General features: G+C 36.1%; 1 protein-coding gene across 4 annotated transcripts; it reads left to right on the top strand.

The window, feature by feature from the left end:
• The first annotated feature begins 517 nt into the window (after positions 1–517).
• Positions 518–46240, top strand: LOC106880096 (uncharacterized). 4 transcript variants are annotated; one of them, XM_089347839.1, is made up of 8 exons: positions 518–560; positions 5478–5541; positions 12308–12356; positions 16948–17019; positions 23878–26675; positions 29931–30015; positions 31462–31542; positions 45911–46240. In XM_089347839.1, the coding sequence occupies exons 2-8, from the start codon at positions 5511–5513 to the stop codon at positions 46035–46037; spliced, it is 3243 nt and encodes a 1080-aa protein (XP_089203965.1). In that variant the 5' UTR covers positions 518–560; positions 5478–5510; the 3' UTR covers positions 46038–46240. The 4 variants fall into 4 exon arrangements, with proteins under 4 accessions (XP_089203965.1, XP_089203998.1, XP_089203987.1 ...); XM_089347861.1 differs by lacking the exon at positions 12308–12356 and having other exon boundaries at positions 538–560; XM_089347850.1 differs by lacking the exons at positions 518–560; positions 5478–5541 and adding an exon at positions 9559–10529.
• Positions 46241–72089: the final 25849 nt, after the last annotated feature.

Here is a 72089-nt window from a genome sequence, read left to right on the forward strand (position 1 = left end):
TTAATTTTATCTCTTTTATAATCGTTGTGTTTGTTGGTTGTCTACACGTTTAACTTCACTGTCCCTCGTCTGTCTATCGTCCACTATGTTTTGTGTTCGGCCCTGGTGGCCAAGAAAGAAAGAATTATTATTATTATTATTATTATTCATTTATATCTGTAAATTATATTAACAAAAATTATATTAACAAGAGTATGGTGGTCTCAATTCAGTTTTGTAATAAATCTATTTAGTTTTGCTTTATTTTCTATTGATTATTTATTTTCTATTATTCCTTTATTCCCTTTATTGAAAATTAATTCTTTTTACGATTTATTTACCGAAATCATTTATTTTTACGATTATTACCGAAGTATGTTTCACGAAATACATTTTTTTCAATTTTTTGCTTTTTCATTAATAATATTAATCATAACATCAAATTATTATATTATTTTCGCAAAAAATTTACAGATAATCTTCATTTAACAATTTATTTGATAGATATGTAATAATCTTTTTAACTATTTAAATCATTACTTTGGTTTCCATTCATAACCAGACGACAGGTTCATCTCTGCGTAAGTCTGAACAACGGTTTTACTTCTTAAACATCTTCGTATTTTTTTGTTTAAAACCGTCACATTTAAATTAATGACATCGAACATTTATATTTTATTTGCATTCTTTATTGGATATTTATATAATTATCGTAGTTTGGCCGTCAAGATATTGAATTGACAGAAGCCCAAACGATTATCCTTCATCTTTACAGGAAGCTCTTTGGCCATCCGTTCCAGTTCAATATCTCTTCCAATCGTAGACATGCTTTGTAAAATAAAATTAAAATAGTGTAACACTCATGGCTTTAGGAAACATTATTTCATGATCAGAATTCTGAAATCCTGGACTAAATAACAAATATCAGTTGTTAGTCTGTTAGGACATTGCTCTGTTAAAAGCTTCCTTGCCTCCCGTAATTCCCCAACATTACCCCTGACCTAACCCTTCTTTCATCTTCATGACCCCTAATGTCCACTTTTTTCTATCTATTGCTTATATTACTTTTTAGCTTCCGTTGATGTCTTTCTCTAATTACATGTCTTCTTTCTCTCTTTTTTTGAACACTTTACAAAAAGCTCCTTATTATATTCTTCTTTGGAAAGTGTTCTTTAAGCTCCTTCTCCAGCAGAACTATGGATGAGTAAAGACGTTCCAGCCGTGGTCATCCCTTCTTTTTTTCTTTATCTATCTCTCTCTCTATCTTTTTGCGAATATTTAAGTTAGAACAACCTTATACATATCTTATTTTCTAAAATAGTAATCTATAATTTTAGGGAGATTTAGTTATTTCTCGCGGCTCCTGTAGTAAACAGTCTTAAAAGTGATTCTTCTCCGATAATTCTTTAATAATTTCATTGAACTTTGAAGAAAAGATACAAATAATTGTATTTTATTTTATATCCATTCATATTTAGTTTATATCTCTCTCTCTCTCTCTCTCTCTCTCTCTCTCTCTCTCTCTCTCTCTCTCTCTCTCTCTCTCTCTCTCTCTCTCTCTCTCTCTCTCTCTCTCTCTATCTATCTATATATATATATATATATATATATATATATATATATATATGAAGCAAAAACGAGGGGTAGAGTCGGACATTCGCGGTAACGTTATTTTTATTTGGAAATGATATATTAATGGCAATGTTTTTGATTAAAAATTGAGATATTATAATAATATTTGATAAAATGTAGTAGAGACAGTTGTGATAATAATCGTTGGATAAGTTTACCTCCTTCCTTCTGAGCGGTGGGGCTAAAATAAAGTACCAGTTATGTACTGAGGTAAGCGTATTCCATTTTACCCCGACTCCAGAAGATTATGGTATGGTCTTGTATCTATGAAAAATATGGTATACAAGGTGTCCACAAAGTCTGGCTACATGGAGTAAATAAAATCATAACATAAACAATTAAATATCAGAAATAATAATTTCTTAAAGTATGTGGCAATCCCCATGTACCCAGATTTTGCGGACACCCTGTAGAATAAAACATAATGAAATAAAATATATTTATTACAACCGAATTGAAAAAATTCCGAAAATTAAACTGTGATACTATGTTTAATTATTTGAGATATATTTGGATCTTTCTGTTGCTGTCACAGTTTTAGAAATTAAAAAAAAGGGAAAACTTTGATAGCAATAGAAAAGATCCGTATTTTATGAAGACTATATATTACAAAAGTACACTTCCTTATTTGTATTATTACAATAGGGACTGCTGGAAACCTTATCTCCAGAATATATAGCACTCATAAAGAAAAGTGTGACTTTGAATTATTGATCAGATCGATGTTTCAACAGTAAATAGTTCCAAACTCTTGGAATCAATCTACCCTTTCTCTAGAACTAAAAAAAAAAAAAAAAAAAAATCAAGCACCTTCACAGAATTAGACATCCATTTGGAGCTAATCTATATTGAAAATGTGAGTTCGTGCTCGGCAAAGAAGAGGAGCAAGCCTGAACAGAAAGGAAATTTGGGAGAGATAGAGAATAACATTTATGTAACCCCAAATTCTTTGAGCAATACAGCCTGGACAGGCAAAGTTGATCTTGTCTGGATGGATATTAACCCCGACTTAATGAGATCGAACCAAATAATGATTGAGATCTTTTTAAAATTCTTCCAACTACGCCAAAGAATATGGTGAACAATTGAAATAATTTAGGTGGTTGGAAGAATTTTAGAAAGATTCTATTTATTCACTTCATCTTATTTAATGAAGATTAATTATTTTTACGATTTATTTACCGAAATTATCTATTTTTACGATTATTATCGAAGTACGTTTCACGAAATATATTTTCTTTTTCGACTTCTTACTATTTAACTAAAATCAGTCTTAACATCAAATTATTTTACTTTTTAAAACCAATTACAGATAATCTTCACTTAACAGTTTATTTGTTAGATATAATAATTAATATTTTGACTATTTCAATCAATACTTTGGTTTCCATTCATTATCAGACGACAGGTTCATCTGTGCGTAAGTTGAAACAACAGCTTTACTGCTTAAATCTTAATTATCTTCGTTTTTAGTTTAAAAACGTCTCATTAAAATTAATGACATCGTACTTGGATTCAGTTGGTGTCAAAAAATATATTTTATTTGATTTCTTTATTGAATATTTTCTAAGTTTGGACGTTAAGGAACTGACTTGGTGCCCCCAAGATTATCTACTATAGATTATCTTTTTAATTGTGTATCTCTACCACTCGTGGACATGCTTGTAAAGTAAAATAAAAACAATGTAGTATCCTTGACCATAGGAAACCTGTTTTAACGTTCAGAATTGTCAGATCCTGGAACAAATAACCCACATCAGTTCTTAATCTGTTAGGATGTTGCATCCTTCAAAAATCTCATGTTTCCCAATATTCATTAACATTGTTCCTGACCTGCTTGCTCAACCGTCTTCTCATAAGATTCTTTTCATGTTCACTTTTCGTCTTTTTTTTTCCTGTGTATTGCGTATGTATTTCTTAGTTTTTGTTGATCTATTTGTCTCCTCTTTTAACCTTTCCTGACGAGTTAAAGTGCACCTGAGCACTGCATGCAGTAAGCTCATTAATTTTTCTTTGCAAAGTAGTTTAGCTCCACTTTCCAGCAGACCTATGAGCGAAGACGCTCCATCGGTGATCATCTCCCTAATTCTCTCTATTTTATTTAAAAAAAATTATTTTTTGGCAAATAGTTTATTTAGGACATTACACAATATCTTTACTAAAATAGCAAGAAATAATTTAAGGGAGATCTAGGCGTTATTTTTAGTAGCTCAACTTACTGTATAGAGACTCCGTGTAGTCGTTATTTTGAAAGTAAACAGACTTAAAAGTGATTGTTCTTCAATAATTATTTAATAATTTCATTGAACTTTGAAGAAAAATGTACGAATAATTGCATTTTGTTTTATAATTATTCATATTTGGTTGATATCTATCAAAAGGATAGCATTAGACATTTACTGTAACATTTTTAGTTTGAAATAATAATATCAATGATAATATTTTGGATGAAAGATTGTGATAAAGATCCCCTTTGATCATGAATGACCATGGGATTGCACCTAGAAAGTTACCCGCCAAGGCACAAGTCCAGGCAAGGTTGTTTTATGGAAGACCAGTAGTCATCCATGCGTACCAGCCTCCCCTCTTCACGTCACCAATGTTTTCCAAGGGAAAGGCAAAGGGGCCCCGATACTGTTTGGCACCAGTGACGTCATAAGTCATTTCTACAGCTGAATGAATTGGAACAATGTAAAATAAAGTGTCTGGCTCAAGAACACGATACACAGCATGGTCTGGGAATTGACCTCAATATCTCATTGTTGTGAGCCCAACGCTCTAACTACTGAGCCATAATTGAGATCTTTGCTCGTTGGATGAGTTTACTTTCCATCTTTCTGAAAGAATTTAAATAAAAGGCTGACTTTCAGAATAGCTATCAGTTATCATGAATAAAATGAATTGCTTTGGTATTTCTATAATATCTAACCTTTTGAATTCTGTTGTAAGCATTAAAAAAAAAAAATTTAAATGCAAATTTTCAAACTTCCTGCCCCTCCCCCACCATTCGGCCTTCAAAATAGTTTCCTTGATTTTAATTTTTTTTTTTTTAAGTTTTCTTTTTATCCATGTTAAAATAATTCATTTTTCTTTTCATATTTCTCAACCCTTTCTCTATCTCCTTATTAAATGACTTTATTAAACTGCTCATGGCTGCTGGAGCTGCTAAAAATAATAGACTTACACAAGTAGATGTATGAGAAATAAAATTGGAATTTTGGAAGTTTTTTTAAAATTTCAATTGTTTGAAATGTAGGAAAGAATATTTTTAATTGAAGAAAGTAGACTGGAACAATAATATTCTCTCGCTTTCCCTCTCTCTATCATAGCAATATTTTTCGCGGCACTTTTTCTAATTAAAATCGCTCATTTCTGTTTTCTAAATAATTAAATATTTCTTTCCATGGTGTAAGAGGAAATCTTGTTGAGAAATATTGCTGCTCTAAATTGAAGTATAGCAGCTGATAACTAGTACCCTTGTGTCTTGAAGTTGAAGGATAACCAATCTACAGTCTTTTCTTAAAAACTGTACATAAGAATAATTCTAACTAAAGTGTTTGTTTAGAGTGTGGTCTACCTCACTATGAAAGAAGTGACATGAAAAAAAAAATAGAAGGAAAATGGAGACGATTGTGATTGTGTACATAGAAAAACCTCAAAAAACAAAAAAGAAACACTGTCCCAACACTGCTAAAGTGAAACCATATAAACTAAACTATATCTTTCAAGATTTTACTTTTGTTCTAACATATTTGATATTTCTTTGTAGTTATTTGACTATATTCAGAGTTTTAGTAAATAAAATGTAATTATTTACCTGTTTTTGTTACAAATGGATATCAATAAGTTAAATGTTTCCATTTCAGTGAACTTTTGTACTGAATTTTAGAAAAAAGAAAATGGATATAAGGAAAAGAAAGAATGATGCATGTAAGTAAAATGATAACCAGGCTTATTGCTACAGATTTAACCTATATATATGGGATATATATTTAAAATATGTTCTCGATTATTTTTGAAACAATTCCTACAGAAATTTAAATAATGTGGAACTGAATCAACATTTTAAATACTTACAACTTTAACTGAGAGAGAGAGAGCAAAACCGTATGTGATCAGAAAGTACATATACAGTTTCTACTAGATAGTAATTCTCTCAATAATAGTAAAGATAGCAGAAATAATAATTATCTGATCCATTTAAATTTAGCACTTTCATTTGATGGAGTTTCCTTGACTAATAATGACATATTATATACCAAGTTTGAGGAGTTGCTGTGTTGTACATGGCTTTTACTTTAAAAAAAAAAAAAGAAAGAAAAAATCTTCATGCTATCGGTTCTTATTGAAGATTATTAGTCTTTAAGATGGGCACATCATCATTACTTTTAATGTCTAGTTTTCCATGCTTGCATGGGTTGGACAGAATTTGTTGAGGCAGATTTTGTATGGTCACCTGTTTTCAAAAAAGGTAATATTTTCCCATAGCCAGACATGTTTTCACAGAAAGTTGAAAACAAAGGATATTGCTTGCATGATGGTGATACTCATTTACAACTATCACATACACACAATTTTCATCTATCAAATTCACTCACAAGGCTTTGTGGCCAGAAGACAGGAACACATTCTCTTCCTCTCTCTCACATGCACACACATGACTGGTTTCTTCCAATTTTCCTTTACCAGATCAACTCACAAGGCTTTGGTTGACACAGGGCTGTAGAGGAAGACATTTGCCCGAGGTGCCACACAGTGGGGCTGAACTCTGAACCATGTGGTTGTGCAGCAACATGTTTATTTAATAAAACGTCTTTATAAAATATTTGTTTGTCTTTTCCCTTCTAATGTTAAAAGGAATATCATTCTTTTCATTTCCAGATATAGGCTCTATTTCTATAAGTTAAGAACATTCTATTTGGATTCCTAAAAGAATCTTCTATTTTGTTTGTCATAAGACTGCAGCCATGCTGGGGCACTGCCTTGAAGGGTTTAGTGGAGCAAACTGAATTAACCCTGTACATTTTTTTCCTTTTTTAAGCCTGGTACTTATTCTCATGGCCTTTTTTGCTGAACCACTAAGTTATGAGGACATAAACAAACCAGCACTGGTTATGTGGGTGGGGATCAAACGACAACACACACAGATATACAACGGGCTTCTTTCTGTGTTTGGCCCAGAAGACACTTGCCCAAGGTAGCATGTAGTGGAACTGAACCCAGAACTATGTGGTTGGAAAGCAAACTTCTTACCACACAACTACATCTGTAAATAAAATATCGTTTTAAATGAATTCGATATGAAATTTAGTGATGCTAGGTGTAATCTTTAGTGGTACTCCATTGGTTACGATAACGAGGGTTCCAGTTGATCCGATCAACGGAACAACCTGCGCATGAAATTAACGTGCAAGTGGCTGAGCACTCCACAGACATGTGTACTCTTAATGTAGTTCTCAGAGATTCAGTGTAACACAGTGTGATAAGGCTGGCCCTTTGAAATACAGACACAACAGAAACAGGAAGAAAGAGTGAAAGAAAGTTGTGGTGAAAGAGTACAGCGGGGTTTGCCACCATCTCCTGCTGGAGCTTTAGGTGTTTTCATTCAATAAACACTAACAACGCAATCGAAACTGATCTTATGACCTCGAGTCCGCTGCCCTAACTACTGGGCCATTGCACCTCCACAGGAGGTGTAATGGTACACTTATAAATGATATTATTAGTTAAAAGAATAAAATTAAATGGGCATTATCTGGAAGTATTACAATTCTAGCTGTAGCTGGTAATGTTATTGGGTAAAATTTAGTCAAGTTAGAAATAGCAATGTTACATGCAAAGTTAGGGGTAATAGTTTGCTGAAGCCTTGTGATTGACTAGTTCGCTTCTCAGCTACATAGCTTCAAGTTTTGCCCCATTGCAAGTGTCTTCTTCTATAGCCCTGGGGTGACTAATGACTTACCAGGGAATTTGGTAGATGAAAACTGAAAGAAGCCCATTGAATATATCTGTGTATATGTCTGTGTGTATGTGTGAATGCTTACAATCTGTACTGAGTTGCTGCTACAAACAGTGGCATCCTCATTTATAGCTGGGCTACAACTGGTTACCTTTTGACATTTTCTGCACTTTCAAATTCATCTAAAATAATAAAAATTCCCTATTTAAAAAACAGGCAAGGCTTGGCACTCGGAAAAGCATCTGGCTTTAAAAACTGTCCTGCAACTACCACCCCCACCAAGACATGCTAGCATGGCAAAGCTTGTTAAAAGTACAAATGGTGTGTGTGGGTGTGTATGAATGTATGTATGTGTGTGTGTATATATACATTAATCCCTTGCCGTATTGCGATTCATCTACCGCGGCTTATTATTTAAGTTTATGTCAATTCCTGCATGCTGTTTTGCATTTATAATAAAATATATACAAATATACAGTGCAGCACTATTTCTTCTTCAGATTTTCACCTATCACGGGGCGTTTTGGAATGTAACACCCACGATAGTTGAGGGATTACTGTGTGTGTGTATATATGTATACACATATATAATATCATTGTGGGTCAGATGGAAATCGTAGAGGTAGATTTTACATGTCCAGATGCCCTTCTTGTCACCAGCCTTCACTTGTTTCCGAGCAAGGTAAAATTTCACTATTGCAAACACTACCTGTATGACTGTGTTGCTTGTTTACACTTACCATCCAATGTGATGACAAGTCCCACACAGGTAACCAGACGCATTTATAGGTACATAGACATGTGTATCCATATATATATATATATATATATATATATATATATGTATATATATGTGTGTGTGTGTATGTATGAGATAGTATAGATATATAATGGCTATAGGGAAATATATCCACTCATAAGTTTTTGGTCAGCCCAAAGCAACAGTAGGTGACACTTGCCTAACATGTTACTCATGGCTGGGAAGCAAAATTCTTAACCATACAGCCATGTTCGTGTTTGTATGTGTGGAGTGGGTGGGTAGGTGAGTCCTTTAATCCTGAAAATACCACAAAGGTGGTGAGCTAACAGAATTGTTAGTATGCACAGCAAAATGCTTGGCAGCATTTTGTTTGCCTTTATTTTCTGAGTTCAAATTCTGTGAAGGTCGACTTTGCCTGTCCATTCCTTTCAGGGTTGATAAAATAAATACCATTTGATCACTGGGGTCGATGTAATCGACTTACCCTCTCCCCCAAAATTGCTGGCTTTATGCTAAAATCTGAAAGCAATATTGAAAATACCTATTATCTAAACATTAATATAATCTAATAATAATAATAATAATCTAAACACGAATTAGTGGCCAGTGTCTAAAGTGTATGGGACTGTGTTGGATTGTTTATGTCAAATGTATGAAAATGCTAAATGCTAAAAAAAAATGCACAAATGAAATCATAAAGAAGAAAACAAGTAACAGGAAAATTAAAGAAGCTGTAGCATTTGTGCTTGTAGAATTTTAATATAAATTCAGGAGAAAGACAGAGACTTAATCTTATATTTATATATTACTAGACTTAAAAATGAAACTGTTATATATATATATATATATATTACTAGATTTAAAGTCGGTAAAAATAATGGGAAATATTCATTTTGTTCATGACAACATTAATAGCATAAACGAACAGAATTGTTTGTAATTAGAAACTGAAACAGAATTATGGCCTTTTTACTTGCGCCCTACATCAGAATAAACAACCGAGAAAATAATGAGTTAAATAACTTATTAAATTGATTTTTTTTTAATACTTTTTTGTTATCCCGATCAAACATTTTGGATTATAGTTAGAAATTAACTTCTGATTATGACAAGGCTCACAGCTAAAAAAAATACAAGAAAGATCACTTTGTACTTTTTGTCATTAAGTAGTCTCCCCTGCTGTCAATCAAAATCCATAGCTAAGCTGGCAGTAGTTGCATAGCAACAGACGCAATGTTTTCTCTCAACCTTTCGCTGTTATCAGCTAATTTCATGTTTTCTAATATCTTCTTCCATATCCATTCTTTAACGTAGTTCAACCAGTCCCCTTTCTTGTCTTTCTGTATCTTGTTTACGGGGGTTGGGGTGGGTGTACATGCATCTGTTAAACTGTTATATGTTTGTTATTGCCGTAATAAATTCCAGTTAGATTCACTGTTGTGTGAAGAAAATGCCTTAAGATATCAATCCTGTAAGGGATTGATAAAATATGTACAAGTAATAACCTATAGTGATCGATTTATTGTAATCCTTTGCAAAGTTGTGGCATTCTGCCAGTTCAATATATTACCGGTCTTTAGCTTGGGTTGGATAGGTTGGCGTTGTTGAGGTTAATTTTCGTCTGGAGTTGCTGTCCTTGTAGAGGTGTCAGAAGATCATGGACTGCTTCTGCATTTCGTACAGAATACACACACACACACACACAATTTTTTTTCAGACAAGATGACAAAGGACTGAGATACTTGGTGCCTTGCTGTACCCAAGAAGACCTGTACTCCACAGCATAATTGTTAATGCTGCTCCCCCTGGAGAAGAGGATTGGTCTACAAGAGTAGAGTGTCTGTGCCATGTAAAAAGCACTTGTGCTGATGCCATGTATAAGTGCTCTTGCCAGTTCCACATTAAGAGCACCCAGCACACACTGTAAAGTGGTTGGTGTTAAGAAGGACATCCAGCCATAGAAACCAAGCCAAATCAGACTGGAACCTGGTGCAGCTCTCAGGCTTGCCAGCTCTGGTCAAACTGTCCAACCCAAGCCAATATTGGAAAACGGATGTTAAATGATGATGATGAACAAGGAAGCATTGTTATCTATAACCAATTTCTCTTAGTGATTTAAAGCCATATTAATCTTTAATCTTTGACCTGTACTACATTATCTGAAAATGAAACAATACATATTGCTTTATCTTATTTGAGGTAACTTCTGTTTTAGACATTGTATGCATGTCAATATATGGCACCTAAAGACAAAATGTAGCATGGAACAAAAAATATATAAGTTAATATTAAATGATCTGATGGTAATAGCTAGAACACCATTGACCATAGTTCTGCTTTATCAGGGCTTTGCAGATAGTAAAAATAAACATTTTGCTCTAGTTTATCCTTTTTACGCATAAAAACTTTAACAAATCTTTTCCAGTTCTGTTCCCCTTTAATAAATTATCTTGATCTATCTATGTCTCTAATTAAACTTCAGACCATGATTATGTCCCAACAGCACTCTTGATTATCCTTCTCTGCTACTGTTCCTATACTCTCTTTCAAAAACATTTATCTCAAAGTTATTAAAATATATTATATACTATATATGGATTTTAACTCCAGTCACCAATCAGTTAAACTTGTTTAAAATATCTTTTATCTTTTGTTTGTTTCTGTCATTGAAATGTGACCATTCTAGGGCACCACCTTCAAGGGTTTTAGTTAAACAAATCAACCCCAGAACTGATTTTTTAAGTCTAAGACTTATGCTATTTGTCTCGTATGCTGAACCACTAAGTTACAGGGGCACAAACCAACATTAGTCATTAAGGTGTTGGCTGGGGGAGACAAATATGGGCACAAGGATACACGCACGCACACACACACACACACACACACACATGACAGGCTTCCACACAGTTTCCATCTATCAAATTCACTCACAAGGCTTTGGTTAACTCAGGGCTATAGTATAAGACACTTGCCCAAAGTGTTGCACAGTAGAGCTAAACATGAAGCCACACGGTCGCAAAGCAAGCTTTTTAACCACACAGTTATGCCTGTGCCTATATTCAAGATTCGTGGCTGTGTGGTAAGTAGCTTGCTTACCAACCACATGGTTCTGGGTTCAGTCCCACTTCATGGCCCTTATGAGTGGATTTGGTAGACGGAAACTGAAACTGAAAGAATCCTGTCATATATATGTATGTGTTTGTCCCCCCAACATCACCTGACAACCGATGCTGGTGTGTTTATGTCTCCGTAACTTAGCTGTCCAGCAAAAGAGACCGATAGAATAAGTACTAGGCTTATAAAGAATAAGTCCTGGGGTCAATTTGCTCGACTAAAGGCGGTGCTCCAGCATGGCCACAGTCAAATGACTGAAGTAAGTAAAAGAGAGTATAGTGGTCTCCTACAATGGCTAGAACCTTCATTCTTGCCAAAGATCAACCATGGGGAGAGACTGAGACCCTCTCCATAGAAAACTTCATTGAATAGACAGTTTTATGTAAATATTGAGTAAAGTTGGCTTGGTAAACTTGGAAGCTACTCTATAGTCTACCATCGACCTAATTCCCTATGTTAGCATTTTCTACAATAGATTTTAATCTAACATATGCCATATTTAGATTACTTTCTGATATATCTCTTCTGGCAAGTGTGCACTCTTAACGTTGTGAGGATTGCATCACAAAAGACTGGTCTTCTGCTTAGGGTCCAGAAAATAAACCTCAATCCCAAACTACTAGCCTTCTATAAAGCTCAAGTAAGACTTGTAAGGCAGTAATGTTCTAGTTCATTGTAGATTATATTCCCCCAAAAAGGCCATCTGCCAAATTGACATAAAGTCACTCCCCAACACACTCCAATTTGTGGCCTATAGGTTCTTTGGTACCTCTCTATCCTTGCCCTTTTTTTTTTTTACAACTACAATAGTATCTTCAGCTTCTTGATACTGACATTGTCAATTCTTGTTTTATTTTCATAAGTTACAGAAACTGTTGCTGAGAGCAGTGAAGATGAAATGATTCCAAAAAGGTAGCTTTTGCATAGTTTTAAAAATGATTTTGATATAATTCCTTGTTTGTTATTTTTACTTTTTCTTTTCTTTATCCATATTAAAATGCCAGATGGATTCAAAGAGCAACACTATTAATTATATATATTAAATATAGAGAGTATAATTCTTGTATTTTCATTTTCTTTTATTTCTTTATTTTTTGTCTTGTCTTTTACTTGTTTCAGTCATCGGACTATGGCAAGCCTGGGCACTGCCTTAAAGGGTTTTAGTCAAACGAATTGATCTCAGTATTTTTTAAGCCTGGTACTTATTCCATCAATCTCTTATGCTGAACCCCTAAAATACAGGGATGTAAGCAAACCAACACTGGTTGTCAAGTGGTGGTAGGGGCTGAACACACACACACACACGGTAGGGTTCTTTCAGTTTCTGTCTACCAAATTCACTCAAGGCTTTGCTTGGCCAGGGGTTATAGTGGAAGACACTTATCAAAGTGCGATGCAGTGGGACTGAATCCAGAACCATGTGGTTGGGAAGCAAGCGTCTCTCTGTGGAGTGAATGACAGAATGCCCTGGCAAGACATTAAACTGCATCTGGTGATGAAGCCTGGGGGTTCAATAGTTTTAAGGAGTATGACATTCTCTTAGTCACCACTCCTCCCAAATTCTCTCTTGCTTGTGGTGGTAGTATGTGACGTGGTTCTCGGTTATGGCTAAAATGACAGAAGACAGTCTTGTGGCAAAGTCATACAGGCTTGGAGAAGGGCTAGTCCCTAGGTGTCTGTCACACAGCCCCAAAGATGTGATGAAAGTGACTGGAAACCATTGTATCTTTCACAAGAAATATTATGACTTTGGCATGTAGGTCCATGATCACTTATACCTGTAGGCATGGCACATGAAAAGAGAGAGGAGAATTACAGAAAAGTGTAGAACGTTCATCATTGTTATCATTATTATCATTTCAAGTCTGCTTCATGCTTGTGTATGTTAGGTTTTCTCTAGCAAAGCATATTGCTATTTGTTGTGGGCCTTTGTCTTCTTACAGAAATTAAGTCTCTTGAGATTAGCTTTCACTACTTCTCCCATGTCTTTTTCATCTTCTATCCAGACCATCAGTCTTTTTTCTTGCACGCTACACAAACAAGGTCTGGCCAGAAAGTATTCGAACTGTTGCTATGGTACTGGAGCTAAAGTATGCAGAATGAAGTTGCTTGGCACAGACCAACCTTAGACTCTATTGTACATGCATGCTAAGTTATAATATTCTTGCTCACTTCTGTTGTTTATAGCAGTGCTTGGAAGTTTGGTGTTTAGAGTGTGGTCATCTCAAAAAGATTGGGTGTCAGCTGTGCAGGGTCTCTTTGATTGCATCAAGGAAGATGAAAACTTTTTGAAAACAGTTATAACATATGACAAATCATGGGTCTATGGCTGTGACCCTGAAACCAAAGTGGAAGACCTCAGCAAGATTTCAAGACATTAAGGAAATCTAAGAGAATGTTGCAAAAATGGAATTCCGGGAATGCTTTCATCAATGGAAACAACACTGGATTAAGTGTGTGGCTTCTGAAGGGGACTACTTTGAAGGAGATTAAATGCTGAATTGATGATCTGTGTTGTAGTTTTCATTTTATAGCAGCAGTCCCAATACTTTTTGATCAGACCTCTTATACCTATTATTTATTTTTTCATTTCATTTGTCCTCTCATTCATGCACACAGTAACATTATACATCCAGAAGGGGTTTATTTCTTTCCAGCCCTCAATCATCCTTCTCATTCAATATCCATAATATGCTAATATGTATCATTGCCCTTTGTATGCAAGGGAGAGTTTCTTTATTGTCAGAAGAGATAAGAGCTCCCTAATCTTTTCCACCCCATTATTACTATGGCTACTATACTTTTGGAATACCTGTCTCCATTGTTAATTAAATCGCTAGATAATGGAATCTGTCAACTACTTTTAGGGATCCTTGTGAGCATTTGAAAATTTATTTTGAAAGAATTTATTAAAAATCCAGATTGATACAAGCAAAAGTTTTGAGATGAAAACAAGTTCCTTTTGATAAATATTTCACCAAACATCCATTTCACAGAATTAGCAAATTTTCGGTTCCAATATTCTGTACTTAGATCATAAAAATAGTTTAATTTATTTCAATTTTAATGTTTACTTCTGTTAATGATGCATATGGTATTGGTCTACTGTATCATTTTAACTTGTTATATAACATTTGGTCTTATTTCTATCAAGCAACAACTATGTATCTATTTATCTCTGTAAGTATATTTATAACCAGTTCAATGATCACAAACACATGAAAATCATCAATAACTTATTTGTTTCCAGAAAACTACACTCACTATCCTCAAGAATTATTGGCACACAGTCTAATTTATGTCCTGTTTGGCATGTTGCCCTGACCATGCTACATATATCATAAACTAGAAGGATTTGTTATTTCTTCAATGCTTATACCATGTCTATGCTTGGTAAATTGTTATCAATATCAGAAATCTTTGATCAACATTTTGAGACTACAGTTTCTTTTTAATTGGATTTTGTCGCATTTCCTTTCCTCAAACATTCTTGTTTGTTATAGTAGTATTTACATAGTTGAAATTATTTTAAGAAATAATGTGTTTACACACCATATTTTAACAATTTCTTAGCAGGTTTGAAAATAAATAATTATCCTAGCTATTTTCGTAATGTTCAGATAACCACATCATATTCTTTAATATCTGTTTTCTGTACTTAGATTTTGGTCAGATTTGTACATCATCATCATCATTTAATGCCCATGTTCCATGTTGGTTTGTGTTGGATGGTTTGCCAGGATCTGATGGATCCAAAGACTTCATTATGCTCCAGTGTTTACTTTAGCCCCTATTGCTCCTATGGCTGGATGCCCTTCCTCATGCCAAATACTCTACAGTGTATACTGGGTGCTTTTTTTTTTTTTTGTCACACTAGAACCGAGGTCACCATGCAGCTTGCATGACTACAAACCTCAGGGGTGTAGGGGTGCTTTATGCTGGGAGAGGAGGGGTTAAAGTATGAGAGAAGCCAGAGCATGGAAATGTTTGTTGCTGTAGATGAGTTACTTACATTCTAGAAGTGAGGGTGGGAATGATCAAGGGGAGCTGGAAAGGGATAGAAATAGTTTTAATGAGGGGTTTGGGTGGACCTTCAAGGTACAAGGTGAATGGAACTGAGTAGGGATAGAGGAACTGAGTGAGGGTGGAGGATGCAAGAGTGCATGGAAGGATCATCATCATCATTCTCATCATTTAACATCCATCTTTCATGCTGGCATGAGTTGGTTGGTTTGACAGGAGTTGGCAAACCAAAGAACTACACCAGGGTGAGAGTGGAAAATTGATGAGGGTGGTGGTATGCAAATGCAGTAAAGATTGAGTCGGGTTGAAGAGCAGATGTAGTGAATGGTGGATAAGGAGTGAATTGGGGGATAACTGGAAGATAACTGACAGTACAGAAAAAGTGGGGGTGGGTAGGAGAACAGCAGAATAGTAATTATGATGCAGTAGATAGGAAAAGGATGTGAGAGATGACGTGGTGTAGTTGTATGAGGAGAGGAGAGAAAATTTGGTGGCTTGGTGGTAGTGAGGTCAATGCAGTGTGTGGATAGAGAGAACAGTATTCATACATAAAAGATGGATAACAAGTGGAAAAATTGCAGGTCGTGAGAAAGAGAAATATCAAAGAAGAGCTACAGTATCAGTTGCTGTATCAACTGTATCATTCCATGTCATTTTTGGCTTGGCTGGGACTTTGTCTAAGTTACATGTCTTATCATTTGCAGTTTGTTTCGTAGATTCCCAGTTATCATTTATGCTACAAGCACCTAAATCCTTCTCTTTACAGTCATATGCATCACTTAAAACAATGGTTTTCAACTGGGGTCCACATGACTCTTGGGAGTGCATATAAGATTTTATTAAGATTCATGTGCATTAAGTTGGGCATACTTCTACAATACACAAAATATTTTAACAATTTCTTTTATAGAATTCTTAATATTTGATTATAGAAATTTAATAAGATTTTTCAAACATCAAATGGCTATGAGGGCCTATCCAAGTAAAAATAGGAATCAAAGGGTAAAAAGTGGTTGAGAACCCCTGAATTAGAATTTGTCAAAAGCTATTCCCAATTATGAGTCTTTTAGTTTCCATATCTTCCTTCTCCATTATCTATTTTTGTATCTTCCTCTGGCCAACTCTGAAGTTTATCAACAAATCCTATAAAACTAGTACACATTAGTACAAATGCCATAAAAGTGTAGTAATATTTTAGTTAACAAATCATATGAAATTATGGTGAAGGTCGTAAAACTAAACACCTTGTATTATGCTATTTGTAGTTCAGGTTTCAATTTAATTTACTTAAATAATTATTGTAAAAGCAGTTACCCATATCAACTATTTCAGATACTTTTTATTGGTTTATTTTTGATAATTATATTTATAACTCTCTATGATCACACATAGTATAATGTACTAAAATATTTTGTAAAGACTTTATTGTATATTTTTTTTGAGCATAAATATTAACTAGTTTTATATTCATTTATTGTAGTCAAAAGATTATTCCTGCATTTTCTTCTCGAAACAAAAGTGTTAAAGATGGTAACAGTAAAAAAATAAGAAAGTGAGTAAAACTTTGTCAGCATCGGTTTTATATTTTGCAATCTTTTTCTTTCCTTGATTTATTTTCAATTACTGTGAGTATTTTATTGTCAACTAAAATATTTTGTTTAATTTTTGGTCTTTTAAATTGTAAAAATGCAATCTAATTTTGGAACAGTATAATTGTTAGTGTCTTATTAGAGCAATTAAATATTGAAGAATATTTAAAACAAGAAAAAGTTTATTTGGATGAAGAAATGTTAATCCAGTTATGAATTATATTTAATTTTAAGTAAATATAAGTATTATGCTATGCTGTACTATAGAATACAGTAATAAATACTTTGTCTTTATATACAGAAACTTCATAAATATCAAAAGAGGGATCAGCTGAACTAGTTTCAGTCTTGTGTTGGGATTTCATCAGTAACTGAATACCTTCTTTAACTGTCCAGACATCACTGGGGATTTATCAGACCAATTTGCATATTTCATTTATTCAGAAAGATGGATTTGTTACACTTAATGTAGTAATAATATATTTATTGGACTAGCTGTCAAGAATGTGTTGAATTTGCAAATTGCTCTCTGACATGCTTTAAACCCTCAGAAATACTATGTTTATAAGCAGTGTTTTGTTGGAGAGTTAAGGAGGAGGGCATTCAGTCACTGATGAAATCCTAACACAGGATTGAAACTAGTCTAGCTGATTCCTCTTTCTCTGTCCATGAATATATTGTATGCAGAAATAAAGTGTTTACATTTGTCACATTGTGTTAGCTAAATATCTATAGATGGACGTATTCTATAGTATAGTTTTGAAACCAAACATTATTCATGTACCAGATAATCAAATTGTCAAGAATGCATTAAATATGCAAAATGATCTGTTCAATTTACTTAAGCCCTCAGTCATATTGTATTTAGAAATGGTGAATTGTGTGGATTGTTAAGGAGAGTATTCAATCTTTGATGAAATCCTGGGTTGAAACTAGTCTGGTTGATCCTTCCTTTCCTGTCCAAAGACAAGGTGTTTACATCTCTGTATTATATAGTGTTGGCTAAAATCTTGGTCTGTTCTATAGTACAATATAATGCTATTCCTGCATGGGTCAAACGGAATTTGGTGAGGCAGATTTTCTATGGTCAGATGCCTTTCCTGTCACTAACCATTATCTGTTACCAAGCAAGGTATTATTTCCTCATAGCTAGACATATTTCATGAAAGACTGGAAACTAACAATATTGCTTGGATGATGGTGACGCTTGTATGATGACTGAAGTCAAATGACTGAAACAAGTAAAAGATATAAGATATATATCATCATCATCCTTTAATGCATGTTTTCCATGCTGGCATGGGTTGGACAGTTTGATCAGAGCTGGCCAGCTGGAGAGCTGCACCAAATTCCAGTCTGATTTGGCTTGGTTTCTATGGCTGGATGCCCTTCTTAATGCCAACCACATTACAGTGTGTATTAGGGACTTTTAACATGGCACCACACAAACACTTTTATGTGGAACTGGCACAAGTGCTTTCCATGTGGAACAGGCACACAGCTCTTGCAGGCCAATTCTCTTCCCCAAGGGATGTGGCCTTAACATGTCTGCTGTAGAGGATGGGTCTTCTTGAGTACAGCAAGGTGCCAGGTCTCTTGGTCCTTTGTTATCTTGTCTGAAAGGTTATCCTTCAGGACTTTGTCCCATGTCTTCCTGTGACTCCCTCTTCTGAGTGTTCCATTCACTTTGAGAGATTGGCACTTCTTTATGGAGCTATTGGCATCCATCTGCATCATATGACTAAACCAACGCAATTTTCTCTCTTGCACACTAATTTTACTTATGCTTAATTTCCCTCTCAGAATACATCAGCATTCTGTTGAACAGGTACACTTACATTAAACATCCAGCAGAGCATACCATTCTCATTCCTCTCCAGCCTTTGCATGTCCTCTGCATTTAGGGCCCATGTCTCACTACCATGTAGAGAATTGATGATATATATATATACATACATATCATTATTTGTCTGTTTCCAAGCTGGTATGGGTAGGATGGTTTGACAGGGAACTGGTCAGCTGCGGGGCTGTATCAAGCTCCAGTGTAATCTTTGACATAGTTTCTATGAATGGATGCCCTTCCTACTGCCAGCCATTTTACAGTGTGTATTAGGTGCTTTTTTGTGCACAAATTATTAGAAAATAAATTTATTGATAACATTGCATCACATCATTGGTAATATTCTCATAAAGCAAGGAACTATACTAATTTTGTTCTGATGACAAACATGGATGAGTGAATAAGAAAGAACATATATCCCATATTATTAATAAAATACAATATCATCTTATAACAACTAATTCACCAATCAGTGAAACAAACAGCCCACATAATATCATTCCTTTTAGCTTTTTCTGATGATAGAGTTTTCTCAATTCCTGGTACAAAATCAGTTGGTAAATTGGCCATTATTAGTCTATAATATTGTATTTAATTAACAATAATATACTCACTCTATTAACCGATATATGAGTGCCTGTTTTTTCTGACTTGTGGATTTTTACATAACTATTGTATATTGTATATGAAGAGCTATGACTTTCTGTAGAAAGAGAGTTACATTAAAGAATCAATTATATTGTCAGTCTGATTGTGAGTAAACACTCTTAGCTCATTAATGGTCCATATTACAAATTGGGTGTATGGTGTGTGGGTGCGTGTGCATCTAGTGTGTGTGCAGTATATGTGTACATGGTGTGGTGGTGTGTATGTGTGCATTTTGTTTTGTGCATGTGTATTTGGTGTATGTGTGTTTAGTGTGTGTACGCATTGTGTGTGTGTTTATCTAGTCTTTTGAAACTGAAAACAATAATGATACACTTGCATGAGTAGATAAATTGAATGTAGTTTATTCCACATTTTGAATATAAATTTTTCATAACTAACTGATTGCTGTTGAATATTTTAATGAATACTTAAATGGGACTAAAAATATATGGTTACATACAATTCATGACAGTTATATGTAACACTAAATGAGTTTTATACTTGAAATATTTTGTCACCCTCTAACATTGGCCTTTCTTCACTGCTAGTCGTCACTTATTCTTCAGGCCATCCATCGGTAACATCAGTCACTATCTCTTATCATTGTCCATTTCCATTACTATCCACCATTCTCTCTCAACTCAATGGAAATTGTTTCCGAGTTAACCCATTGAAGTTAAGGCAAGCTTTTGTATCACTATAAAGTTGCTTAAACAAGTTAACAAATTGAGGTGGACATCCAAGTTTACCAAGACTGGTCCAGTGTCGAAGGCTTCTGTTAAATTGACAAATACCTGATAAAGAGCCATGCGATGTTTGATGCATTTCTCCTGAAGTTGATGAGTAGGAAAAATCATGTCCATTGTGCCATGACTTGATTTAAAACAACTCTGACTCTCTGGGATGACAGAGGGGCATATCCACATTATTAGCCGATTAAGTAAAAGTTTTGCAAAAACCTTACTATTTCAAGCAGGCTTATACCTCTGTAATTTCCACACTCAGATTTGGATCCTTTTCCTTTGAACAATGAAATTAAAATGGCATCAACTTAGTCCTGGGGGACAGGAGCACCCAACCAGATGTCTGATATTAGATGGTGGATCTCTATAGCAAGCCTATTACCCCCGTGGAGGAGAGTTTCAACAAGAATACCCTCAAGACCTGGTGCCTTCCCAGTATTTAATTCTTTGTTTGTCTTTTTGCTCTAATCTATAGTTGGATGTTCCATCATTTCATGGATGATAACCTTTTGGAGCAGATTACTGATGACATCTTCATCAATAATTGAAGGATTATAAAAGAGATCAGTGAAGTGCTCAGTCCAACGTTTCATGATACCCTCATGATCCTTGAAGAGAAAGCCGCTGTCTTTAGGCTTGTGGGTACCACAAATGAAGACTGAGGACCCAACACTTGTCCGATCAAGTGATATACTGTTTTCAGGTCTTTACTGTTATACGCTTTCTGGATTTTTTCAGAAATATCCGACCACCATTTGTTTTACATTTGTCATATCTTTCTTTAGAGTGATGATTTTTTCCTTTTGAGAGACTGCAGTAAGGGCTTTTTATCCTCATCTGGGGCACCGAGGTATTTTTGATGCAACTTATCTTTAACTCTAAGAAATTTATTGATCTGTAGATTGTTTTCATCAAATCAATCCCGATGTTTTCTGTTTCTGAGACCAAGAGCCTCAACTCCAACATGGTAAATAGTGGTCTTAAACTGAGCCAAAGTTCCATCAAATTCCGCCTCTCCAATAGCATTTCTAAGATTCACCTGCACCTTAGAGTCCCTTAATTTCAACACATCAATACGTTTAGGGATTTTTATTCCTCCAAATCTTATTCTATGCATGATATGGAGTTTCAATTTACCGTATATGAGCATATGGTCAGTCTCACATTCTGCACCACATGACTCAGACAGTGCAAACATCTGGAAGGGCTTGTTTCCTGGTGATGAGGTAATCAAGAATATGCTCATGTTTGGATCTTGGGTGTGTCCAGGTAGCTTTATGGATATCCTTCTGATGAAAAACAGTGTTGCAGATGATGAGATCAAGTTCAGTGCAGACCTGAAGAAGATGGAGACCATTAGCGTTCATTTTACCCAAACCATGCCTCATAATTGCATCCAACATGGGCATTGAAATTACCAAGAAGGAGGATCTTACCTGCATTTAGAATTGAAATCTAACCAATCTGAGATCCTCATAGAAAGCCATAATAGATTCACTGCTGCTATCAAGAGTAGGGGCATAAACAGAAATAAGTCATAAAACGATTGCATGGTAGAGAAGCTTGAAGATACATAATCCTATCACTGAAACCATTAGGTTCTATTTTATGGGTTAACTCAGTATGAATGGCAAAGCCAACATCCCCTACTCGTTTTTTGAACCTTTGGTTTACCCTTCCAAAAGAAAATGTATCCAGCACCTGTTTCTGTCAATTCATCTTCATCACTCAACCGAATTTCTGAGAGTGCAGCAATGTCAATGTTCTACCAAGCCAACTCCTTGGCTATCATGCCAGTTTGCTGTTCTGGGTTACTTGACGCTTCATGATCAAGAAGTGTCCTGACATTCCATACACCTACCCATGATCCATATTTCTTGCTTGCATGTTTTCTCTTTGTATTCCTCCTGCTCTAGTGAACAGCCGTCAGCTGCAGGTTGCTGGCCAGCTTGATGGTAGAACAGGCATTTGTTTCGGTCACCTTTTCTAGACCTTTCCCAGATTTCTGGGTGAGCAGTGATACCCTAGAGAGGGCTGCTCAGATGCTCTTGACCTTGCCGAAGCATGCTGCTGTTCTTTCAACAATGCAGTGATGTTAGATAGGCCCTGAGCCACCCATGCGCAGATTCGTGACTATGTGCTCCCAGCCTGTTAAGCCTGCACATGTCGCTACTATTCCATGGCCATGGGACTTGAAGAGATATTTATATATTTAAATATCAATGCCACATACTTGTATGACACATATAGCACCCACTCCTCCCCCAAAATCTGATATCCAGTGACAAACCAAGGCAAGATGACTGGGGGATTATGGAGGTCGCATGTTTTATTATCCCAGAGTTTAACCTCTCCAGTGGTTTTATATTAGAATGTCCTCCTCCCAGCCTTTGCGCAACTAAAGGCTAACTGCAAGACAGCGTGAAGGATTTGAATTTGGAGTTACCTTCTAGACAGATTGCCTTCCCCATGGCTTTATTAAACCTAGGAGCTCCATCTATCCCTTTAACTACATCCACAAATACACACAAATCAAATAAAAGAAGTAAAAATACAAATATATATATATAAAATAAAAAAGACATGTACACGCAATATACATGCATATATTCAAGAATTAAAAATGTAAATATATATATATACACACACACACACATGCCCAACACTTACCCACAGTTCACCACACCAAACATGCACCTGGCACACACATCCACAATTCAGCCAACTATATACATATGCATATAGTTGTACATATGTACATTGGATGGCTGTTGACTCTTAAGAGTTCTTCTGCCCTTTTACAGGTCTTGTTTTTAGCTCTGCAGGGTATCCCATACACACCTTCCTCATCAAGTACAATTGGTGGAGGGGGGGGCGGTTTAGTCACTCATTACCTTACCATGTGACAAGTAGTACTGGGTTACATAGTACCAGTAACATAAACAACCTGGCATACATATATATATATATGTATATATTCATCATCAACCTCTTCATTTAACACCTGTTTTCCATGCTGTCATGGGTTGGGCAGCCTGGCAGGAGCCAGTTGGACTGGGAAATATGCTAGGCTCCACTGTTTTGACATGGTTTCGATGGCTGGATACTCTTCGTAATACTGATCACTTTAACAGTGAGTACAGGGTGCTTTTTATGCTGCACCAGTACTGATGCTTTTTATGTGGCACCAGCACCAGCGGGGTTATAGACACACACACACACGCACACACACACACACACACACACACACACACACACACACACACACACACACACACGTTATTGTTTTCCAAAATAAATTGCACTTCATGTTTGAGCTTCCAGTGAAGTTGTAATTTGATAGTAAGGCACTCATCTATGGGTCTACTGCATCTTACAGCAGAAACAGCTGTAAGCTAATGAAGTTCATAAGTTAATTGTTTATTTCCTTGTCATCTCGATTTCTTATCGATATATTTATGAAAAATGTTAAATTTATAAAACAAAATGCTTAGCTCCTTTTAGTCCTAAAATTTTCTTTGTTTTATTATATTTTGAAAGATAAAAAAAAAATTAACTGATTTATATTTTCTGTTTCAAATTCTGTCCAGAAATCCTGAAAGCATATTTCATGAGCAACAAGATGAGCCAAAGCCTAGTAAAATCAAGGATAAAGCAACTCCTGATACTCCTGCTGTAAAACAAATAACACAAATAAATATGGCACCAGAAAATAGAAATAATAAAGCTTCTTGTGATATGTCTGAGCAAATAAGTACAAATAATGCTGACATAGAAAAGATCTGTGTGGAATCACAAGCTGCTGATTTGAAGGAAAGTAAACTACAGAAGCTTGAAATGACTGAAGTTAAAAAGAATTCTGATTCTAAATCTGATAATCAAACTTCAACGGAGATTCTTAATGAAGACAGACTAAGCTGCAAAGATGGAAGCCATTTGGAATTGTCTGAGAATTCTAACACTGTTGATTGTGTAAGAACGATAGAAACAGAATACAAATCACCTAATTGTGAAAAATTGATTTCTTCTATGGAAGATGTAAGTGTGAAACAATCTGAGTCTTATTTGGCCATGTCTTCAGGTTTAGAAATGTGTGCTCTGAAATCAGACCTTCTAAATGAAGATATTAAAAACAGAGATGGAGTTATCAGCTTTCTAGAAACTATTCCAAAAGATAAGTGTGCTATATCAGTTTGTAGCGAGAATAATCCCAACGTTGACATTTCTAATATTCCTAGTTCTTCCATATCAGAAATAAAAGGTGAAAGTAAGTTACCACTTCGAAGTGAGAAAGTGGAAAGTAATTTTCCTAATAGCAATGATAATCAAATTGTTTTATCTGCAAAAGAAAGCTTTCAAACTAATATTAATGTAAATAAGGAAGTTACTCTGAATTTATCTAAAGGATTAAACTGTAATCTGTATAATGAGCATTTACCTGATATTAAGACAGTTGGGCAAATGTCAGAAATTCAGTCAGGAAAACAGCTATTACCTTTGCCTACTGAAACACAACAATTAAATTCACAGACAAAAGAAAATTTCCCAGGTTTACAAGCGAAGGATGCACTTTCAGATCTACAGGCAAAAGGTCAATTATTAGGTCTTCAGACAAGAGAGAAAATGCCAGGTCTTCAGGTAATAAAGCACCTTCCAGGTCCACCATCAGCTGAACATGTTCCAAATCCACCGGCTGCTGATTGCTGGCCTGATCCACTGAAATCTGAGCACCAGGCAGAACCATCAACAGCCAAGCACCAGACAGAGGCACCAACAGCTGAGCACCAGGCTGAAGCACCACCAGCTGAGTGCTGGGCAGAGGCACCGGCAACCAAGTGCCAGGCAGAGGCACCGGCAACCAGGTGCCAGGCAGAGGCACCGTCAACCAGGTGTCAGGCAGAGGCACCGGCAACCAGGTGCCAGGCAGAGGCACCGGCAACCAGGTGCCAGGCAGAGGCACCGGCAACCAGGTGCCAGGCAGAGGCACCGGCAACCAGGTGCCAGGCAGAGGCACCGGCAACCAGGTGCCAGGCAGAGGCACCGGCAACCAGGTGCCAGGCAGAGGCACCGGCAACCAGGTGCCAGGCAGAGGCACCGGCAACCAGGTGCCAGGCAGAGGCACCGGCAACCAGGTGCCAGGCAGAGGCACCGGCAACCAGGTGCCAGGCAGAGGCACCGGCAACCAGGTGCCAGGCAGAGGCACCGGCAACCAGGTGCCAGGCAGAGGCACCGGCAACCAGGTGCCAGGCAGAGGCACCGGCAACCAGGTGCCAGGCAGAGGCACCGACAGCCAGGTGCCAGGCAGAGGCACCGACAGCCAGGTGTCAGGCAGAGGCACCGACAACCAGGTGTCAAGCAGAGGCACTGACAACCAGGTGTCAAGCAGAGGCATTGACAGCTGAATGCCACCCAGAAGCTGAGTACCACCCAGATCCATTGACAGCAGAGCAGCATCCAGAGGCACCAACAACCAAGCCCCGTTCAGAGGCACCAACAGATGAGTGCCGCCCAGATCTAAAGACAAAGGACCTCTTTCTTGATCTACCGAGAGTAGATCACCTGCCTGATTTACAGAAAGTAGATCATCCATCTGGTCTCAAGGGTGTGGACTCCATGCTTGATCTACAGACCACAGACTGTCTGCCACAACCACAAGAAACAAGCCACCTACTTGATCTGAAGAGGACAGAACACCTATCTGATTTAAAGAGAACAAAATATTTGCTACATCTACAGAACACTAATCATATGTGTAGTCAACAAGTGGAACACCTGACAGATTTACAGCAAGGAAAGAAACCAGATCCAGAAATAGCATATTTACCAAATCAACAAAGAGTGCCTACATCAGATTCATCATTAAGAAACAAGTTGTTTGCAGTAGAGGTAAAGAAACAATTGCCAAATATTCAAACAGAAAAACATTTCTCTGAGCTAGAGACAATGAAACAATTGGATGTGCAAAAGACATCTGAAAAATTCTTTGGGGTAAAAGTGAAGGAAAATCAACCTGAGATGAAAGCAAAAGAACAATTAGCTGAGCAGCAGACAAAGGAACAAACAAGTCAAAAATTGTTTGAGTTAGAAACATTGAGTTCTTTTTCTAAGCTTGTTGATGACACAAGTGAAATAGCTGATTCTTTCAGACAAATTTCTAAAGACAGAATTAGATTAAAACCTGTAATTGATAGTGAAAACATTAACAGCCAGCCTAAGAATGTGTTACACCATTTGGTAAAGGAAACTAATTCTGTATCCAGTCTTACATCAATTGTAAAACCTCTTGAGAAAAGTCATAGCAGCAGTGAAATCACAATGACAACTACCTCCCCGTTGAAACTTCCACAGTCATCTTCATCATCAAACAATTCTGCTTTTCATACGAAAGGTAAATGGTTGAGTTTTTATTATGAAATATTATTTGTAACTTTGAGTATTGCTTATCAGTTTGTGTTATATTTTCCTGTAATTTTCACACTAGAACTTTTAGTAGGTTTGGTCATTAGTTTGTTGTTGGTAGTACATAATATCAGACAGGCTGTGTGAAGATTAGAATGACCACACATAAGAGTTTACATATATTTTATTACTCAGTACATTTGTATTTATCTATGTACAACAATTGATTGAATGAAACACGATACATGAGATAGTAAATGCAATAGTTAAGTCCTCATTGCATAAAATATTTTAGTTATTTATATGGAAATCGTTCATGGTTATTAAAGACAGAATAAGTAGTAAAAATGAAAATGTCTTACCAGAGTTGACTGACAGAATTGTGTGCAAAACCTGAGGTTGTTCTGTCTTAGAGTTTGATATCTCAGCTTCTTATAACTTTTAGTTACATCATCATCATCATCGTTTAACGTCCGCTTTCCATGCTAGCATGGGTTGGACGATTTGACTGAGGACTGGTGAACCAGATCGCTACACCGGGCTCCAATATGATTTGGCAGAGTTTCTACAGCTGGATGCCCTTCCTAACGCCAACCACTCAGAGAGTGTAGTGGGTGCTTTTACGTGCTACCGGCACGAAGGCCAGTCAGGCGGTACTGGCAATGGCCACACTCAAAATGGTGTATTTTATGTGCCACCTGCACGGGAGCCAGTCCAGCGGTACTGGCAATGAACTTGCTTGAATGTCTTTTCTCGTGCCAGGAAGGCGACGTTGGTAACGGTCACGCTCAAATGGTGCTATTTACGTGCCACCAGCACGAAAGCCAGACAGCTGGTGCTCTGGCAACGATCATGCTCAGACGGTGCTCTTAGTGATTTACTGATTTAGTTACATTTTAGAATATTTGGCAAAACTTTGGCAAGAAATTTTACACAATTTTCTTTCAAGTATACTACTTCATTGGTTACATACCAGCCAATATTGACTGCAGTCAATCTATGCTTTTTTCTGTGATACACATATACTAGGTAGGAGATCTCTGCACTTAAGTGCTGCCCATATATCTAAGATAATGCCCTCTTCAGTTTTGGACTGTATCCAGAAATAAGATCTGGTTTATCAAAAGGCAAACCTTTCTTATCAAACACTCTTCAACCATTTGTCCATCATCAAATTGTACCACACCTATGTCTTCTGTAATGTTACTGTAATTTTGTTTTCTTTTTATATCCCATTTAGCTAACACCACTTTCATTATTTTTATAACTCTTAATTCAGGGTGGTGGATTGACAGGATCATTAGGAAGTCAGGTGGGGGGGGGTGCTTTGTGATGTTTTATTTGACTTTTTACATTCTGAGTTTAAATTCATTGAGATTAATTTTGCTTTTAATAAGGTTTGGAGTTGATAAAATAAGTCGTCAACCCCAATTAAGTACTGGGGTTGATACATGAGGCTAATATTAATGCTATTAGCCTTATGCATGTGCCTTTATCTGTCAACCAATGAGAGCTTGAAACAGCTGTCATGTTTTCTTGACTTAATGATAAATTAGTCAAAATCTTATCTCTCTCCACAAACAATTGTGAAATAATCATCAGCACTTTAGTCTGCTTTCCATGCTGGACAGGATCTGACAAGTTAGAGTACCATGTCTTGTTCCACATGTCTCAGTCTGACTTGGTTGGTGTTAGGAGGGGTGTCCATCCATAGAAACCAATTTACAGAGTGTACTGTGTGCATATTTTTATGGAACCAGCACTATAGAGGTTGTCTTGCCATTGACAAGGTTAAAGAGTTTTCTCAAATTTTGTTTTGTCTCGGTTCAATTTTCCAACTACTTTACTGCGTGTGCTAGGTGCTTTTTTTTTTACCGCCAGTACTAGTGAAGTCATTGTGTGACTTAGAGGGTGAAAGAGCCTCCACCACTGAAAGAGAAAATAGGGGAGTGAATGATGACTTTAGGTGAAGTACTGAGAGAAGTTGTAGTGTGCTGAGCAGAAAGAATTTGTTGTGAGAAGGTAGTGTTGGGAGAAGTACACTATGATGTGAGAAATGGATTTAGTCAAATGTATCGAAACATTTCTATATACCTTTAACTATTTAAATTTAATTACAAACCCAGAAATATATAAAAAAAACTATTAGGTTTAAGCACCTAATATATCTCAGATTATATTGTTTCAATCTAACTAATTTGAAGATACAATATTTTTTCCCTATAAAATATTTGGCACGTGGAGAAGTATTCCTTTGTTAAGCAATTTCTCCATCACACATTGGCTTGGTTTAAGCTTAGGTCTGACATAAGCCTTAGAACTCAAAATGCTGGAGCTTAACCCAGTTTTCATGGCATATAAGACACAGCTATTGCTGGAACTCATTTACAGCTGAGTGAATTGGAGCAACTGAAATTAAGTGTTTTGCTCAAGAACACAACACACCCGGTCTGGGAGTTAAAACCATGATCTGATGTTGTGAATGCAACGCCCTAACCATAAGGCTACATACCTTCACTTACATAAAATATTCAACTTCAATCTTTGATAATATTTTAGTTGTCATTGAAAATTGCAAATATTTTACCAAATATTCTATTTACATTTTTTTAACTACAAAAATGTTTAATAAAAATGTATCCAATTTTTAGAATTTTTTATTACCTCCTGTTTACAACAAAAATATTTGAGAAAATTTAATTTTCTGAATACTTCAGCTGTAAATTTCAATCTTATGTATAAACAGTTGTCATAAATTAAAATTTTTTTAATTTTGTTTCCACACTGCCTATTTCATTCAACATTAGATTTCTAATGCACCATGCATTAAATATCTAAAGGCACCCACTTACTTAATTGAAATTAAGGACTGAGATTGACCGTTATATTCTTCTCACTGAGATTGAATGTTCTATTTCTCTCATACATATATTATCACCAAGTTTTCATTTATTGCTAATTTTGGTTTTGCTATACATTATTGAATTGCCATTAATATCATGTTCATCCTCAGGCTGTTAGAATATTAGAAATGGTAGAGTACAAGATGTAGTGATTTGTGGTTCCAACAATACACCCCCTTCATGTTCTTAAGTTCAAATGCTGCCAGCATTTCACTCTGACCTTCTTCAATTTCTCCAGGGTGAATAAAAGAGATATCAGTCATATAACTGACCCCTACCCTACTAATTTCTGTACCGTATTGATATGTCACGTGTTGTTTTTATTACTGTTGTTATTACAGATAATATGTTTGATGATATGGATTTAACAGATTCCCAGATCTGTGTTTCTGAGCTGTCAGATAATGAACAATTCTCTGATAAAGGGTAATGGAATTTTATTAACATTTATGAATATTTGTGAATATTAAAGATCTGTGAAAGAGGATTATATTGAGATGTGTGCTACATTTATAACCTTTCCCGTGTACTCTTTCATATACCTTTTTAATATTTAAGCTAATACTTTATTTAATTGTAAAGATGTATTCACCATTAAATTCTAATTTAACCATCAATAAATTCAATTTGATTTAATTGCTTTATATAACTTCATATGAAACAACCCCAGTCTACACTGTAGTTATCAAAAACTTATTCAATAATAGATTTAAACTGTCATCCAGTTAAACACCACTGTTTACAACTTTATACTGTTCTCTCCAACCACATTTTACATTGATCATTCCACTGAACTACCAAATTATCTCTCCTTCTCCACCACTATATGCCTCTCAATCTCTATATCTGTTACACTATGCCTGCTTTTCTTCCCCACGACCAACATTTTGGCAACCTATCTAACCACGTCATCTCCCTCTCTCATCTTTCTTCTGTTTACTATACCAACATTACTATTCTGCTACTCTTCACTCCCATGGATCATTGGACAAACCCCACCCCATCTACCATTCATTACATCCATCCCTCAACATATATTCTTCATTCATTAGGTTCACACATCTCTTGCCTATTCCCCATCTCTCACTCTCTCTCTCTTGCAACCTCTACCCACCCACGCTTTTGGTTTCTCTGTCCTCACTCATTGCTATTCACCTCACAATTTCAGGGTTCATGCAGACACCTCATCACTATTATTCACATTTCTTCTAATATCTAAGTAACCAAGTTGCTCACTTACCTACAGCAATAAATGTCTTCTACTCTGGTTTTTTCCCCCCATACTTTAATCCCTCATCTCCTAGCATAAAGGCCTCCCACCAAATCTGGGGGGGTTGTAGTCTTTGGATTTATACAGTTTCCATTTCTACTCCTCTGTGTGGAACCCTCACACAAGGCCACCTGATGTACCTGCCTTTCCATTTTTCTTTATCCTTATTGTATCTGACATGCAGAAATTTATGCTACGGCGAGCTGGCAGAAACGTTAACATGCCGGGTGAAATGCTCAGTGGTATTTCGTCTGCCGTTACGTTCTGAGTTCAAATTCCGCCGAGGTCGACTTTTCCTTTCATCTTTTTGGGGTCGATAAATTAAGTACCAGTTACGCACTGGGATCAATGTAATTGACTTAATCCCTTTGTCTGTCCTTGTTTTCCCCCTCTATGTTTAGCCCCTTGTGGGCAATAAAGAAATTAGAAATTTATACTACTTGCTTTCTAGAACCTCAATCCTCTGGAAACTTCTCTGCTCACATTTTACCTACAAATATCGGCTTTACTGATGTTAAACTTATTATTTATAATTTTCTTCTAAATTAATGATTACAATATTTTCATTTTGAAATAAGAAACAAATTATTTTTATTTCACAGAAACCTATTCCTGCAACCACAGATTGAAAATGATGGAACCAAAATAGTAAAAGATTTAATTAAAGAACTTGTTCAGTTGAAGTAAGTTTTCCTGTAATTAAAGTTAATCAGTGTGTTTAAATTAATTATACATTGTATATTATGAAATGTGGCACTGAAATGTTTTATATTAAAACCAAAGTTAAGACATGATCAGTAACTGGAGTGTTGTGAGTTCAGTTCTCTTTAGAATCAACTCAGGCCTACTATTGTACATTCAGGTGTGCACAGCCTATTTAAAATTATTATGTAGACAAGTTGAAGTAATTTATTTTACATGCATTTTCCTATGCTTTCAAGGAAAGGGTGGCTTATGTTGGATATTCTTCTTGACTCCTGTCTGATTGCCAAACCATCACTCACCAACATGACAACCATTAGCCAATCACTGGAGCAAACATAATTATGCACTTTTTACAACTCAATATATCTATTAGTAAAACTTAAACTCTCTACCATAAAATTAGCGGGCAGTGCATTAACGTTGCAAATTAATTATACACCTTCACATCATACATTTTATAACACAATTTATACATATATTATACTATGAAGGAAATTTATATAAAATTGGTGCTAGTCTAGTTTTGCATGATATGTAACAGATGCAGCTGTGGCCGAGTGGTTAAGAAGCTTACTTCCCAACCATGTGATCTGGGATTCCGTCCCATGCCCCGTGAATGGATATGTTAGATGGAAACTGAAAGAAGAAGCTTGTCACACACACACACACACACACACACACACACACACACACACACACACACACACACACACACACACACACACACACACACACACACACACACACACACACACACACTATATATATATATATATATATATATATATATATATATATATATATATATATATATCATCATCATCATCATCATCGTTGTTTAACGTTCGCTTCCCATGCTAGCATGGGTTGGACGGTTTGACTGAGGACTGGTGAAACCAGATGGCTACACCAGGCTCCAATCTGATTTGGCAGAGTTTCTACAGCTGGATGTCCTTCCTAACGCCAACCACTCCGAGAGTGTAGTAGGTGCTTTTACGTGCCACCGGCACGAAGGCCAGTCAGACGGTACTGGCAACGGCCACGCTCAAAATGGTGTATTTTATGTGCCACCCGCACAAGAGTCAGTCCACTGGTAAAGATCTCGCTCGAAAGTCCCTACACATGCCGCGGGCACAAGTGCCAGAAAGGTGTCGCTGGGCACAGGTGCCATCACAATTTCGCTTTTGCTTGCCCCAATAAGTCTTCACAAGCTGAGTTTCATGTCCAATGAGGGAGACGACGTTGGCATGGTTGCCAGTCGTCAAATTTAACTCGATTTCGATTTCACTTGCCTCAACAGGTCTTCGCAAGTGGAGTTTAGTGTCCAATGAAGGAAGGAAGGTATGCATAAGTGGACTGGCTGAGGCCTTAGATTTAGGTCTCACTTGGCTTGCCGGGTCTTCTCACGCACGGCATATTTCCAATTGGCAGAGTTTCTACAGCTGGATGCCCTTCCTAACGCCAACCACTCAGAGAGTGTAGTGGGTGCTTTTACGTATATATATATATATATATATAAATATATTGTGTGCTTTTGTGTATGCTCTTGTCTATACATCACATGATAGTTGTAAGCAAGCATCACTGTCATATAAGTAATGTTCGTTTCCATTCTTCCATGAAAAATGTATCTCCCTTGAGGAAAATATTACCTTGCTTGGCTAGAAAAAGGGCATCTGGCTGTAGAAAATCTGCCTCAACAAATTCCATCTGACCCATGGAAACATGGACAAGTTCATGTTGAAGTTTGATGATGATGATGTCAGTAACACTTTTTCATTATCATTCAACATCCATTGACCATGCTGGCATAGGTTGGACGGTTTGACTGGTGCTGGGTAGCTGCACCAGGTTCCAGTCTGATTTGGCACGGTTTTTATGGCTCTTCCTAATGCCTACCGCTTCACAGAGTGAGCTGGTGCTTTTACATGGCACTGCATTGACATTTTTTTTTGTTTTTGTAATAACATTTTAACATTTATTAAAACTATAGATAACTGACTCATATCAGTTATCTATAATTTTATTAATTTATGTAAATCATAACATTCCAGTCGCATCTTATTACATTAGTTCATATCCTTCCTCTTTCTTCCCAGCAATTACCATATTGACCGACTGACAGTTTTTTTCACTAGTTGTGTCATCAATTGATGAAAGAGTAAATCCATTACTGGCTTCATTTTCACATGCTCACCCTTATTTTAAAATAGTCTCTACTTCTTTGTAATCAGTAGTTTCTAGGAAATCATATTTGATACTCAGTAGAACAATGAAAGGTCTCTCTCTCTCTCTCTCTCTTTCTCAGAGTGAAAAACAAATTGTATGAGACTTCTGTACAAACAGTAATGTGAGCCTTGAATGCAGTGGATGTGTAAAGACTAGAAAGGAATGAAACTAGTGTCCTCTGCTGGATGTGCAATGTCAGCATGCTCACACAACAGGTTATATGCACACTGGAAATTTAAGGAAGGATTTATGACAGGATGTACTTCCTGTCACCAGCCTTCTCTTCTTTTTATAGTTAAGGGATACCTTTATTCTCCAGATCTTTGAAAGTGTGGAGTGACTGGTCATGATCATGATGATGATCATCATCATTTAACGTCCGTTTTCTATGCTGGCATGGGTTGGATGATTTGACTGAAGACTGGCGAACCAGATGGCTACACCAGACTCCAATCTGATCTGCCAGAGTTTCTACAACTGGATGCCCTTCCTAATGCCAACCACTCCGAGAGTGTAGTGGGTGCTTTTTATGTGCTACTGGCACGAGGGCAGGCCGGCGGTACTGGCAACGGCCACGCTCAAATGGTGTTTTTTTACGTGCCATCTACATAGGAGTCAGACCAATGTTTTGTTCACATGCCACCGGCACAAGTGCCAGTAAGGCGAAGCTGGAAACGATTGTGCTCAAATGGTGCTGTTTATGGGCCACCGGCATTGAAGCAAGACTGCTGCTCTGGCAGTGATCCCGCTTGGATGGTGCTGTTAGCGCTCCACTGGCATGGGTGCCAGTCATCGAATTTGGTTCAGTTTCGATCTCACTTGCCCCAACAGGTCTTCGCAAGCTGAGTTTAGTGTCCAATGAAGGAAGGTTGGCATGGGTGCCAGTCAACAAATTTGGTTCCAATATCTGCACCACTTTACTCTAGTGGTGATGGGTGTGGAATTTTATAAATATCGATTTTATGATTTTTCTTGTTTTATTCAATCTCATTAAATATCACTGATCTATTTGACTGAGACTAATTCTATTGACCTAACAAGCACCGATATAAATGTTTGAATTTGTTGATCTGGACAACCCTAACCAATATTTTGGAATCAAACATAAATATAAAGAACATATGAGTTTAGTATGTTTTTGTTTTCTCTTGATAAATAAAAATAAACTATTGATTTCATTTCAAAACCAAATCATTACGCACAAGTGAGCATGACTGAATCGTTTTTGGTACCTACATTGTTGCAGACAGATCTAGGCATTTAATCCTATGAAACATTCAGCTGTGATTACTGGAGAGAGAGAGAGAGGGAGGGAGAGGGAGGGAGAGGGAGGGAGAGAGGGAGAGAGAGAGAGAGAGAGAGAGAGAGATTGGGGGGGGGGGGCTGCACTAGCTGGTGTTCAATTTTGGTTTGGCAGACTGGAGCCACATGAAATGAACTCACTTGCTCAAGATACAATGTGCCACCCAGTCCAGGAATCACATTCCCATATATAAATTGTTTGTTTACACTACATTGATAATGTCTGGATGAAAGATTGCATATGTTCTCTCTATAAATACAAAGAAGTTACAAGATGTATTTGCTGTGTATTAATGTCATTAAACTACAAGATGATATTTATGCTATTTTATTGTTCATTTGTTTCTATCTTACATTTCAATGTTATTAAATGAGTCAGCTTCTTTCCACCATCACATTGATCTCCAAAGAGCTGGAAGCTGTTACTACATTCTTTAGTCATCCTCTTGAGGTAATGTTAAGTGACAAGCCAAGTCTTTTAGTGGTGACATCTTTGGTGGTCCAAACTATGTTGAGTCTAATAGGATGTTCTTTAGGTGTTATTTGACAACAATGTTTTGTAGCCGCCACTGTTTCTTTTCATACTTGAGCACTTTGCTCATTAGTGTCCTGTAGTGATCACTACTTATTTCGATAATGGCTCTCATTGTTCTTTAGTATCTTGTAGTGATCAGTTTGTTTCAATACTTGACCTGTTTGGTTTTTATGGAATCCTGTAGTGACCATTGTTTGTTTTGGACATCATTGATCTCTTTTATATCAATCAACAACTGATGCCAAATATATTATTTCATAAATATAAATGAGGTAAAGAATCAATGAAATATTCATTTTTATTTCTTAAAGGAAATATCACAGGTGAATGTGTTTTTTTGTTTGTTTGTTTTATGAATAACATAAAGTGATATTGCTAGTTGTTATCTTGATAATGATGTAATTTATCTTATATAATGATCCAATTAGCATGACAACATTATTCACTGTTATTGATTTCTGCAGAAATTCAAAATACGTCATCACTATTGATTTTAGAAATTTTATCTGCATCTATACATTGTTTTTGCGTGTATGCCATGCCAAACTATCTACTTTATATTAAAATATTCAGTATTTCATGTTGGACATCATCACTAACACCATTAATATTCTATAATATATTAACTACAATATGTTTGGGTGAAAGATCAAAATGTGTAGATTGCAGGACAGTGATATATCTGTTTTGAATGCTTACGTTATATTTGTTATATGTATCTACATATTTGTACATATTCATTTTTATGCCTGTTTTTTTTCTTATCCCCATCAAGCTTTCCTTGACTTTCATCTTCCTAACACCCATCCCTCTGTCACTCTTCTAACAGTGATACTATTCAGCTGTTGTAATCAAATGACAGCAGAAGATGTACATATTTTTTCTCCTTTATGCTGCTAGTTACCCTCCCCCCTTTCCTTGGAATCACTTGTCATCTTTAACATTCTTGTATACCTGCTATCATTCTCAACACCTTCTCTTATTAACTGTTAATGCCTCATACTTTTGCCCCCCCCCCATTAACTCACTAGAAGCCACCATTATGTACCTCTGACCTTCATCTTTGTCCTCATATATCTCTGTATCTCACCCACTCTCGCTCCTTATTTTCTTATCTATCTACAGCTGCCTGTATTGTTACTTATCACCTCCTTCCTGAGCTATTTCTCTTACCTGCTCCTCCATACTGAAATTTACCAGCAACCATACATTTCCCTTGTACATCATTTACTGTGTTAACCTCTACCCTATTTCTAGCCACCTGTCACTGTCCCCTTGCATTCCTATGAACTTATCCATCCAACCTCCCTATCCTCAATTTGTATGCTCTCTTATTCCCCCCTTGTGCCTCTAGAGCATGCGCAGACACTTTGTCATCAATACCTTTATCTTCCTTCCAGCTACTCCCACCCACTCTCACGTCCTGCAATATAGCCCTGCAAGATACCTGTGCCTATCTCTCTCATATTTTAGCCTCTCAACTTCTGCATGCCATCCCCATTTCTACAACCTCACTTGGTTGAGAAACTTCTTTGTCTTGGTGACCTCACTAGTGCTGGTGCCATGAAAAATGCACCCAGTACACTGTGTGTGTGTGTGTGTGTGTGTGTGTGTGTATACACACACACACACACACACACATCATCATCATCATCATCATTTAACGTCTGCTTTACATGCTGGCATGGGTTGGACAGTTTAAAAACTGATAAGCTGGGGGGGGGGGGGCTGCACCAGGTTCCAATTTGATTTGGCTGGATGCTTATCCTAATGCCAACCACTCTGAGAGTGTAATGGGTTTTTTTTACGTCCGACAGCACAGCACAGGTATCATTGACCCCACACCAGCATTGGCCACGACTATGGTCTCACTTGGCTTGACAGGTCTACACAAGCATAGTATATCGCCAAAGGTCTTGGTCACCTGTCACTGAGGCCCAATACTTGAACATTACATGGGTGTCAGTCAGATGGCACTGGCATTGGCCACGATTATGATTTCACTTGGTTCAACAGGTCTTCACAAGCACAGCATATTACCCAATGATTGAAAGATGCTTTTAACAGGCCAGTTACACGACACTGGCATTGGCTATAACTACGGTCTCACTTGGCTTGATGTCACTGCCTCCATGAGGCCCAATGCTTAGATGGTGCTTTTTATGTGCCACCAGCACATGTGCCAGTCAGATGACACTGGTATCGACCACGACTATGATATTACTCGGTTTGACAGGTCATCACATAATATATATGGCTGTGTGTATAGGTACAGGTGTGGCTGTGTGGTAAGTAGCTTGCTTACCAACCACATGGTTCCGGGTTCAGTGCCACTGTGTGGCACCTTGGGCAAATGTCTTCTTCTATAGCCTTGGGCCAACCAAAGCCTTGTGAGTGGATTTGGTAGATGGAAACTGAAAGAAGCGTGTCATATATATCACGTCGACCACTAACGTGGACAATTAATGCGCTAGAAATAGATCACATTTTGTGTCTATTAAGACCTAAAAAGTTCTCATGAAATATAGCAGCATACCAAAAACTTGAGCGGGCAAGATATTTAACATCACCTAAAAAAATCATTATTAAACAAGAACCAGGTTTCGGATTTAACAAATTCTTACCATTTGTCTATTCCTCATCAGCCTGATTTGTAATGTAGCAGTAATTTTCAGAATCGTATACATAGTTGCCCACCGCCATGTGTGCGCATGCATATGGTTCTGCTAATTACAGCTTAATGGTAAAGTTCAAAAGTCTTCGTTTTGGCGCGCTAATTCCAGGAATATATCCGCAGAAACTATTTACTGCGTCGAATATATTCAGAATGAGAACATGAGTAATGGGTAAATATTATTATAAGATCTGGTAATTAGTCATATATTAATATATTAATTAATATCGATTAATTATCAGGGGGCCAGCACATTTAAAGAATCAAAGAGATTCAGAAATATTAAGAATAGCCTGGGCAAAGTTTAGAGAGCTCTTACCCCTGCTGGCGACAAAGGGACTCTCACTCAGAGTAAAAGGCAGACTGTATGACGCATGCGTACGAACAACCATGCTACATGGCAGTGAAACATGGGCTGTAACTGCTGAGGACATACGTAAGCTCGCAAGGAATGAAGCCAGTATGCTCCGTTGGATGTGTAATGTCAATGTGAATACCCGTCAGAGTGTAAGTATCTTGAGAGAAAAGCTGAACATTAGAAGCATCAGTTGTGGCGTGCAAGAGAGACGATTGCGCTGGTATGGACATGTGGTGAGAATGGAGGAGGATAGCTGCGTGAAAAAGTGCCACACCCTAACAGTTGAGGGAACCCGTGGAAGAGGTAGGCCCAGGAAGACCTGGGCTGAGGTGGTGAGGCAAGACCTTCGTACATTGGGCCTCACCGAGGCGATGACTACGGACCGAGACCTTTGGAAATGGGCTGTGCGTGAGAAGACCCGGCAAGCCAAGTAAGATCGTTGCCAGTGCCCCTGGACTGGTTCTTGTGCGGGTGGCACATGAGATGCACCATTTTGAGCGTGGCCGTTGCCAGTACCGCCTGACTGGCTCCTGTAGGATTTTCGAGCGAGATCGTTGCCAGTGCCCCTGGACTGGCTTGTGCGGGTGGCACATAAAAGACACCATTTCGAGCGTGGCCGTTTTCGTGCGGGTGACACGTAAAAGCACCCACTACACTCTCTGAGTGGTTGGCGTTAGGAAGGGCATCCAGCTGTAGAAACTCTGCCAAATCAGACTGGAGCCTGGTGTTGCCATCCGGTTTCACCAGTCCTCAGTCAAATCGTCCAACCCATGCTAGCATGGAAAGCGGACGTTAAACGATGATGATGATGATGATGATGAATCTCAGGGGATTAAGGTACATTTTAAAAATAACGTCGACCACTAACGTGGACAATTAATGCGCTAGAAATAGATCACATTTTGTGTCTATTAAGACCTAAAAAGTTCTCAACATGAAATATAGCAGCATACCAAAAACGTGAGCGGGCAAGACATTTAACATCACCTAAAAAAATCATTATTAAACAGGAACTAGGTTTCGGATTTAACAAATTCTTACCATTTGTCTATTCCTCATCAGCCTGATTTGTAATGTAGCAGTAATTTTCGTACCTTAATCCCCTGAGATTGCAGATAATATTTCTGAATCTCTTTGATTCTTTAAATGTGCTGGCCCCCTGATAATTAATCGATATTAATTAATATATTAATATATGACTAATTACCAGATCTTATAATTATATATATATATATGTATATGTTTGTGTGTCTGTGTTTGTCCCCTCCACCATCATTTGACAACCGATGTTGGTGTGTTTATGTCCCTGTAACATAGCAGTTCAGCAAAAGAGACTGATAGAATAAGTACTAGGTCTACAAAGAATGTTCTGGGGGTCGATTTGCTCAACTAAAAGCAGTGCTCCAGCATGGCCACAGTCAAATGACTGAAACAAATAAAAGAATAAGCATATATATATATATATATATATATATATATATATATATATATATATATATATATATATATATATCATCATCATCATCGTTTAACGTCCGCTTTCCATGCTAGCATGGGTTGGACGATTTGACTGAAGACTGGTGAAACCGGATGGCAACACCAGCCCCCAACCTGATTTGGCAGAGTTTCTACAGCTGGATGCCCTTCCTAACGCCAACCACTCAGAGAGTGTAGTGGGTGCTTTTACGTGTCACCCGCACGAAGGCCAGTCAGGCGACAGCCTCAGAGGCAGAGAAATAGGGTTTGATAAGAAATTGAAGAGCAGGGAGAAACTTCCATCAAGGGAAGAGAATCACTGAGAGAGATTTTATTATTTAAAAATGATTTTTTTTATATGCATATTTTATTATGCAAACAGAAATAATTCATATATACATAAACACACACACACACATACATGCACACACAAGCATGCTCCTATTTCTTTGTTAGAAGGGATGAAGTGATTTTTGAGAATATAGATTTACGTATTGCTAATATACGAGTACTTTTTTTTCTTTTCCACTACTTACCATTCATTTCTGAAACATGAGTGAAACCTGCAGTCAGCTGCCTTGCACACAGACATAAGTATAATTATGTATCATTTCTAGGGACCCAATACACCAGCTGTAGAGAGGTTTGAAATTCCAGCCTTATGTTTTTTTTTATTTTGTCTAACATCTTAATCTCATAACTGACTCACATTTATATAATGCACCTTTCCACATAGAACTATTCGACACAGAAATGCTGAGTTGTCAAATATGAAATGTCTTAGAGGTTTTGTGACACGACAGTCATATGTTTTATGATGATCATCAGATTTATATTAAAGTATAATGATAATGTAAATATTATCTTTGATAATGCAAAACAAATTAAAATCTGCAGTTTTGAGTGAGAATAGATTATTTTTTTTGTAAATTTAATTAATTATAGGTCATACTTTTAAATTTGCATATTTTTGGAAATACTGTACATAAAAGCACCCACTTCACTCTCTGCGTTAGGAATGGCATCCAGCTGTAGAAACTCTGCCAAATCAGGTTGGAACCTGGTGTAGTCTTCTGGTTCACCAGTCCTCAGTCAAATCATCCAACCCATGCTAGCATGGAAAGCAGACGTTAAACGATGATGATGATGACTGCAAGTCAAGATATTTGATAAAATTCATTGAAAGTTATGAAGTATATTCCACTGAAATGATTTGTAATTTGGATTGTTAACAGGAATTTTAATTTCTTTTTTTTTTTAACTAATGGGGTCACACAAGTTCAGATGTTCTTACTGGGGAAAAAAAATACAGTCTAAAATTTTGTTCAGATTAATGTGTGTGTATGTATATTATATATATATATATATATATATATATATATATATATATATATATATATATGCACACACACTAGAGAGAAGTATTGCATTAACTCAAATGTCATTCTTAAGTTATATCTGTCCTCAAGTTGTTCTCTGGGCTTGCAATTAAGTTTATTTGTATTTATGTCTGTAGTCATGAGAAAAACTCAGTAGTAATATCAGAAGATCAATATTAAATATTGATAAATTCTGATATGGTATTCTCATGATAGTGTTACGAAAGAGTAAAATATTAAAGGTGACAAAGAAAACAAAAACACAAAACATTCTAAACAAAATAAGCTAAATGAGAAACTTTATATATATATATATATATATATATATATATATATATATATATATATATATATACACATATATATACATATATATATATATATCAAAATAGGTTAGATAAAAGTAGATTTCAATAGCAAAGAAAAAAGTGAAAAAAACGAAGTAGATATGCATACATCATGCTCCATGCTGGCATGGGTTAGAATCCAATGTGTCCATTGGATAGAATGCAATGGGTCCAAGGGCTGCATCATATTGCACTCTCTGCTTTAGCATGATTTCTATGGCTGAATGTCCTTCCTAATGCCAACCCACTTTACTGCATGTACTGACTGCGTTTTTTCCTTTTTTGTTTTGTACCACCAGTATTAGTGAGGTTGCCATGCAGCTCACAAAACTATGAAAGCTGAGGAGGAGGAGGAGGTGGTGGTGGAGCAGTTTTATGTTAGGGGTGTATGTCTGTGTGAGTGAGTGAGGGTTAAAATATGAGAGCAGGTTCTTGGTGTAGAGGAACTGCATGGCTACTCAAATTTAGAAGAGAGGTTGAAATTACCCAGTAGGAACTGCAAAGAGATAGATAAAAATAATGGTGATGAGATATCCAGGTGACTCCTCAATGTATGAGGTGAGTAGAAGTGAGTTGACAGAATTATTAAGAGTATTGGAGTGAGGGTTTGCAAAGAGTGCATAGAGGGGCAAAGAATGAAGAAATGGAAGGTAGGCAACAATTGTAAAGATTGGGTAGGGTTGAGGGATAGATGTAGGGAATGATGGATAAGAGGTGGGGGATGACTGCTGTTTCTTGGTTTGAGGAAGACAGAGGTAAAATAAAGAAATGAAAGAAAGAAAGATGAGACTGAGATGATAAGCTTGTAATATTGTCTCCATTCAACTTCATTACTTGTATACTTATAAAAGGTGCAGGTGTGATTGTGTGGTTAAGAAATTTGCTTCCCAACCACATAGTTTTGGGTTCAGTCTTACTGCATGGCAGCCTGGAATGCTGCTATAACCTTTAGGTCAACCAAAACCTTGTGAGCAGATTTGGCAGATGGAAACTTATAGGAACCTGTTGTGTGTGTGTGTTTGTATCTTCTTGTCTTGACATTGTGCGATTGTTGTAAATGAATGTCATTCATTTGCAGTAATCTGCAAAAACATGTCCAGTGATGTGAAACTATTACCTTACATGGAAGTAGTTACATTTTTGTTTTGTTCTTGAAATCTTCGTTGATGACACACTGTTTGTTAAACAGGAGTTCTTTTTATTCAGTACCATCAGAAAATCTTTTATAATCTCTCTGTGATGAAGGATACTATCTGAAATTGTTAGACTTTACCCTTTCTTCTGGACAAACCAATTTATTCCATTTTTTAATTTCTTGTTTTCATAATATGCTGACACAGTCCACTAATTTACTCAGACCCCACTGTTTACTTTATAATTAAGGGTCAGTTGTATGTTTGATGAAAGGGAGAGCTTAGCTATATTATGAATTTTATCTGAGTATAATTAGTCTTAATTCAGTTGTTTTGTCTTCTTTCGTGGCTTTAAATTAAGACTGCACTAACATTCCTAACACTTTTGATAAAGGCACTTACATTACTGAATTTCTTTTACCTTTATAAATCTGTTACATTAAAGTTGTGTATGGAATCAATATAAAAAATGGAATTCAGAATGATTTTGAAGGTGTCAAAGATGTTAAGATGAAATTCCATCTTTCTGGTTAAAAAAATTCAACTATGAATATAGCTTTCTCACTAATCACCTGTAAATATCTTCTAGATTTTATGACTAATTTGATATCCATAATTTTTATGCATGGTATAAGATAGTAAATTAGTGGAATTGTCAGAACCGTGGACAAAATACCTTGCAAGATTTAGCTGTGCCTTAATGTTTAAATCCCTCTGAGATTTGATAAAATTAAATACCAGTAAAGTATTGGATTCAATTCTATTAATTGATGTGTCAATGTCTACCAGGTCTCTTCAAGTGAGACAGTGTAGTCAAGAAATCTGAACAAATCTTCTTAGTACTGCTTGTGCTTTAAGAACAGATGAGGGTGTAAGCCCCAGAAGCCGGTGTGATCCCAGTTATTATAAACTTTGAAAGACCTAATGATAGAACAATGCTACATAAATTCTATGAGTCACAGAATATGTGGTCCATCATGTTTGACACATGTATACTTTGTAGTTGACAGAAGAAGCAGTTATAATATGATCTGAATAGTTTCCATATCTGTCTCAAATCAACAACACTTCATTCACACAGTTTAATTTTCCAAGCTGTCATTTACTAATATAGTTTTCTTAAACTTATGCATATCTAATCTGCTCCTATACAATTTCTCTCAATACATGATGATACTAACACACTCTTGTATGCACCAATCACTTGCTTCTTTCTTTCTTTCTTTCTTTTTTTTTTTTTTACTTAGTTTTTCAATGGTTACATTATATATCAGTAGTTTTTATAGTTGATTCAGTGAAGTCTTTAAATGGTCATTCAACCTACTAGAAATAGTTCCCAAATATCCCTCATATTCACACAACTGTCTTTAAAATAGGAAAGGACACATTGCATAATGCAGTGTTAGATACACTACATCTAAAACAAAGAGAATAGTCACAAGAAGAATGCCTTTGATTATAAGTCTACTCAGTCAGGACAGGCCTGGGGCTAAACAACAACAATATCAGTTTGTATAATTAATATAAACTGCTTCAATTAACAATTTATTTGTGTTCGTAATATGTCATTCAATACTCAATTTATGACTTTTAAACCTTCAGGTAATTTTTAAGATTGTTACTTTTTTCTTTTTTTAATTGCTTGGTTTGGAGGAAGAGGCAGTAGTTATTGCTCTTGCAGACTGTAATAGAATGGCGAAATTAATGCCATTAACATTTGACTTAAACATTTGTCAACATTTTCTGATAAGACAAGAATAAGTAGGGAATCCTAGAAGGTGGGTGGGGGTGTTCAGGGAAGCAAGAACTGGGTGTGGTGAGAAGTGTGGGGTTGGTTTGATCTCTTTCATAATTTGAAGTAGATGAGAAAGTAATCAATGTTTGGATAGGATAACATTTATAATCAGGTTCCTCATCATCATTGTTTAATCTCCGTTTTCCATGCTGGCATGGGTTGGACAATTTGACTGAGGTCTGGGAAGCCAGTGGCTGCACCAGGCTCCAATCTGATCTGGCAATATTTCTACAGTTGGATGCCCTTCCTAATGCCAACCACTTTATGTGCCATTAGCATGGGAGCCAGTCAGGGGGCCCTGGCAACAATCACGTTTGGATAGTGCTTTTTATGTGCCAAGGGCACGGGAACAAGTCGGGGGGCATTGGCATTGACTATGTTCAGATGCTGCTTTTTATGTGCCACCGGTACGGGAGCCAGTCAGGCGGACCTGGCATTGACCACGTTTGGATGTTGTTTTTTATTTGCCAACAGCACGGGAACCAATCAGGGGACACTGACATCAACCATGTTTGAATGTTGCTTTTTATGTGCCACTGGAACGGGAGCCAGTCAGGCAGACTTAGCATTGACCATGTTTGGGTGGTTCTTTTTACGTGCCACTGGCATGGGAACCAGTTGGGGTACTGACATTGACCACGTTTGGATGGTGCTTTTTAACATGCCACCAGAATTGGAGCCAGTCAAGGGGCACTGGTATCAAAGGGCCACTATTCCTAACATTTTGAGGTTTAGAAACAACAAAATATGCACCAGATTTGAATTTAAAGCACAAGAACAGATTGCCTAATGCCTAATTTACCCATAATATATATTGGTTTCAAATTTTGATACAAGGCCAGCAATTTTGTGGGCAGGGATAAGTCAATTACATTGACTCCAGTGTTCAAATGGTATTTATTTTATTGATTCCGAAAGGATGAATGGCAAAGTCAACTCCAGCAGAATTTGAACTCAGAATGTAAAGACAGATGAAATGCTGCTAGGCATTTTGTCCAGTGTGCTAACAATTCTGCCAGCTTGTTGCCTTATATATGCTGGATATTCAAAATTTAATTGCAGTCTGGTTTGATAAAATTGTATTAAAATTTTGTTTCTTTCTCTGTTCAAATTTTCAGCAAATTTATTATTCGTTCACAAAGAGAAATGGAAAATGCTTTTAGACAGAAGAGAACTGCTCAGTCAACTTCTCAGAATATCATTAAAAAGCAAGGAACACTTCAGACATTTTTAGGTAAATTTTAGTTATTTTTATTGCTTTTCACAGTCTATTTATTATTTTCAGATTAACTTTAACCCCTGCCCCCCCCCCCCCCACTAACAAAAAATAACTTTTCAAAGTCATTTTTGATTATCTTTAAACCAATTAACAAACATACACATATGAAGACTGTGTGCATATGTGATATTTCAATGGAGATAATTTTAATAAATGAAGAATTTATGTCGTATGGTTTTTGATATTCTTATATTTGTCTGTATTGTTTATATACATGCCGCTGTCCACTCTGAGTTATTTCTCTGCCAATTTTTGTTTAATTTCTGAAAATTGTCTAAACCATAAATGTGTTCTACTCTTTCTGTATATGTCTATGTCCTTTGGCTGCTGAAGATAAGGTAGGACAATTGTCATGCTGATGACACCTAATGAGGTAGAAACATGTCTACTACTGTGCTTTCATCTCTAGACACTAAGCTTGTTCTTTCCTTTAACCCTTAACATCATCAACTGATGTTTCATTAGAGAACAGCTGACACCATCAATTGATGTTTTCAAAAATTTTATTGTGCAAATGACCAACAATTATTATAGTTATTGTTCTTGTTTAAAGTGAAAATAAGTATAAAAATTTCTGTTAAGAAAAAGTGATATTTTTTTTTGTTTTTACTTATTTGGCATACACATCAAAACTGAACCAAATTCGATGACTGGCACCCGTGCCAGTGGAGCGCTAACAGCATCATCCGAGTGGGATCACTGCCAGAGCAATGGTCTCGCTTCCATGCTGGTGGCACGTAAAAAGCACTATATGAGTGTGATCGTTTCCAGCTTCACCTTACTGGCACTTGTGCCGGTGGCATGTGAACAAAACATTGAACTGACTCCTGTGCAGGTGGCACGTAAAAAACACCATTTGAGCATGGCCGTTGCCAGTACTGCCAGACTGGCCCTTGTGCTGGTGGCACATAAAAAGCACCCACTACACTCTCGGAGTGGTTGGCGTTAGGAAGGGCATCCAGCTGTAGAAACTCTGTCAGATCAGATTGGAGTCAGGTGTAGCCATCTGGTTCGCCAGTCTCCAGTCAAATCGTCCAACCCATGCTAGCATGGACAGCGGATGTTAAATGATGATAATGATGATTCATGCGCCCCTTTCCTGCCATCAATAGGTTAAAGATATGCTAATTTTATAGAATTCTTGTGTCTTAAGATTATCCCTCCTTCTCATAAGGTGCTGTTCTCAATTACCGTTTCATGCTGCATCCTCCAGTGGTGGAGTTAATTTTTATAAATCAAGAATATATATCGTATGATACTTGATATACCTGAAATTGTCTACACACACACACACACACACACACACACACACACACACATTTGAGTATTGTACTTGCTTGGTAAGTGGTGTAAACTGAAACAATTACATCGTGGATTAAATCGTGCAAGTTGTTTAGAATACACATATACTGTTAGATTGTGTTTTATTTCTTGATAGTATTATATAGTATATAGAGTCAGTTTCATTGTTCATCCATGAACTGTTGAGTGATACAATGCTATTGAAAGTCAGCTATCAACTAGTTCTTACAGACCTTAAGGGAGATTTGTTGGTTTACATTAGTTTTTTTAAAAAATACTTTACAAATTTGTTAATTATATTTCTTTTTAACTTCGCAAGTGATTATTGATTTTTACATGTCAGTTTGGTGTATAAAGTAATTCTTTAATGGCTTTTTTGGGATAACTGTCTTTGGTGAGGAAACTACTAGATAGGGAATGTTTTTGGCAGTGTTAACATATTTAATGCAGTGAATATATAAGAAAAGGTAATTAAACAATTATACAGTGAACATATAAAAAAAGACAATTGAATAATTGTGCAGTGAACAATAACAAAGTGGTAAGAAGCTTGCTTCTCAACTGCATGGTTCTAGGTTCAGTTCCACTATGTGGCACCTTGGGCAAGTGTCTTCTACTATAGGTCTAAAATTGAAGGGCCTTAGGGTTAACCTAGCAAAAATCGAAATCTTAGTAAGTACCAAGGCTGACAAATCACAAACCCCTTCAGGTAGATGGCCCTGCTCGATCTGTAGAAAAGGCATGGGTAGAAACTCCATACGATGTACCTGGTGTAAGCTATGGACACATAAAAGGTGCAGCAATATCAAAGGAAGGTTAACTGGAAAAATAGTTTTTGTGTGGGGCAGATGCACAGGGGCAGTAAACACTGAAGATGTACAGAAAACAGATTCCATCACATGCCAGGGGAAGAAACTAGAAGTAGTCGATAGCTTCCACTACCTAGGTGACCAAGTCTGTAGTGGGGGTGGTTGCTCTGAGAGTGTAGTGGCTAGAATAAGAATAACCTGGGCAAAGTTCAGGGAGCTCCTACTTCTGCTGGCAACTAAGGACTAATCGCTCAAGATGGAAGGTAGACTGTAAAAGGCATGTGTGTGAACTGCCATGCTACATGGCAGTGAAACATAGGCCATGACTGCTGAGGACATGTATAGGTTTGAAAGAAATGAAACTTGTATGATCTGCTGGATGTGTAATGTCAGTGTGCATACATGACAGTGTGAACACCGTGAGAGAAAAGTTGGACACAAGAAGCATCAAATGTGGTTTGCAAGAGAGACGACTGCGCTGGTATGGTCACGTGTTACGTATGGATGAGGACAGCTGCGTGAGGAAGTGCCACACCCTAACTGTGGAAGGAACCTGTGGAAGAGGTAGACCCAGGAAACATGGGATGAGGTGGTGAAGCATGACCTTCAAACGTTGAGCCTCACAGAGGCAATGACAGGAGACGGAGACCTTTGGAAATATGCTGTAATTGAGAAGACCCAGCAACTAAAGTGAGATCGCAGCCATAGCCAATGCCAGTGTTGCAGGTCCAGCACATTTAAGAGTACCCTTGTTGCATCAGGTGATATATGCTTGAGAAGACCTTTTGAGTCAAGTAAAACCAAAATTGTAGCTGTGGCCAGTGCCCCCTAAATGGCTCCTGTTTCAGTGGCACATAAAATGCATCATCCAAATGTGGTCGATGCCCATGACCCTTGACTGGCTCCCATGCTGGTGGCACATAAAGAGCACTATCCGAATGTGATCGATGACAGAGCCACCTGACTGGCTCCCATACTGGTGCACATAAAAAGCACCCTCTACACTTTCAGAGTGGTTGGCGTTAGGAAGGGCATCCAGCTGTAGAAACATTGCCAGATCAGATTGGACCTTGGTGCAGCTGCTGGCTCTCCAGGCCTCAGTCAAACCATCCAACCCATGCCAGCATGAAAAAGGGATGTTAAATGATGATGATATATATATATATCATCATCATCGTTTAACATCCGTTCGACTGGAATCTGGGAATCCAGGAGGCTGCACTAGGCCCCAATCTGATTTGGCAGTGTTTCTACAGCTGGATGCCCTTCCTAACGCCAACCACTCCGAGAGCGTAGTGGGTGCATTTTACGTGCCACCGGCACGGAAGCTAGTCAAGGTGGCACTGGCATCGGCCATGTTTGGATGGTGCTTTTTACGTGCTACCGGCACGGGGCTCACAGCTACAATTTCCATTTGATTTGATTTTGGTATTGATTTTGGTATTGATTTTGGTATTGTTGATGTTGATGTACTTGACTTGGCAATGGCCACGTTTTGATTTGATTTTGATGTTGATGTACTTGACTCAATAGGTCTCCTCAAGTACGGCATGTCACCCTACAATCCAAGGTACTTTTGAGTGGGCTGGTTATGCGACACTGGTGTGGGTTACAACTGTGAACTCACTTTATTTGCCGAGTCTTCTCAGTCACTGCATACCTCCAAGAGTCCTCGGTCTTTTGTCATTGCCCCCGTGAGGCCCAACGTTCGATGGTCATGTTTCACCACCTCACTCCATGTCTTCCTGGGTATCCCTCTACTCCAGATCTCTGGCAGTGGCACTTCTTCACACAGCTCTCCTCATCCATCCATAGTACATGACCATACCAACACAAACGTCTCTCTTGCATGCCACATCTGATGCTTCTTATGTCCAACATTTCTCTCAGGGTGCTCACACTCTGTTGTGTGTGCACACTGACATTACACATCCAGCAGATCATGTTAGCTTCATTTCTTTTGAGCCTATGCATATCTTCAGCAGTTATGGCCCATGTTTCACTGCCATGAAGCATGGCAGTTCGCACACACGCATCATACAATCTACCTTTCACTCTGAGCGGGAGGCCCTTTGTCACCAGTAGGGGTAGAAGCTTTCTAAACTTTGCTCAGGTTATTCTTATTCTAGTGGTAACACTCTCTGAGCATCCACCCCCACTACTAACTTGGTCACCTAAGTTGCGGAAGCTATCAACTACTTCTAGTTTCTCTCCCTGGCATGTGATGGACTCTGTTTTCTGAGCATCTGTGGTGTTTATTGCCCATGTGCATCTGCCTCACATGAAAGCTATCTTCCCGGTTAATCTTCCTTTGATGTTGCTGCACCTCTTATGTGTCCATAGCTTACACTGGGTACATCTTATGGAATTTCTACCTACACCTTTTCTACACATCAAGCAGGGCCATCTACCTGAGCAGGTGTGTGATGTGTTCGCCTTCCTACTTACTAGAACTTTGGTCTTTGCATTCTAAACCTTGCTTCCACACCTGAAATTTCTTCTCTAGTTCTGGTAGTGATTCTGCTATGAGGGCCAGATCATCAGCATAGAGGAGTTCCCAGGGGCAACTTGTCTTGAATTTCTCTATTATTGCCTGGAGGACTATGATGAATAAGAGGGGGCTGAGGGCTGATACTTTGTGAACCCCTACTTCTACCCGGAATTCTTCACTATACTCATTGCCAGTCCTAGCCCTACTGACTGCATCTCTGTATAGGGCCTGTACAGCCCTCATTAACCATTCGTCAATCCCCAGTTTCCACATTGCCCACCAGATAAGGGATCGAGGGACCCTGTCAAAGGCTTTCTCCAAGTCCACAAAAGCCAAATATAGGGGGTTTATCTTTGGATAGGTATTTCTCCTGCAGTTGCTGTACCAGGAATATAGCATCAGTGGTGCTTCTACCTGGCACAAAACCGAACTGCATCTCATGTAAGTGGACTCTCTCCCTAATTAGTTGGGCTACAACCCTCTCCGTGACCTTCATCAACTGATCCAGCAGTTTGATACCCCTGTAGTTCTATCTAAAGCATCACCTTTACCTTTGTAGCAGTTGACTATGGTGCTGCCATGCCAGGCAGTGGGTATGACTCCATCATGAACTACCTAGTTTACAATACGGGTGACTAGGTCATAGCCCACACCACCAGATGTTTTAAGCATCTCAGTAGTGATTCCTGATGGGCCGGGGGCTTTTCCTGGCTTCATATCCTTAATTGCTTTATCTACCAGGGTGCTGTCTATTCGGATAGCTGGTCCCTCTACTAGATCAACATTTGGCAGGCTTTCCTCCTCCCACTCATTCTCCACGTTCAACAGTCTTTCATAATGGCTCCTCCAAGCCTCTTTCTTTTCTGAATCATTAAAAGCAAGTGCACCATCATCCATGTGGACACATTATATATATATATATATATATATATATATAATGTATATATAATGTATGCTATGCCACTACGATAGATTGCTTAATAAAGAGAATGAATGGGAGAAAGAGAGCCTGCCGTATGTCGACCCAATAGAGGGACCAGCTATCCGAGTTGATAGTACCAGGGTAGATAAAGCAATTAAGAGTATGAAGACCGGGAAAGCCCCCGGCCCATCAGGAATCACTGCAGAGATGCTCAAAATATCTGGCAGTGTTGGCTATAGCCTAGTCACCCGTATTACGAACCAGGTGATACACAAAGGAGTCATACCCAATGACTGGTGTAGCAGCATCATAGTCAACTGCTACAAAGGTAAAGGGGACGCTTTAGATACAAATAATTACAGAGGCATCAAGCTGTTAGATCAGGTTATGAAAGTTACAGAGAGGGTCATAGCCCAACTAATTAGGGAGCGAATCAATTTAGATGAGATGCAGTTTGGGTTCGTGCCAGGTAAAAGCACTACTGATGCCTTATTTCTAGTGAGACAGTTGCAGGAGAAATACCTAGCTAAGGATAAACCTCTGTACCTGGCTTTCGTTGACATGGAGAAAGCCTTTGACAGGGTCCCCCGATCCCTTATCTGGTGGTCAATGAGGAAACTTGGGATAGAAGAATGGTTAGTGAGAGCTGTGCGAGCCATGTACAGAGATGCTGCCAGTAAGGTGAGGGTTGGAAATGAGTACAGCAATGAATTCCGGGTAGAGGTAGGGGTCCACCAAGGTTCCGTCCTCAGCCCCCTCTTATTTACCATAGTCCTCCAGGCAATCACAGAGGAGTTCAAGACAGGTTGCCCCTGGGAGCTCCTCTATGCTGATGACCTTGCCCTAATTGCGGAGTCACTATCAGAACTAGAGAAGTTTCAGGTGTGGAAGCAAGGTCTAGAATTGAAGGGCCTTAGAGTCAACCTAGCTAAAACCAAAATCCTAATAAGTAGGAAGGTAGATAAAACACAAACCCCTTCAGGTAGATGGCCCTGCTCAGTATGTAGAAAAGGAGTAGGTAGTAACTCTATAAGATGTACCCGGTGCAAGCTATGGACACATAAGAGGTGCAGCAACATCAAAGGCAGGTTAACTAGCAAGTTAGTTTTTGTTTGTGGCAGATGTTCAGGTGCAATAAAGACTGCAAACAAACAGGAAACAACTTCTATCTCATTCCAGGGTGAAAAACTAGAGGTAGTCGATAGCTTCCGCTATCTGGGCGACCAAGTTAGTAGTGGGGGTGGGTGCGCTGAAAGTGTAGCTGCTAGAATAAGAATAGCCTGGGCAAAGTTTAGAGAGCTCTTACCCCTGCTGGCGACAAAGGGACTCTCACTCAGAGTAAAAGGCAGACTGTATGACGCATGCGTACGAACAACCATGCTACATGGCAGTGAAACATGGGCTGTAACTGCTGAGGACATACGTAAGCTCGCAAGGAATGAAGCCAGTATGCTCCGTTGGATGTGTAATGTCAATGTGAATACCCGTCAGAGTGTAAGTATCTTGAGAGAAAAGCTGAACATTAGAAGCATCAGTTGTGGCGTGCAAGAGAGACGATTGCGCTGGTATGGACATGTGGTGAGAATGGAGGAGGATAGCTGCGTGAAAAAGTGCCACACCCTAACAGTTGAGGGAACCCGTGGAAGAGGTAGGCCCAGGAAGACCTGGGCTGAGGTGGTGAGGCAAGACCTTCGTACATTGGGCCTCACCGAGGCGATGACTACGGACCGAGACCTTTGGAAATGTGCTGTGCGTGAGAAGACCCGGCAAGCCAAGTAAGATCGTTGCCAGTGCCCCTGGACTGGTTCTTGTGCGGGTGGCACATGAGATGCACCATTTTGAGCGTGGCCGTTGCCAGTACCGCCTGACTGGCTCCTGTAGGATTTTCGAGCGAGATCGTTGCCACTGCCCCTGGACTGGCTTGTGCGGGTGGCACATAAAAGACACCATTTCGAGCGTGGCCGTTTTCGTGCGGGTGACACGTAAAAGCACCCACTACACTCTCTGAGTGGTTGGCGTTAGGAAGGGCATCCAGCTGTAGAAACTCTGCCAAATCAGACTGGAGCCTGGTGTTGCCATCCGGTTTCACCAGTCCTCAGTCAAATCGTCCAACCCATGCTAGCATGGAAAGCGGACGTTAAACGATGATGATGATGATGATGATGATGTTTGTGTGTGTTTGTTCCTTTGCCATTGCTTGACAACCTATGTTGGTTGTTTATCCCTGTAACTTAGTGGTTCGGCAAAAGAGAGCAATAAAATAAGTACTAGGCTTACAAAGACTCTTTAAGGTGGTGCTCCAGTATAGCCACAGTCAAATGACTGAAACAAGTAAAAGAATGCAGTGAAGAAAAGATAACATTTACTTGATGATAAGTATTATTTTAATAATTTGGGCTAAGTATAAGAAATAACTCTGACCATGTTTCAGCCTTATTAGACATCCTTAGAAAAGCATAGACTACCATCCTTACTGTGATGAGAAAATTATATATATAATGATAATTATCTTATCTTTATCCTTGGTTAATATGTTCTGTTAGTTACTACATTTAGTTTTGATGTGAATGTGAATATCTATCTTTTCCCTGGAAGGGACATAGTGGCTGAAGATGTGCACAATATTAAATAGTGGATGGAAAAAGGGGTGTAAGAGTGTAATATATGACATGGAAGTGGGGTCTTGTCTTGATCAACTTGTGATCTAATGCACTATCTAGTATACTATCAGTTAGAATGGTCAAATTATTATTACTCACTCTAACAATCTCTCCAAAACATGCTCACATATATACACACTAGGTTTAACTCCCTATACATGTCTGTATTACAGGCACATGCAGTGATGTGCACACATATATTTTTACATACATGTAAATGTACATACCAGTCTGTATAAATGTATATGTGCCTGACAACACACTTGCATATTTCTTGGCCTCTCTCTTCTATACTTGACACATATTTAAACAACTGGTATCCTCCACATGCATAATATGTGTGTACCAGTGTAGTTTTCCTTCACACTATATCTCATTCCTCTTAGATTCAGTTGTTCTCTTAGATTCATTTGTGCTTCATTGTTCATGTATTCTAACATTACACATTCAGTAGAGCATACTCATTTCATTTCTTTCCTGTCTTTGCACATCACCTGTGTTCAAAACCCATTCTCACTGCCTTACACAATTGCACTTCTTACACTAGTATTATACAATTTTCCCCTTTACTCTGAGAAACTATTTTGCAAACAGAAGAGGTAATAGCTCCCTCAACTTTCTCCACTCATTTCTTATTCTAGTTAGTATGCTTTTGGAACAGCCTCTTTCAATGATAATTAGGTTACCCAGGTAACAAAAAACTATCAACTACTTCAAGGAGCCTTCCAAATATTTGAAGGAATTTATTTCTCATATTGTTTTTTACTGTTAGCTACTCTTGTGCACCTGCTACATGTGAAGTCTAACTTCATTGTCATACTTCTTGTACATAGAGTACACTACAGTAATCCCTTGTCATATCGCAGTTTATTATTTAAGCTTATGTCGATTACTCCATGGTGTTGTTTTGCATATATAATAAAATAAATATATACAAATCATAAAAATAATAATAAAAATATATAATACAGTACTGCTTTTACTTCACAGATTTTCCCCTATCGCAGGGTTTTTTAGAATGTAACACTTGTGATAGTTGAGGGATTACTGTATATGGAGTTTCTATTAACACTTTTGCATTTTGAACTTATCTGTTTTACTGATAGTTGTAAAGTCTCGACTTATTACCTACCAAGTAAAACTGTGTTAGTGACTCTATTTTGCAGATTATTTTAAGCATCTCGGCAACTATCCCTCATGTGCCATCTGGCTTTAATTGTACTTGTAACAATACAACTGTCACTTTTAATGGCCAGTCTCTCTATTGGGTTTACTTTGGCAAGGATCCTACCTCTTTAAAGCAGTCTCCTCATTTTGGTAGCCTTTTGTAATGGCACTTCCATGTCTCCTTGTTTATAGTGACACCATTATCATCATCATCATTCATATACACTTTCCATGTTGTTATCAGTTTGATGGATCATCACAGTCCAAATCAGTTTTTATTTGAACTTACTGCCCTCCTAGATGGGTAGTAACACTGTGCCTTGTTCATGCGTTTCATTTTTGGCTTGATTTCTACATCTGAATGTCCTTTGTAACATCAATCACTTTTCATGACACCAGTACTATAGAGGTTGTCATGCCTTCAGCAAAACTAGAGTCATCTCAACTTTGTGTTTTCTCTGCTTGATTTGCCAGCCACTTTATAGAGTTCCAAAAACAAGAGGGAGAATATGAGATAGTGATGGCTTTAGGGGAGGTTTTGAGAGAAGTGAAAGTATGATGGAATGAACAGATTTATTGTTGTGAGAGGATGCTTGAAGAGAAAGTAACAGAGGAGACTTGATTTTAATAGAAGGGAAAGGGAAAGAATAAAGTCAGGAATTAGCGAGAGAAAGAGAGAGGGGAGATTGAATAGTAGAGTACATTAACTTGGGAGTAGATTTAGTACTATCCCATGTTATATAGTGGTGGGTGTAGGGGTGCATGAAAGATTGATAAAGATGACTGATGAAGAGTGTACACTCAATGTAAACTCTACAGCCTTTTCTATTGCTATTATAATGGCTTCTGTTACTCTGTGATCAACTACTTCTAAGAAGCAAGTAATTAGCATATCTATAAACACACACACACACACACCCTTCCTAATGCCAACCACTCCAAGAGTGTAGTAGGTGCTTTTTATGTGCCACCGGCCTGACTGGCTCCTGTGCTGGTGGCACATAAAAAGCATTCACTACACTCTCAGAGTGGTTGGCATTAAGGAGGGCATCCAGCTGTAGAAACATTGCCAGATCAGATTGGAGCCTGGTGCATCTGATAGCTTTCCAGACTTCAGTGAAACCATCCAACCCATGCCAGCATGGAAAACGGACGTTAAACGATGATGATGACAATGATATATATATAAAAGAAAATAAAAGATAACAGTGACATTGAAGTTTTGGCTTACTTGCTTTCATCAGTTTCTGAAATATTTCTTTATAAGTCATATAGAGTACTCTTCTGAAAACAATTGAATGATCCCTCTATTTAAATGCCCAACTGTTTTTTTTCATATACTTTTACATAAAACACACACACATACACTCACACATCAAGTAGTGGGAATTTAAATGACTGGCAATTAACTTGGTAGCAAGTAGCACTCCAACGTATATCAGGCTAACAGGGTACTTGGGAAGAATGCATGATTTCTCCTTGGCACAAAGGATATAGTCCTTACTTTCATTTGTACTCTGGGCTTTCTGGAATATTTTTCTTTCCTTTATTTACTAACCTTAAACCATAAATTTGTTTAAGAGGAGATCATTTATGAATTAATCTAAAGGTGTTAACTCCTGTAATAATGCCTTTGTTGAGTTGTATTGAAAAGAAGTTAAATGTTACTTAAAAAATAAATGATTGAATAATAAGATCTATACAGAAAGCATAAGGTTTAGTTTAATGATAGTCTCATTTTAAAAGGGAGAAGGAAAAAATGGATAACTAGATAAAATAGGAAAAAAGATGAAGGAAAAATATTTCAGCTAAAAAGTATTAAAAGGAGAAGACTCCATAAAAGAAATCTGCATCTCTCCCATCACTTACCAGACCAGCAGGAATACAGAATCTCATTCAGTGCAGCTGTGTCCATACTGAATGGGGCATGTTTATATTTACTGAATGCTTTTGATTTGGCATTTGAATATATCTCTGGCTGCAGTGAGTTTTCTGTGCAGAGATCACATCTTTTGCTGCCATTTACATAAAGCCTACATTTCTCAACAATCCTCCAGTTGGGAATGTAGTCTGCAGTGTTTCCTTTTAAATACCAAATATAACTCATTACTTTTGCTATATTTTGTTCATCAATGTTTCTGAAGGAAAATGTATGATTTTAAGTCTTGTTTTGAATGGTCTTTCTGTCATACCAATATAGTGTTTTAGGGAAATTCCTCTGTTATCAAAGTTCTCTTTGATAAAAATTAAAAAATATTTCTACCAACATTGAATTCTAAAAGATGAGCAGTAGCACAAACCTGTGCTTTTGTAAGTAAGCTTTTCTAAAGGGTTTGTTTGTGCTAGTACTTAAATCTTGTATGGTATCCAGAAAATAGTCAAGCTCTTCTCAATACTGTCTCTAAAGTTGCAAAAATCTTGATGTTTGGATTATATGAGGTGGTATCAAAAAGATCCTGGACTAGGTATGTTTGATAAAAAATAATTTATTTAGCTAAGTTTTAACATCATCTCCTTCAAAATAGTCACCTTGCACAGCAATACACTGGTCTCAGCATTCCTGCCACTTTTGGAAATTTCACGACTTGCAAAGTGAACACAGTGATGTCACTTGGTACACTGCCTCATGACAGTCACTGCTAGTTCTCACTGTGCACACAGTGTGCTGCCATCTGTTGGCATGTTACATAACTAGTCCAGGAACTTTTTGATACCACCTTGTATCCTTCCATAGCTTAATCTGTGTTTTCAGTAATAGCTAATACATGTGTGTGGTGTGTGTTGTTGGTGTGGCATGGCGTGTTGTGTGTAGTAAGGTGTGTTGTGCATCACGTGTTGCACAGCGCATGTGTTGCATGTGGTGTGGCATGGCACACGTTGCGTGTGGTGTTGTGTGGTGCGCATGGTGTATGTGTTAAGCATGTGGTGTGTGCGTTGTGTGGTGAACATGGCATGTGCATTGTGTGGCGCATGTTGTGTTGCATGTAGCATGTGCATTGTGTGGTGTGCATTGTGTTGCATGTGGCATGTATGTTGTGATACACATTGTGTCGCACGTGGGATGTGCGTTGTCATACGTGGCATGTGTGTTGTGTGGTGCACGTTGCACATGGTTTCTGTGTGTTGTGTGGTGCCTGTTGTATCGCACATGGCGTGTGTTGTGGCACGCATAGCATGGCATGTGTGGTGTGGTGTGTGTGTGTGCAAGATAAATAATGATTAGTTTTACATTATTAGGAATATAAAGAAATTTAATTAATGTCATTAATCTTTTGATTGATAATCTTTTTTCATTGAATTTTCAAAAGATTGCTTATTTTATGTCATGATTTCTTCAATGTAAGTTTTGTGTAAGAGATAAATTTTTTTGTAATACACATTCTGCGTACATGACAGCTAAAGTTGAGTAAATAAATATTAGTATATATTATTCCTAGAGGAGGATTAGTGTTAAGTTGATAACCAATAGCATTAAATGTGCCAGCCATGTGATTGTAATATCATCTTTTGAATGGCCTCTCTGTCATATAAATATTAGTAGATATTATTTGTGGAATGCCATTCTTTCCTATGTAATTTTAATTATTTTATTCCATTGATTTATTATGTTTGGTACAAAGCTACATATTCATTAGACAGGTGGAATTTGGTTGAATGAACACCAGCACATAGCTGGCATTGATTTTATTGATGCCTGAAGACTGAAAGATAAATATTCACTTCTGTGGAACTTAAATTAATACAAAAAAAGAAAAATTTATAGAGATTTTAGTGAAGCCCATTTTCCTTTCTACTACTTTTAGATAATATTATTAAAAATTTTAACAACTCTAGAGACCTTATATAAATAGAAATTCAGCTTGTAAATGTTTCCGTGAGGTAAAAAATAAGAGCAGTGTTTTCTTACATACTGTTCACACACTCACACATTTGTCCATGACTTCTAAAGATTAATTCTTAGAGGAGGATTAGTGGTAAGTTGATAACCAATAGTATTAAATGTACCATCCATGTAATTGTAAAAATCTTCTTTTGAATGGCCTCTCTGTCATATCAATATAATACTTAAAGGTGGTGCTATGGTTTTGTTCTATTGATTTAAACTAACTTATTAGTGGTTGAGCTAACGAAGGAGCTTCTCTGTTGGACTCACTAGAAATAAGTCAAAATTCAGTCAAATAAAACCTAAATGATTGACACAGGGTTTGATGTTGGAAGCACAATCATAAGTTTTAGCTTTGATTCCCATACCAGGTGGTGCATTATTTTCTTGAGTAAACCTTTTCATTTCACGTTACTCCAGTCCACTTAACTGAGAATGAATATCAACAACAACCGGGAGGTGGGGTTGCTCCATGATGTTGTCCCATGTACTCTTGCCTGATTTGTAACTGACTCAAATACCTTACTGTCTGACAGAAAGGACATAGTTGGTGATGTGCTCTTTATTTAGATACAAAATCATCAGCATAAGAGTCATGGCTGGAACACTTTTGGTCATAGAAGTATTCAGTCGCAGCTGAACTGGACTTAAACACAAACAGATAGTTATTGGCTGGCTGTGTGGTAAGTAGCTTGCTTACCAACCACATGGTTCCGGGTTCAGTCCCACTGCATGGCATCTTGGACAAGTGTTTTCTACTATAGCTTTGGGTCGACCAAAGCCTTGTGAGTGGATTTGGTAGACAGAAACTGAAAGAAGCCCATTGTATGTATGTATATATATATATATATATATGTGTGTGTGTGTGTATATGTTTGTGTGTCTGTGTTTGTCCCCCAACATCGCTTGACGACTGATGCTGGTGTGTTTACGTCCCTGTAACTTAGTGGTTCAGCAAAAGAGACCGATAGAATAAGTACTAGGCTTACAAAGAATAAGTCCTGGGGTCGATTTCTTTGACTAAAGGTGGTGCTCCAGCATGGCCACAGTCAAATGACTGAAACAAGTAAAAGAGTGCCACTTGAAAAAATAAAGCTTTTCTAAGTGGCATCAAAATGTAAAAAAATTATAAGGAAAAGAGCAAATCGTGAAACCAATATAGTGCAGTGTCTTTTTTGCTTAATTGTGAATATGCATGGCTTTGTGGTTGTTACATCTTCTAAACCAGTCACATTGTCTGTATCCAAAGAAGTTCTCTTGAAACTTAGTGTAAAAAAAAAAAAAAGACAAAAAGTATATGCTTTGGTTACTTATAGGTGCTCTCTATGTTGTAAGCAATCATTATTATTTAACATCCACTTTTCCATGCTTGCATGGGTTAGACGAAATTCACTGAGGTAGATTTTCTACAGTCAGATGCCCATCTTGTTGTCAACTCTTATCCGTTTCCAAACAAAGTAATATTTCCCATGCCCAGATCTTTATAATGAAAGACTGGAAATGAACAGCATTATTCATATGATAATGGTGCTCATTTACAGTCATCACATGATGTCAAAACAAAGAGAAACACACACACACACTTACAAGGGGCTTCTTTCACTTTCCATCTACCAAATTTACTCATAAGGATTCGGTTGGCATGAGGCTTTGGAGAAAACACTTTCCCAAGATACCAAATAAAGAAAAGAACAGCAATCTTTATTTATATATATATATATAAAAATTTTATTCACAGACAGAGAATGTTGTGCATGAAAATGACATTGGCTTTAGTTGACCCTTTCGAGCTAAGAGTTTTATATACAAAAAGGGTCTGAGAAAACTGCTGCAAAAGAGTGTTTATAAAATTTAAAATTACCCAAATCCCTTCAAAATAAATAAGTAAAAATAGACTTATGTACCACTTATTCTTTAAGTTAAATATTGTGCTTTTACAAATTCACATTTTTGAAAAAGAAAATATAAAAACAAACAAAACTTTTAACAGTAAGTTTAAATCCATTGATATAGAATTTGAAGATAAATGTAATTGTTTTATATAGTGTGACATATTCAAGTGGAATAGAAAGCAAGCATTTTTCTTTTATTCATCGCTAGTTTTCAATAAGTGCAAAATAATACTAAAAAGAAATCTTTTCTTGGTTCAACCTGCTGATTATAAAAATGAAAGTTTCCATGGTGAAGATGCGTATTTAGTGATGCATAGCTTAATATGCTGTTAAAATATATTTGCATCAATTATTAAAAAAAAAAAAAAAACTGGGGAGGGAGCAGGAGGTGGGGTTGGTTAAACAAGAATGAAATTGGAACACGCACTTTTGTATGATAAATTTCATCACTGTATAGATTTCTTCAGCCAAATATAAATATTTTCATTTTTCTCTCCATTAAAATAGGTTTAGTTGTGTATGTGTGTATAGAAAGATATATAGCTCAACAAATTTCATTTATATTTAATTTAGGCCTGATCAACTAGTACTAATGATCTAATTATGATTACTTTTCTTAAGAGATATACTTTTGAAACCGTTCAGTTGCAAATTTTAATAATGTCTAAATGATTCCTATATTTTATATTACTATCATCATCATTTACATTGGTTTTTCTATGCTGGCATGGGTTGAATAGCTCATGATGGTGCAAGTGTGTGTGTGTGTGTGTGTTATGTGTAGTCATTCAAGGATGAGTCATTTCTTTGCCACTTCAGGTTTCATGCTCCTATGTAAATGTATTTATTCAGCACATAGATGTAGGAAACTCAAAGTACCACAAAGTGAACCATCAACCTTCAAATGAATAAACTTTACTGCAATGAGTACTATTCCCCCTGTTTGTTCAGACATATTTATTTGAAGCTGATGCTTCGTTATGAACTTCTTGCTGCTATCATGTTCTTCACAGCAGCATACACTCTGTGGAAATCTGTATTTATGTATGTGTGAATATATATATATATACACACACACACACACACACACACACACACACATATATATATATATATATATATATATATATATATATATATATATTTGCATGTATCTTAAACCCTGTTTAATGGATAATTACTTGGCTTCAACAAAATCTATGTTCATCCTAACACATACATGCTTGCACAAACATAAAACATGTCTTATAATTAAAATGACTATTCATTTTTGAATTTACAAACTTCAAAAATAATTTATTATAAAGTAAATTGTTTTAAAAATACTTCAAATCTTAGAAATAAAATTCACCATAGTTTCATATTTAAGGAATAGCTACACAGTTACCAAAGCATTTCCTTCATTACATTTGCTATGTGGACCAGTCAAATAGAGAATCAGAATGAAAACAAGTTTCATTTCATGTATGATCTTTCCCTTTTCAGTTAAAGGTAAATTAAAATTCAGAATAGTAATCATATAGTTGTTGATTGAAAGTAACCTATAAGAGTGCTTATTTGAATACTCTGTGAGCTGAACTTATTTTGAGTGTAGACGTTATACATTCTTTTCTTTGTATTGTAGTGATCTTCTGAAAACTTTTATATGAAAGTTATATTTTAGGGAACAGAAGTTAGTAGTAAAAAAAAAAAATAGTGGTAATATGAAGGGTTAATCTTAATTTTCCAAATATTGAAAAATGTAATATTTTAGAATTCCAAAAATATTTGAAGTTAATTCTATACTTTTTAAATAGAATTCTATTAAAATTCTAAGAAACGGTATAGTGTGTTAATTGTATCATTGAACTTTTTAAAGTGGCAGTTGAAGTATTTAAATACAGTGCATTGCAAGTGAGCTTGAATGTTTTTTAAAATTTTTTTTTAACAAAGACAAATTGACTGTGTTTAAAGGAGTTAATATAATAGGTATATTATGAGTTGATGGTAACATTTTCCAAATTATTGAGGAATCAGTGCAGAAAATACATTAAATAAATAATAAAAAAAGTCGGGGAGGATATTCATCTGACAAGCAGCTGAGCATAGTATCTTTAGATGCTTTCATATTTTTATTTTCAAACAAAAGGAGTTATTTTGATATTCAATTTTATATACATATATATATGTATGTATATATATATCTCACTTCCCGAGTGTTAAACTAATACACCCGTCTTTTGTTTTGTTTTTTTGTAAATTCCAACTATACATATATGTATATATATATATATATATATATATATATATATATATATATCGAATTTAATTTTAAATTAACACATTAAAAAAATAAGATATTTTAAATATCAGGCTAGTTTCAGTGAGAATAAAGGAATAATTAATTGATGGTAGTTTCTTTTTTATCACAACATAAAATTTAAAAAAAAAAGTTATAGTGAACTGTTTTTAAAAATGTGCAAATTAAAAGACAAATTTGCTACATATGGTAAATAAATACAAAAAAATAACAATTTTAATTTTTGGTACAATTATTGTTTCTTCTATAAAACATTGATGTTGGTCCTCCTACTAGTGGAATGCACAGAAAAAAATAAAAGTCAACTCATTATCTTAGGTTGATGAATTGGGTGCTATTCTACTGAAAACTGTCACATGTCATCTGCAACTATCTGATGTATATATATATATATATATATATATATATATATATATATATATATATATATATATATATATATATATATATATATATATATATATATAAATATATGTGTGTGTGTGTGTGTGTGTTTACCAGTAGTTGACTGTTACATAAACTACAGCAGGCAGTGCTCACTGAGAACCTTAACTTAGGTGTATGAAAACAAAATTACTTTTGAAGTTTCTCATTTAGCATCTTTTTCTTTTTTTCTTGTTTGTTTTAAATACATTGCATCAGATGTATTGTTGGAATACACTGAACTGAATCCATTGGAATAATTATTTTAGATGGAACATTCAAACATCTAAGATTCATATAATTAAAAATTCGGAACTTTCAAATTTTCCAGTTGTTCAAATTTTACAACACACTTTTAACAGAATATTTTTTTTTTTTTTTTCATGTAATAATAGTAATAATAATTAGTTCTTTGCAGCATTTTTCAAAGCCATTAAAGATATTTTTCATATAGGACTTAACATCTCTGTCAAATAAGCTACATGATAGCACCATCATCATTAGGACAAACTCACCCAATTCTTGATACATCAATTGGGTAGCATAATAAAGGAGAAAAAAAAAAAGAACAGAAATAGACAAGCATTTATAGCCTTAGTTTTAGTGTAATACATTTTAAATGACATTTAAACATTAATACAGTAATAATAGCTAGCTCATGTTGAATTTTAACATAGTTACTACTTTTTCAATATACAAGCACAATTTTTCCCTCTAATAACATAGCGTGAATTTGCTTACACTTTTTTAATGGCTTAGTCAGAGGAGGAAGGGTAGTGTCTGTCACCCCTTTTCAGGGCCTCTGAGACTGGTAAGGAGGAAGGGAGGAAGTTATTTTCAGACCAGAGATCTGGTCTAAATGCTTACAATGAAGATGATTCTGCTATAAGTACTCAAGGGCCAGGTGATGGTGTAATGAATTTAAGTTTACCACCCTAGAACAGAAGCGGTCCTTTCAACAGGCTTTCCACACAGTTTCCATCAACTAAATTTAATTCACATTGCTTAGTCAATGCAAGGCTGTGATAAAAGTTGCTTGCCAAAAATGCTGCACATTGGGATTGAATATAAAACCGCTTACCTGTGAAGCAAACTTCTTAACTATACATCCATGGCCATGCCTAAAGCTAGCACAAGTAACCAAACTTATTGACAACTACTAACATATTTTGGATTTTAATAGAATAGTGCTCCCACAGTTACAATATTCCCTATTTGTCTGAAAATAATTGGTGAGAATGGAATAAGTGAAATATAACATACTTGAATGTATACTTTAGAATATATTGATTTAAATAGTTCATTTTCAACTAATTAATATAACAGAATCCAGATCAATTCATTCAATAAATACAATCACTTAGAAATAGATTTTCATATTTGTGTTATTCTTTGTGATGGATTTACACAGAAAATAAGAGTTTTATGGTGATGTTCTCAGTATTCAACTTGAATGGAGAAATTTTCACTTACAAATACCAAAGTTTTTTTTTTTTGTCAGTTCTCTGACAAAAGCCAATTTCTTAATATTTTCTGATCCTTAGGCAAAATTTTACTATTATATTATATTACAGACTATTATCTCATGTTGGTGTTTGTCTTATGATTATATCAGGTTTTTGTACTACTATTATCTGCTCATTATGCTCTGAGAAAATTCTGTAAGTTCTATAAGTATTATTTCCAATAATAGCTGTTGCTATTGTTGTAACTATGAGACACTTTTGTGCATGTTTGCGGGGTGGGGAACCCTTCAAAATTAAATGATATTAAAAATAGGCTTTTAAATAGTTTTCTAAATTCATTTACGAAAATGTTCAACAACATCAAAACATAAATTGGATAAGACAAGGACATGTTATATATATACCTTCAAAGTATATGTAATATATATATATATATATGTATATATATATGAATTAAATAAGCACAATAAGCTGCAGAAAGCAAAGACCAAACGCATTTTGCTTGACACTTAAGAATCATTTCACTAAGTAACTTCAGTCATTTTTCATTTTGCATCAAAAAAACAAACAAACAAAATACAAAAAAAAAACACATTAACAGGTGGATATAAAACATAAATAAAACATATCAAGCTTTATCGTATTTCCATGCTTCATACCTTGTTGCTTTTATATCATAGGTTGTTCCCCCAACACAAAAGAAAACTCAAAAATATTTTGGTGGAAAAAAAAAAAGAAGTCGTCCATAAAATAAAGAGTTCCTTCTTGATAAAAGTATTTTATTTTGGTAAAAAATATATTCTCCCGATTGGATTTTTTTTTTTTTAAGAAAACTTCCACTTATCATAAGTGTGTGTATTGTGCATCTGATGACTACTTTTTTATGTTAATAAGAATGGAAAAGTTTTATCCTTAGTTGAATTTACTGTTATTTAGCATCAAACATAGTGTCATCTTAGAAATCAATACAATGTCCTATTGTCATTTCAATACACACCAGTATTGAGTTCTTACTCAGCCTGCATCAGATTTCAGATACAAATTTATTCAAAGATGTTAAGCTGGTTCTAGATTAGATGAAATGTGTGGTTTAGAATGTATAATTTCCACTTTGGTGTTGTTGTTTAGTCAAAGGCATTCTAACCATGACCATCCCACCCTTTTCTTTATCTCAGAGATCTAGAATTTTCTTTATTCAATATGTCCTGTATCTTTTAAGACAGTGGTGTTTGATTCAAGAGGGAAGACTGAATGCCACACAGAGGTTCCCTTATAGGCCAGTGGATGTAAATTTGATCTGCTAGCAGGCTGTAACCATTTTTGTGTTCATTAACCCATGGCTTAAATAACTACTCCTGTTTGTATGGTAATAATAATTGAGAGCTGTAGTAAATGGGCTGTTAGGGTGTCATTGTAACCATCTGAAGAGTTACAAATTCACATTATGGTATCGGTGTTGGATAGCGTCTATAGTAAGGACAAATACTAAAGAACTTGTTAGGTTAGAATTAATTTCCAATAGAGTTATAAAATAAAACTTCTCAGAAAATATTCCAACAATATCAATACATTAACATTATGGTAATAAAGCCGGAAGTTTTAGCAATGCTTATTAATCTTGAATCATAATTCTAATTTACTGTAAGACAGCAGCTCATTTTCATAATTAAAAAAAGACAAAAAAGAAAGATCCATCAAAGAGATCAGTAAAACGCAGTTTTTGCTTTGATAAAATCTTGATAGATGAAAAAATACATTAGTGCAAAAAGAAACTGGAACCTTCATTTCTAGAAAACTTTCATTTTATCTACATATATAAAGCGGGGAGGGAACCCCACCCAGAAGCTCTGGGGGCTGGTTGGTACAAAAGTTGTTCAGATTAAATATATATATATATATATATATATTACAAGCATTTGTTTCCCATCATACACATTAACATACTGCATTAACAACATTAAAGGGTAATATAACTGAATATATTGTGCATGTTCATTATTATCATTACAAGGGTGACGAATGGCAAAAGCGGTAGAGCACTAGAAAAAATGCATTGTGGTATCCATCTCATTTTATTCTAAGTTTAAATCCCACTGGATCTTTACCAGCAAGATACTGCGAGTCGTATATAATCAATCACATCCCTTCTCCTCAATTTATAGCCTCTTGCCTACATCAAAAATTAATATTAACATTATTAGGCTTACAGACATTATCAGTTATCATCGTTATTGTAATTATTAACTCAGTGTCTCTATATTGAAAAGTAAATGACCTTATTGAAGAAACAAGGAGTTAAGTATTAGAAAAATCATTTAAGTAACAACATTAAGTTTGTATATGATCATACTTATTTAAGAATACAATTATGTAAATAATATTTATATAAATCTAATTAAGATTCTACTGGCAAATAGTGGTTAAACTGAATTAAAGTGATAAATCTATACTATATATATATATATATATATATATATATATATATATATATATATATTTAAAATAAGCTGCCTAAAATTGTCATGCTTGCAGGTTTCATCCAAAACCTAAAGCAAATTATGTATAAATTTTAATTTTCTGTTTCCCAGTTTCAGTAAAGTTTAAATTAAATCAAAAGGTTTTTTTTTTTTTCCTTTCCCTCAAAATTCATACTTTGATCAGTTAATTTATAAAGACATTGTAGAAATACATATGTGCAAAAGATAAATTTCATTACTCATTATATATATATGTATTTTTTTAAAATATTTTCAACTTGGCAAGATTGAGCAACCTAAAAGGGTCACAAAATTCAGATATTTTAATTGGAGAATTACCAAAATATCTGTTAAAAATAATTGTTCATGAAAAGATAAATTACACAAATAAATTGATTATAATCTTAGATTTTTAACATTTAATAAATTCTAATTGTATGTTTTTCAGTTTATACAGTTAAAACAATAGCATTATTTTAAAACAAATTAGTTTCTACTGAGATATTAAAATTTTATTTACTATTAGGTGCTATCATTTTTTACTACTCATTTTCTTTTTCAGTGCATTTGTTTAAGTCTTAATTATCAAGCAAAGAGCATATTTGTAAAACATTCAACTTTGACAAATGCTGTTTGCTTTAAATTCTAAATTATATCTAAAACTGTCTGCTTGGAACTGGAATATAAAATCCAATTTGACAAATGTCTTTACCATTTCATGAACTATGATGTATAAAGAGCTCATCTTTAGTTTTATGCAAACAGTTTAATTTTATATCAGTTACATCTTTTATATATGCAGTTACAATGTAGACATTACATAAAAACAAAAACAAAAAAGTTTTGGTCCACAAAGATTTTGCAGACTGAGAATTAAATGATGAAATAAACATAACTTTATACAATGGTTCTGTTTAATTTGCTAAGCCAGTCCTGTTTTCACAGATTTCAAATGAGTTTCTTCAAATATCTGTCTTGAAAAAAAAAAAAAAGTTCTGTGTTCTGTTTAAGAAGCAAGTAATATCTACTCTGAAATTCAAGTAGTTTAGTACAGCCATGTAGTTGTCACTTAGGGGCAAATATGGCTTGGTAGCATGCACCATGCTTAACCCCATCCCCCACTCTTGACCCATTGGAACATTCAGGACGTGAAAGCTGGACAAGGTTAGGGCTGCACCAACACCTGGCTGGTACTACCTGAGTAGATTAGAGCAACATGAAATGAAGTACGTTGCTCAAGGGCACAATGTGCTGCCTAGTCCAGGAATAGAACACACAACTTTTACTTATAATCATAATCCAAACATTGTAACAACTAGGCTACACACTAAGAATTCTAGTAACAATGGCAACAAATAGAATATTTCCAGATGTCAAGAAGTAATTCACACCAAATCCTTAATATTTTTACTAGAAAGATGTCTTAAACAAACTGTAATTTTATTATCTTTTGGTATGCCTCTGGATAGGGATGTATAATTATTATTTTCTAGTAGCAACTCTTATACTAATGTTTCCATCTAAGATACTTTATTATAGACTTCTAAACTATATAGAATCAATAATCTTTCATTTTGATCACTATCATTAGCATTGACATCATTCACTTCACTTCCACAGGTCTTATCCTCATCATCTGCTCTCCATCTGGAGACATGGTGTGTGATGTCCATAGGTCCCCTGGTTGCTCTGTATAGTCCCCATGATGCATTTGTTGTTTAGTCCTTGATCAATCTTAAGCAGACCTAAGGTTGAAAGCATTTTAGTCATGGCTGCCCCATGACTCTCTTGGGCACTGAGTATGTAGGACTACATTTATTCAATATATCCTTCCCTTTTTAAGATGAAAGGGAGTAACTTGAATGAGATGATTAGGCAGCTATTTTTAGAAGGCAGAACAACCACAGAGAGGCTCCCTCATGAGCTGTAAACATCATGTCTAGGTGGTGGGCCTAAAATTCCTGGAAACATCTGCTGCTGTAAAGCAGTAAAAGTTTAATCCAGGTTATAAGGCAGAAATTATGAGACCATCATGGAAAGAGAGTTAATATCATTGACATCACAAATTAAAAAAATTCTTCTTACAATTTTGCAGATTTTGATTTACCAACTTATCTAAATTTAAATGTCTTACAAAGATTACACTTAAACTTTAGGGGTTATTTTTATGTGCAACATGCCATATTGCTTAAGAGGATTTTACACCCAATCTATATAAATATATATCTAATATTTCTATTGTGATAATTTTTTTCATGAATATTTATTAGTTTTCTTTGAACATTAAAAAATAAAATATTTGCTATTTAGCTCTCTACATGGCAGGCTTAAAATTTTAAAATGGAATTATTAAAAAAAAAAAAGCTAATTTAGGAATGGTATTTGCCATAGTGCTCTATGCATTCTAAATGAACAAGTAGAAAGCTGTTGGGTGTCAATTTAGCATAATGTATTATATTATATTGTTTAAATATCTATTAATTCTTGAACTTCATGAAGCCAAATTATATATATGTACCACATCACTGCTAATAACTAAAGAAATTCTATTCTGTTCAAGGATTTTATCTTCTATAAGAAAGCTTTAAAAGGAATGCATTTTATATTATCTAAATTACTACTGCAATAGACAGAACAGTGGAGAGTGATAATTGCTGAGATGTCCATCAAGGTAACTATTTGACATTCCTGAGATAAATCTAAATAAAATAGCATGTGGAAGCCCTCTGGAAGTGGAAGAACAAATAGTTTTTATAAGAATTAGTTTAGTGTGTATAAACTTGAATAGTATTTGGTGTTGACAGGAAAACATAACTGGCCAAGAGTTCTGAAAGATATTTTAGTTAAATATATTAAGATTTTGCTAGATTTTCACTACATACATTAAATAAAATTGTAATTTCAGTCACTAAAATGGTAACTAGGGGTATAAATATGATCAGTTGAAATATTAAAAGAATTGACAGCATTCAATTTGTCTTGAGTACAATACCAAACATGATTTAAAAAATGTGATAGAATGGATGGAATTTAAACAGGTATTAAGATGCAAGGATTGAATGAAAATTCTAATCAAAATGTTTAATTGTGGGTGCTGTGTAATTAAAAAAAAAGGAAGATAGAAAACTCTTTGATTGTCATTTAAAAGTAAAGTGTCATTCCATTAACATTTTATAAAGTTCAGCAGAACAAGCAAGTTAAAAATATATTTAAATGAAAGAAAATACTTTTTTTTTTCCAATTTATAAAAGAAGGAAAAATACAGACGCACACATATAATGTAATGAGAATTAACTCCTTGAGGTAGCTTAGGTAAACTACTAATTATGCCTTAAACTACTTGAAAGGCATCTTATGAATATTGACAACTAAGGAGTGTGATTCTCAGTTATTATATACATTTCAGGTTAGGCCAATTCAAGGATCAATTGAATGTTCTCATCCTTGAAAGCTTGGAACAAAAGAATAGTTCCTGGCCTGTATATCAACACATTACAAAGGTTGTATGTTGTGTACTGTTGTTCCCTCTCTGTCTTACACATACATTGACAGATATATTTTATATTGCAAATACTTTAAAAACCACAGATGAAAATAGACATTTTGTGTACAGGCATAATGTATGCATGCAAGCAAGCAGGCAAGCTTCACAAAAAAGTTAAGCAATATTACCAGAAATAAAAAATATAAATTGTCAAAAGCTGTTCTACAAACTTTTAGCTATAATAACTATGTAGTTTGGCAACAGAAACATATACTGCAGTAAACATAACCATAAATGATAAAATATCAAGGCAAAGAAACATATTAGCTGAGTTATTTTATTCAACTCTTTTTGTTTTGTCTTAGCATGAGGTAAGAACAGAAACACACACACACACACATATATATATACATACATTATACACACACATTCACACATAAAGCCTATAAAAATAGATCTGAGCAGAAGTGCAAAAAAGAAACTTTTACTACATAAAAATTAGTCATAACCTATTTTGGTATATTTTTGCTTGTATTGAGTTGTTAGATCTCTTTATTATGAGGTTATTGACAGTGCAACTAACAAAAGTATGCTTTCTAAATTTGTGACAAAACAATTACTCTAAATTATTTATTAGTATATGCAGTATTTCAAAAGGTAAAAAAAACCCCCAACAAATTAACTCGGATTACTACAAAATCTTAATGTACCTAATGTAATGAACAGAAACTAAAATTGGTACA

Source organism: Octopus bimaculoides, chromosome 1 (genome assembly GCF_046866305.1).
Source record: "Octopus bimaculoides isolate indiv1 chromosome 1, ASM4686630v1, whole genome shotgun sequence".
Lineage (NCBI taxonomy): Eukaryota > Metazoa > Mollusca > Cephalopoda > Octopoda > Octopodidae > Octopus > Octopus bimaculoides.

Coding starts and splice junctions, on each gene's coding strand:
- LOC106880096 (XM_089347839.1), top strand. CDS start 5,511: ATGGATATAAGGAAAAGAAAGAATGATGCAT. Junction 5,542..12,307: donor GAAAAGAAAGAATGATGCAT/GTAAGTAAAATG, acceptor TATTTTCATAAG/TTACAGAAACTGTTGCTGAG. Junction 31,543..45,910: donor AAAGAACTTGTTCAGTTGAA/GTAAGTTTTCCT, acceptor TCAAATTTTCAG/CAAATTTATTATTCGTTCAC.